The following is a 50,851-nucleotide window of genomic DNA, read 5'->3' as shown; positions in this document are numbered from 1 at the left end:
AAGACACTATGTTGGTTGACTTTTTTTTGGCAGTTAAACTGCATTCGGAAAGTATTCAGACCCTTGACTTTTTCCACATTTTGTTACGTTACAGCCTTATTCTAAAATAGATGAAATATATGACATCTCAGAAATCTACACAAAATCCCCCATAATGACTAAAGGAAAACAGGTTTTTAGACATTTCTGCAAATTTATAAAAAAACAAAAACAGAAATAACTTATTTACATAAGTATTCAGACCCTTTGCTATGAGACTCGGAATTGAGCTCAGGTGCATCCTGTTTCCATTGATCATCCTTGAGCTGTTTCTACAACTTGATTGGAGTCCACCTGTAGTAAATTCAATTGATTGGACATGATTTGGAAAGGCACACACCTGTCTATATAAGGTCCCACAGTTAACAGTGCATGTCAGAGCAAAAACCATGACATGAGGTCAAAGGAATTGTCCGTAGAGCTCCGAGACAGGATTGTGTAGAGGCACAGATCTGGGGAAGGTTACAAAAAATGTCTGCAGCATTGAAGGTCCCCAAGAACACAGAGGCCTTCATCATTATTAAAATGCAAGAAGTTTGGAACCTCCAAGACTCTTGCTAGAGCCTTCAGCCTGGCCAAACTGAGCAATCGGGGGAGAAGGGCCTTGGTCAGGGAGGTGACCAAAACCCGATGGTCACTCTGATAGAGCTCCTCTGTGGAGATGGGAGAACCTTCCAGAAGGACAACCATCTCTGCAGCACTCCACCAATCAGGCCTTCATGGTAGAGTGGCCAGATGGAAGCCACTCCTCAGTAAAAGGCACATGACAGCCCGCTTGGAGTTTGCCAAAAGGCACCTACAGACTCTCAGACCATGAGAAACAAGATTCTCATGGTTTGAATTTTTTATACATTTATCATTATGGAGTATTTTGTTTAGATTGATGAGGGAGAAAAAAAACGATTTAATCAATTTGAGTAAGGCTGTAACATAACAAAATGTGGAAAAAGTCAAGGGGTCTGAATACTTTCTGAATGCACTGTACCTGTAGCTTTGCATGGTGGCAATGATATGTAATACATAGATGAATATACTGTATTAATATACTGTACATGGGTACCTCTCTACTTCCCCTCTCCTGCTGCTGACACACATGGTTTCATTTCCTTCCACATCTCACTTACTGACAAACCGCTACCCGGCAGTGGGTTCTCCCACATGGCCCTCCAGTTGCCTGGCATGCACTCAGTTTTGCAGGCATCTGTGACGCGGTGGGTGCAAAAAGCAGCCATTGTGTGCCGGGCGCTGTGATGTCACAGTGGCTTGGTTTCAAAGCTCTCTCTCATCAGAGAGTGGGTGGGGACAGACAGGAGGGGGGCAGGGTCAGGGGTTAGAACTGAACTACAGATTAGTCAAACACACATATGTTTACTCACTGATATTCATGCAGATACGTACGTACTAATATAAATACATGTGCACAGACACACAGCATACATTGTACACGTGCAGAGACGTACACACACACACACACACACACAGACAGAGAGAACAGAAGCTGGAACATCAGCTCAGGTTGTTAATGTGTGTGAGTGTATTTATAGTTCTGGTGGTGCCGCTAGCTCCTTATAACGGCCATCCCACAGCAGCTAAATCAGGGCTACACACACACACACACACACACACACACACACACACACACACACACACCACACACACACACACACACACCCACACACACACACACACCTCTCTCTCTCTCTCTGCCCAGGGCAGAGCTAAATAAGGGGCATGCTTAACTGGATTGTGGGTCATCTGTGCCAGATAATAAAAAGGCAGCTGTCTATTTCCATGGCAGGGCACAGCAACGCTGCAGGAGGAGGAATGGGAGGATAGACGGACACACACCTGGAGGTACCCACATGAATGGAAGAATCAATATAGACAATAGAAGGACACATAGACACAACCACACACACACACACACACACACACACAGTTTGACATTGGTACAACAGCCTTCATGGAAGTGTAATACTGCCATGAATAGAGAAATGATATAGATGCTAGCACACAGACACCTGTTTATATTTGAACATATAAAGGAAACCATGATATGATAGGCTGGCTGGCTGGCTGGCTGCTAATTCAAAGTGACAACAACTAACTGATCTTCGTGCGTGGCATCAAAACGGGTTTAGATCAATGACAACTCTTTCCGGTCCCATCCTCCTTTGATATCCATTCAATGCTCACAAATACTATGTAAGATATGTGTATGAATAACAAAAGCAAACAGAAGAAGTATGAATGAAATCCTGCATGTTTACCTCCCTCAGCATTATGTAGAGTGTGTGTCCAGTACACAGTGTAGTAAGCTTACTGGAGTGTAGTCAGCCCTCCTGCTCTCCTGCTCATCTCAGCCAGGCTCCAATCAGTACAGAGTGGTCATTCCTGGGTAAGGGGGTTCCAGGATTGTCCAGTAAGGGACGGGCACAGGTTTAAAATCACACAGACTTCTACCCCTCTTCTCACTACCACAAACACCCCCCCCCCCCCCCCCACACACACACACACACACAAGCCTTTCCGCTGTGAAATGTCTGCCGGCCCGACCTAAAGCCCAAAATAACTCCTCACTCTCTGTTCCCCTTTTCAGGAACACCCTGTTCCCCTGAGCCCTGTGTGTGTGTGTGCGCATGTGTGGTGTGTATATGTGTGCGCGCGTGTGTGTGTGTGTGTGCGCATGTGTGTGTGTGTGCGCGCGTGTGCGCATGTGTGGTGTGTATATGTGTGCGCGTGTGTGTGTGTGTGTGCGCATGTGTGTGTGTGTGTGTGTGCGTGCGCGTGTGCGTGTGTGTGTGTGTGTGTGTGTGTGCGCGCGTGTGTGTGCGCATGTGTGGTGTGTATGTGTGTGCGCGTGTGTGGTGTGTATGTGTGTGCGCGTGTGTGGTGTGTATGTGTGTGTGGTGTGTGTTGGTGGTGTGTGTGTGCGCATGTGTGGTGTGTATGCGTGTGTGTGTGCGTGCGTGCGTGTATGAGTGTGTGTGTGCGTGCGTGCGTACGTATGCGCATGTGGTAGTAGGAAGGAGTGGGAGAGAGAGATTTGGAACCTGTGCCAGTCCCCTTCCTGGTGTGTTGTGTCTCGTGCGTGGGGCCGTGTGGAACACTTGTCACAGAACAGACCCCTCCACTAGTGTGTCCGTGGCATGCCAGAATACAGCAGTTACCGGCAGACATACACACCTCAGACGAGTGGGGTGTCACGTGTCAGAGTTGCTATGGTGACAGTGTGAGTCCCCTGTTCCTTCCCGTTTGGTCTCACGCACACAAACAGCTGCATCCGACAACCATGGATACACACCCTAACTGTGATTCTGACTATACTCATACTATATTCAGTATAAAGAATACCTACTCTATCTGATTCGCAGGAAAACCATTATTTCTCAGTCTGAAGCTTTGGCTGGTGTCTGATGTCCTTTTTAGAGACACTGCTGTAGGTAGTGAGAAACACACACACACACACACACACACCACACACACACACACACACACCACAACCACCACCTCCTCTGTGGTTCCCTCCTTTACTGTGAGAGACAGTGTATAGTATACAGTTACTGCTCTCCCTCAGAGCATACACCTAATACACTTTAAACACACAAAACACACACCAACGGCGTCTGATCACAGACAGAGCCGGCCTGTATCCCCTCTGTGAGAGGAGAGGTGGTTTGAGAAGACTCAACCACAGACTCCCGAGAGGGAACAGAGAGTTGAGGGGTTTCCCTGCTTCTCTACAGGGCAGGGACAGGTTAGGAGTCAGGAGCAGGTGAACCCAGGTGAACCCAGGTGAACCCATCTGAACCCAGGCACCAGTTCCTTTAACATTGACCACTAGCACGTCATACCACATGACCTGACCAGGAATATCTCAATCTCTCGCCTTTTCCTTTTTAGCCATGATTTAACCAGGAAGTCACATTCACATAGCATTCCTTTCTGAAATGAGCCCTGGCACACCCTGCTTCTCCCCTTCTCTCTGAATACAGTATCTAACACATAGGAACACACAGAGATATAAACATACAGTGAGAAGCAAACACAGTGACACACACACACACACACACACACACAAACATAATGTTACCTCTTGGTGAGAAAGTGCTGCTGGGAAAGATGGGACTGTGCTCCTCACGCTGCTCTCTACATCTCTGGACACCGCAGAGAGGGTGGGCTGCAAACTACAGACAGAGATAGAGAGAAACCAATGAGATACAGCAATACACATTCAGGTAGTACAGTAGTACAAGGGAGTACATGGTGATAGTACAGTAGAACAAGGGAGCACAGGGTGATATTACAGTAGTACAAGAGAGTACATGGTGATATTACAGTAGTACATGGTGATAGTACAGTAGAGCAAGGGAGCAATTGTGATAGTACAGTAGTAGAAGGGAGTACATGGTGATAGTACAAGGGAGTACATGGTGATAGTACAGTAGTACAAGGGAGTACATGGTGATAGTACAGTAGTACAAGGGAGTACATGGTGATATTACAGTAGTACAAGAGTACATGGTGATATTACAGTAGTACAAGGGAGTACATGGTGATATTACAGTAGTACAAGGGAGCACATGGTGATATTACAGTAGTAGAAGGGAGCACATGGTGATAGTACAGTAGAACAAGGGAGCACATGGTGATAGTACAGTAGAACAAGGGAGCACATGGTGATAGTACAGTAGAACAAGGGAGCACATGGTGATAGTACAGTAGTAGAAGGGAGTACATGGTAATATTACAGTAGTACAAGAGAGTACATGGTGATATTACAGTAGTACATGGTGATAGTACAGTAGTAGAAGGGAGTACATGGTAATATTACAGTAGTACAAGGGAGCACATGGTGATATTACAGTAGTACAAGGAAGTACATGGTGATAGTACAGTAGTAGAAGGGAGTACATGGTGATATTACAGTAGTACAAGGGAGTACATGGCGATAGTACAGTAGTAGAAGGGAGTACATGGTGATATTACAGTAGTAGGGAGTACATGGTGATATTACAGTAGTACAAGAGAGTACATGGTGATATTACAGTAGTACAAGAGAGTACATGGTGATATTACAGTAGTAGAAGGGAGTACATGGTGATAGTACAGTAGTACAAGGGAGTACATGGTGATATTACAGTAGTACAAGGGAGTACATGGTGATAGTACAGTAGTAGAAGGGAGCACATGGTGATATTACAGTAGTAGAAGGGAGTACATGGTGATATTACAGTAGTACAAGGAGTACATGGTGAAATTACAGTAGTAGAAGGGAGTACATGGTGATATTACAGTAGTAGAAGGAGTACATGGTGATAGTACAGTAGAACAAGGGAGCACATGGTGATATTACAGTAGTACAAGGGAGTACATGGTGATATTACAGTAGTACAAGGGAGTACATGGTGATATTACAGTAGTACAAGGGAGTACATGGTGATATTACAGTAGTAGAAGGGAGTACATGGTGATATTACAGTAGTAGAAGGGAGTACATGGTGATATTACAGTAGTAAAGGGAGTACATGGTGATATTACAGTAGAAGGGAGTACATGGTGATAGTACAGTAGTAGAAGGGAGTACATGGTGATATTACAGTAGTAGAGGGGGTACATGGTGATATTACAGTAGTAGAAGGGAGTACATGGTGATAGTACAGTAGTAGAAGGAACTGTTCTAGTCAGGTGGTCTGGCATCATAGGCCACGGTGAGGCAACAGGTGGATAGCACACATGCTCAGGCTTATAATAGAAATGACTTTCCAAAACAATTGATGCAATGGAGCGTGTGGTGTGTGTGCGTATGTGCATGAGGAGTTTCCATAGGGCTGCAATAGAAAGCATTCATCACAACGGCACATACCTCTGCAGAGGGTGTGATTTATGAAGCTGCTCATATAGTTTTTAATTTTAATTTGACCTTTATTTAACTAGGCAAGTCAGTTAAGAACAAATTCTTATTTTCAATGACGGCCTAGGAACAGTGAGTTAATTGCCTTGTTCAGGGGCAGAACGACAGATTATGGCCTAACACGTAAGGTTCTGAAATCCATTTCAGTGAACTAGCAGACAGACGGAGAAATGACACACTAATAACACATTCATCCCTTCATCTCCTGTTCTGTTAGTTTGGAGTCAACAGAAGTCTAAAAATAACCCCCCATATCCCGGCCTACCCTCCCAAACCATGAGCTCAGCACATTACTTAAATGGGGTAGATCTCAAGAGTCCCAAAGTAGCTTTATCTCCTTCATTGGCACTGATCAGAAAGCAGAGGGCAAGCGGAGGGCCGCCCGGCATGGCGGAGGCTTTCTGCGGCCTTATGCTCTACAGGGAGCTCAGCATGTAAGTTACCAGGATGTTGCTTTCACCTGTCCACATCTTTATGTCAGTGGAAAAGACGAAGAGAAAAGACACTTTACAATGAGAGGTGCAGTCCTTTTCATATTCCAAATCAGTCTTAGGTAAAGACACAAGAGCTAGATCACCAAAACAACCACAACTCTATGTTTCCCTTCCTCATCGCCTTGGATTTCACAACTCCTAAGGTCAGGAGTGAGGCAACACCTTCCTGTTACACCAGGCCAGGGAAACATCCATATCAACCACAAATCATAAACAAGGGCTCTTCACATTCAGGTCCACAGACCTCCAGGTTTTCATCCTGACCCACTAATCAGGAACTGATTCAGACCTGAGAAATGACTATTTCACTTCCAAATACAACAGACACACATAATAGCCCTAATATAGGAACAGTATCAGTAGCCAGTGGACTTTACCAATTTTGGTATAAATTACAGAAGATAACATTAAGCTCCAAATATAAATATTTTCACTGACTGTGACAATGAAAGAAGCAAGTAACAATAGCAGTAGCAGTTACAGTAGCAGTAGCAGTAACAGTAACAGAAGCAGTAGCAATTACAGTAGCAGTAACAGTTACAGTAACAGTAGCAGTAGCAGTTACAGTAGCAGTAACAGTTACAGTAACAGTAGCAGTAGCAGTTACAGTAGCAGTAACAGTTACAGTAACAGTAGCAGTAGTAGTTACAGTAGCAGTAACAGTTACAGTAACAGTAGCAGTAGCAGTTACAGTAGCAGTAACAGTTACAGTAACAGTAGCAGTTACAGTAGCAGTAACAGTTACAGTAACAGTAGCAGTAACAGTAAAAGAAGCAGTAGCAGTTACAGTAGCAGTTGCAGTAGCAGTTGCAGTAGCAATAGCAGTTACGTACAGTAGCAGTAGCAGTACCAGTACCAGTAGCAGTAACAGTAGCAGTAACAGAGCAGTTGCAGTTACAGTAGCAGTTACAGTAGCAGTTACAGTAGCAGCAGAAGCCGTAACAGTAGCAGTAACAGTAGCCGTAACAGTAGCAGAATCAGTATTAGTAGCAGTTACAGTAACAGTAGCAGTAACAGTTACAGTAGCAGTAGCTGTAACAGTTACAGTAACAGTAGCAGTTACAGTAGCAGTAGCAGTTACAGTAACAGTAGCAGTAGCAGTTACAGTAACAGTAGAAGTAGGAGTAACAGTTACAGTAGCAGTAGCTGTAACAGTTACAGTAGCAGTAGCAGTAACAGTTACAGTAACAGTTACAGTAGCAGTAGCAGTTACAGTAACAGTAACAGTAGCAGTAGCTGTAACAGTTACAGTAGCAGTAACAGTAACAGTAACCGTAGCAGTTACAGTATTAGTAGCAGTTACAGTAACAGTAGCAGTTACAGTAGCAGTAGCAGTTACAGTAACAGTAGCAGTTACAGTAACAGTTGCAGTAACAGTTACAGTAAGTAGCAGTAACAGTAGCAGTTGCAGTTACAGTAGCAGTAACAGTAGCAGTTACAGTAACAGTTACAGTAACCATAACAGTAGCAGTTGCAGTAGCAGTTGCAGTATTAGTAGCAGTAACAGTAGCAGTTACAATATTAGTAGCAGTTACAGTAACAGTAGCAGTAACAGTTGCAGTAGCAGTAACAGTTACAGTAGCAGTTGCAGTAGAAGTAGTAACAGTAACAGTAGCAGTAACAGTTGCAGTAGCAGTAACAGTAGCAGTTGCAGTAGCAGTAACAGTAGCAGTAACAGTAGCAGTAACAGTAACAGTAACAGTAGCAGTTGCAGTCGCAGTTACAGTAGTAGGTACAGTAGCAGTAGCAGTAGCAGTTGCAGTAGCAGTTGCAGTAGCATTACAGTAGCGTTGCAGTAGCAGTTGCAGTACAGCATGCAGTAGCAGTAGTAGCAGTAAATGGTAGCAGTAACAGTAACATAGCAGTAACAGTAGCAGTAACAGTAGCAGTAACAGTAGCAGTTGCAGTTACAGTAGCAGTTACAGTAGCAGTTACAGTAGCAGCAGAAGCCGTAACAGTAGCAGTAACAGTAGCCGTAACAGTAGCAGAATCAGTATTAGTAGCAGTTACAGTAACAGTAGCAGTAGCAGTAACAGTTACAGTAGCAGTAGCTGTAACAGTTACAGTAACAGTAGCAGTTACAGTAGCAGTAGCAGTTACAGTAACAGTAGCAGTAGCAGTAACAGTTACAGTAGCAGTAGCTGTAACAGTTACAGTAGCAGTAGCAGTAACAGTTACAGTAGCAGTTACAGTAGGAGTTACAGTAACAGTAGCAGTAGCTGTAACAGTTACAGTAGCAGTAACAGTAACAGTAACAGTAGCCATAACAGTAGCAGTTGCAGTAGCAGTTGCAGTATTAGTAGCAGTAACAGTTACAATATTAGTAGCAGTTACAGTAACAGTAGCAGTTACAGTAGCAGTAGCAGTTACAGTAGCAGTTACAGTATTAGTAGCAGTTACAGTACAGTACAGTAGCAGTTACAGTATTAGTAGCAGTTACAGTAACAGTAGCAGTTACAGTAGCAGTAGCAGTTACAGTAGCAGTTACAGTATTAGTAGCAGTTACAGTAACAGTAGCAGTTACAGTAACAGTTGCAGTAACAGTTACAGTAATAGTAGCAGTAACAGTAGCAGTTCCAGTTACAGTAGCAGTTACAGTAGCAGTAACAGTAGCAGTTACAGTAACAGTAACAGTAGCCATAACAGTAGCAGTTGCAGTAGCAGTTGCAGTATTAGTAGCAGTAACAGTAGCAGTTACAATATTAGTAGCAGTTACAGTAACAGTAGCAGTTACAATATTAGTAGCAGTTACAGTAACAGTAGCAGTAACAGTAGCAGTAGCAGTAACAGTAACAGTAACAGTAGTAGTTACAGTAGCAGTAACAGTAGCAGTAACAGTAGCAGTTACAGTAGCAGTAGCAGTTGCAGTCGCAGTTACAGTAGCAGTTACAGTAGCAGTTGCAGTAGCAGTAGCAGTAGCAGTAGCAATAGCAGTAACAGTTACAGTAGCAGTTACAGTAGAAGTAGCAGTAACAGTTACAGTAGAAGTAGCAGCAACAGTAGAAGTTACAGTAGCAGTAAATGGTAGCAGTAGCAGTTACAGTAGCAGTTGCAATAGCAGTAACAGTTACAGTAGCAGTTACAGTAGCAGAGCAGTTACAGTAGCAGTAGCAGTAACAGTTACAGTAGCAGTAACAGTAGCAGTTGCAGTAGAAGTTACAGTAGCAGTAGCAGTTACAGTAACAGTTGCAGTAGCAGTTACAGTAACAGTTACAGTAGCAGCAGAAGCAGTAACAGTAACAGTGGCAGTAGCAGTAACAGTTGCAGTTGCAGTAAATGGCAGCAGTAACAGTAACAGTAGCAGTAGCAGTAACAGTAGCAGTAACAGTAGCAGTAACAGTAGCAGTAACAGTAGCAGTAACAGTTACAGTAGCAGCAGAAGCCGTAACAGTAGCAGTAGCAGTTACAGTAACAGTAGCAGTAGCAGTAATAGTTACAGTAGCAGTAGCTGTAACAGTTACAGTAACAGTAGCAGTTACAGTAGCAGTAGCAGTTACAGTAACAGTAGCAGTAGCAGTAACAGTTACAGTAGCAGTAGCTGTAACAGTTACAGTAGCAGTAACAGTAGCAGTAGCAGTTACAGTAACAGTAGCAGTAGCTGTAACAGTTACAGTAGCAGTACAGTAACAGTAACAGTAGCAGTTACAGTATTAGTAGCAGTTACAGTAACAGTAGCAGTTACAGTAGCAGTAGCAGTTACAGTAGCAGTAGCAGTTACAGTAGCAGTTACAGTAACAGTTGCAGTAACAGTTACAGTAATAGTAGCAGTAACAGTAGCAGTTGCAGATACAGTAGCAGTTACAGTAGCAGTAACAGTAGCAGTTAACAGTACCAGTACAGTAAACAGTTACAGTAGCAGTTGCAGTAGCAGTAGAAGTATTAGTAGCAGTAAACAGTAGCAGTTACAAATATTAGTAGCAGTTACAGTAACAGTAGCAGTAACAGTGCAGTAGCAGTAACAGTAGCAGTTACAGTAACAGTACAGTAACAGTAACAGTAGCAGGTAACAGTAACAGGAGCAGTTACAGTAGCAGTAACAGTAACAGTAGCAGTTGCAGTCACAGTAACAGTAGCAGTTGCAGTCGCAGTTACCAGTAGTATGTACAGTAGCAGTAACAGTAGCAGTTACAGTAGCAGTAACAGTAGCAATAGCCGTTGCAGTAGCAGTAGCAGTTACAGTAGCAGGAAACAGTAGCAGTTACAGTAGCAGTAACAGTAGCAGTAACAGTAGCAGTAACATTAGCAGTAACAGTAACAGTAGCCATAGCCGTTGCAGTAGCAGTAAACAGTTTGGATGTACATAACTGAGATTCCATCCAATCTTATATAACATGACTGTTCCATTCTCCATGGCAAGTTATCCATTATACAAGGATATATCTGTGACTGAATGAAGCCAGTCTACTCACCAACCCACCACACAAAGCATGTATTCAAACAACCTACTTGCCCAGTGACAAATGATATCTCATTCCTTGCTTCCTGTCCAGTCACAAACTGCTGATACGGTCAGTAGCACAGCCCAACACATAAGGAACTTCCAGAGTCCAATCATATTGTATCGTATTATATCCAGAGACAATCCCACAGCCAGAAGGGGGGAAAGATCACGACATCCTACATCCGTACCAGGGAGAAGGACAATTCAACAATCGTCAGATCAACATACCTGTCCTGTTGCTGTATTCCAGACACCTACCACTACACACCATACAGACACTCAGAGAGAGTACTCTGCTAGCCGGGTTGAGCTCTTATCAGTTCTCTCTGGTCTCTGCTCGTGACCAACCGCGCCTCTCCACTCAAAGAGTCACAGGGACAGGGTTAGTCACTGCCCCTTCCTCCCCAAACCAACTGCGTTTCCTCTCCTCCTCCTCCTCCTCCTCCTCCTCATAAATGAATGCCAGGGTGTCCAGAATATCGCTGTCCATGGGAGGAACAAAGGAGACTCAGTGTCCGGAACCTCGCAGCAGATGCCCCCTGTCAAACACACACACAGAACTCCCACAGAACTCTGCCCCCAAGCTGGGAAATCCATTCCCCTTCCCTGTGAGCTGTGAGTATGTCTGAAACACACACAAAAACACAGACACAAATGCCAAGAAAGAGGGGGCAGCTACGTCTCTGATTGAGAGTCGGGGCCTGACGCACAGACTCCACTGACACACACACACACACACACACACACACACACACACACACACACACACACACACACACACACACACACACACACACACAGTGACAAGGCTCTCAGAGCGATAAGGCTCTGATAACAAACACAGGTATTACATGTTTATTGTGCTTGGTAACTTCAACAGAATGGTAGCAGACCATAATGTCGTCTGTTACATGACAGAGTGCTGTTCAGCCATATGAGCAACAACTCCCTCTGGAAATGAATGAGGGCATTTTCCATCAGCTACCAGCCTAAGGAACGACGTTGCTGAGACATAAAGGCATGAGTAGAGAGGAAGAATCAAACTTTGCCCAAAACATTTAGAAAAATGCAATAGGTGAACAGCCACAACAAACTGAATCACGATTTGCCATACCATGACAACAATAATAACTTTTTAAAAACATGGTTCTGTCCTTGTGATTAATTTAAGGAAAGTTGGTCCAAGCAGGTTGATACTGGTTGCATGATAGCTTACTAAAAAAATAAGTGATATGTGGATAGTAAATTCGGGTATTTCAGGAACTGTACACTGCGTTCACTCAGTCTGTGTCCTTTAAACCCCCCCCCCCTCACTCCCACAACCTCACTCCCACAACCTCACACATTCTACCTGTACACAGGTAAGAGTTTCTCTCCAGTCTGTGTCCTTTAACCCCCCCCCCCTCAGTCCCACAACCTCACACATTCTACCTGTACACAGGTAAGAGTTTCTCTCCAGTCTGTTCAGAAAATACTTTAGCCCCTCTGCTGGTGCAATTCTGCACTCTAGGTAGTATTTGACCAGATTACCCTACTCACAATGCTAAATCATTAGAGGGAGGGATTCATTAACATCTGACCCTGTATCAGTGGCTAAGGGCATCTTCTACCTACTTCCCATTCTGCCCCTTTACAAGATCATATCCTGTTTCCTGATTCAGGTCTGGTGTTGACACACAGATGAGAGATGGAAGACAGTGTCTCGACAGCCTGACCCCAGAGAAGTGACTCAGTTCACTCCCCAGTCACACCTCTCCACTATGCTGAACCATGCCAAGGTCTCATAGTCTGTCCCTGAGGGTCTTTTTTCTGACCTCTCCGATTGGCTGTGTCCCCGAGGGTCATTTTTCTGACCCCTCCGATTGGCTGTGTAGTTGAGTCCCTGTACCGATCCTGTTCAGACACATCTGATAGGGTGAACCACTAAAGATCTCTGTACCAACCTCCCTGATAGGCTGAACCTCTCAGAGTCTCTAGAGAGGAGAAAAGCTCCTTCTTCATGTAGTGATTTTACAGGAAGTGTGAGTTTCCCTTTACCAGAAACAAGGTTGCATAACAACTGACTCACACACACAGAGCGACCCTGTGATTGCCTGGGTCACAGGGTTCATGTTTACAAGAACCACAAGTCATGTGATCACTCAAAGGAACGACCAGACAAAACAAATCAAGACAAAAGAAAAACCCAATTCCTCACCTCAGTGCTGGTGAGGAAGGCAGTGGGCTTGTTCAACATTGCAGACGGCAACTGCCAGCGAGCCGTCATTCACTGATGTACAAAAGGCATTTCCCTGTGCACGTGACATTAAAAACTTGAAATCACCTTACATCATAAATAACTATTTGGTGGATCAGTCAGTCCCAGTTGACCCAGAATAAATCAGGTATTTGATTCTCTCGAACACGGCCAGTGTTTCCCACATGGTGGGCCGGACCAACTAGTGGGTCTCAGCTAACTCCTCCTGGGCTGCGGCTGTTACTCATACAGATAACCATGGTGATGCCACAGTAAGTGATAATCTCAGTGAGAAGAAGGGAGAAGAAAATCCTGAACATCTGGTTGTCTCTCGTACCCTGATGAGATCATTTTGTCACTAATATATAACCAATCAGAACCAACAACACTGTTGTTGTATGCATTTCCTGGCTATGTGACCTCGGACACAGAAACAGCATGCTGAACATAGGTTCATTCTCTAAAGGTCATGACCTCTTCAATACAACACATTTTTATGGACCTTCAATCAAACAGGATTTACAATTCTGCAAATTCTCTGGGCAGTCAATATTGGCCTTGAGTATTATCAAGCTGTGTCTTCTAGTTATATAATATAGATGTTTATCCTAATGCTGTTGGTTGAAATGAAGATGGCCAAACTCTATCTCACACCACAGTATGGCTCTGGGGAGCATTGTGGGCAGTGCTGTGTGTCGAGCGTATTGATTGGTTGGTCAGTGTGTTTTAGAATGTGGCCTTTGACTAATCAATCAGGATCTGCCCCAGGGTGACACCACCAACAACAGAGAGATTCAGCAGGCTGATTTAGGATCTGCCCCAGGGTGACACCACCAACAACAGAGAGATTCAGCAGGCTGATTTAGGATCTGCCCCAGGGTGACCCACCAACAACAGAGAGATTCAGCAGGCTGATTTAGGATCTGCCCCAGGGTGACACCAACAACAGAGAGATTCAGCAGGCTGATTTAGGATCTGCCCCAGGGTGACACCACCAACAACAGAGAGATTCAGCAGGCTGATTTAGGATCTGCCCCAGGGTGACCCACCACCAACAGAGAGATTCAGCAGGCTGATTTAGGATCTGCCCCAGGGTGACACCACCAACAACAGAGAGATTCAGCAGGCTGATTTAGGATCTGCCCCAGGGTGACACCACCAACAACAGAGAGATTCAGCAGGCTGATTTAGGATCTGCCCCAGGGTGACCCACCAACAACAGAGAGATTCAGCAGGCTGATTTAGGATCTGCCCCAGGGTGACACCACCACCAACAGAGAGCTGCCCCAGGGTGACACCACCAACAACAGAGAGATTCAGCAGGCTGATTTAGGATCTGCCCCAGGGTGACACCACCAACAACAGAGAGATTCAGCAGGCTGATTTAGGATCTGCCCCAGGGTGACACCACCAACAACAGAGAGATTCAGCAGGCTGATTTAGGATCTGCCCCAGGGTGACACCACCAACAACAGAGAGATTCAGCAGGCTGATTTAGGATCTGCCCCAGGGTGACACCACCAACAACAGAGAGATCCAGCAGGCTGATTTAGGATCTGCCCCAGGGTGACACCACCAACAACAGAGAGATTCAGCAGGCTGATTTAGGATCTGCCCCAGGGTGACACCACCAACAACAGAGAGATTCAGCAGGCTGATTTAGGATCTGCCCCAGGGTGACAACCACCAACAACAGAGAGAATCCACAGGCTGATTTGGATCTGCCCCAGGGTGACACCACCAACAACAGAGAGATTCAGCAGGCTGATTTAGGATCTGCCCCAGGGTGACACCACCAACAACAGAGAGATTCAGCAGGCTGATTAGGATCTGCCCAGGGTGACCCACCAACAACAGAGAGATTCAGCAGCTGATTTAGGATCTGCCCCAGGGTGACACCACACCACAACAGAGAGATTCAGCAGGCTGATTTAGGATCTGCCCCAGGGTGACCACCACCAACAACAGAGAATCCATCAGGCTGATTTAGATCTGCCCCAGGGTGACCCACCAACACAGAGAGATTCAGCAGGCTGATTTAGGATCTGCCCCAGGGTGACCCACCACCACAGAGAGATTCAGCAGGCTGATTTAGGATCTTCCCCAGGGTGACACCAACAACAGAGAGATCAGCAGGCTGATTTAGGATCTGCCCCAGTGTGACCCACCAACAACAGAGAGATTCAGCAGGCTGATTTAGGATCTGCCCCATGGGACCCACCACCAACAGAGAGATCAGCAGGCTGATTTAGGACTCTGCCCCAGGGTGACACCACCAACAACAGAGAGCATTCAGCAGGCTGATTTAGATCTGCCCCAGGGTGACACCACCAACAACAGAGAGATCAGGCAGGCTGATTTAGGATCTGCCCCAGGGTGACACCCACCAACAACAGAGAGATCCAGCAGCTGATTTAGGATCTGCCCCAGGGTGACACCACCAACACAAGAGAGATCAGCAGGCTGATTTAGGGATCTGCCCAGGGTGGACACCACCAACAACAGAGAGATCAGCAGCTGATTTAGGATCTGCCCCAGGGTGACACCACCAACAACAGAGAGATCAGCAGTGCTGATTTGGATCTGCCCAGGGTGACACACCAACACAGCAGAGATTCAGCAGGCTTGATTTAGGATCTGCCCCAGGGTGACCCACCACCAACAACAGAGAGATTCAGCAGGCTGATTTAGGATCTGCCCCAGGGTGACACCACCAACAACAGAGAGATTCAGCAGGCTGATTAGGATCTGCCCCAGGGTGACCCACCAACAACAGAGAGATTCAGCAGGCTGATTTAGGATCTGCCCCAGGGTGACCCACCAACAACAGAGAGATCCAGCAGGCTGATTTAGGATCTGCCCCAGGGTGACCCACCACCAACAACAGAGAGATCAGCAGGCTGATTTAGGATCTGCCCCAGGGTGACACCACCAACAACAGAGAGATCCAGCAGGCTGATTTAGGATCTGCCCCAGGGTGACCCACCACCAACAACAGAGAGATTCAGCAGGCTGATTTAGGATCTGCCCCAGGGTGACCCACCAACAACAGAGAGATTCAGCAGGCTGATTTAGGATCTGCCCCAGGGTGACCCACCAACAACAGAGAGATTCAGCAGGCTGATTTAGGATCTGCCCCAGGGTGACCCACCACCAACAGAGAGATTCAGCAGGCTGATTTAGGATCTGCCCCAGGGTGACCCACCAACAACAGAGAGATTCAGCAGGCTGATTTAGGATCTGCCCCAGGGTGACCCACCACCAACAGAGAGATCAGCAGGCTGATTTAGGATCTGCCCCAGGGTGACCCACCACCAACAACAGAGAGATCAGCAGGCTGATTTAGGATCTGCCCCAGGGTGACCCACCACCAACAGAGAGATCAGCAGGCTGATTTAGGATCTGCCCCAGGGTGACCCACCACCAACAGAGAGATCAGCAGGCTGATTTAGGCTTTTTTAAGGGGATGCGTGTTGTGCTTTAAAAGGGCCACCCAACGTTTCCCTCTTCCCCTCCTCCTCACCTCTCCGCTGGGGTCTCTTCATCCCCAGACCCAGGTCTCTCCATCCCCAGACCCAGGTCTCTCCATCCCCAGACCCAGGTCTCTCCATCCCCAGACCCAGGTTTGGTTTCCATCCAAACCTACTGGATATACTGAGAGAACACATCAGTTTTCAAGGGTATGAGGAGACGCCAGGACTTGCACTGAACTCTCGTCTCATAGGCTCACTGAAACACTGGGAGGTTCTCACATTCATACTGCTAACAACAAGGCCTTGTTTGCAAACACACTGGGGCACCTTTAATAGCCTGATAGAGACAGCAGTGTATTTACAGTGTTATTTTGGGCCAAGGGCAGGGCTGGGGCAGGCAGCCTGCTGATTGGCTAGAGCAGCTGCATGCCGGTTGTTGTTGACCAATCCCTAAGCGTCTGTGTGGGATGGAAATCTGACCAAGAAAGCCTTGTGCTCTTAACAATGGCCTATGGAGAGAGGAGGCTGGGCACACACACAAGTTGGTTTGACTGTCCTCGTGGGGACCAAATACTGAGTCAGAAAGTTAGACGTACAAATACTGTATCACCCCCCCCCCCCAAAAAAATGCTAACCTCCCCTGTTATTGTAATGGTGAGAGTTTAGCATGTCTTAGGAGTATTATATTTGTGCGTCTGTAACTTTCTCACTCATCATTATTCACCATTCATTCACGAGGAGCCGTAATCATGTTAGCATCCACATTAACCTAGAAGTGTTCAGAAACATATTCTATTCTTATTTACAATAAAAGTGACTCTAAAATGACACAATACATTATTCACCATTCATTTCTACAGGGCACAACATAATCTGAAACACAAACAAAACAAACTGCAAATGCATGCAACAAGTTTGTAGAGACACAAGCTTGATAAAATGTAGTCATTACGTGCTAGGAATATGGGCCCAAATACATCACTTTTTACTACTTTAATACACATACTGTATAAGTGAATTTGTCCCAATACTTTTGGTCCCTTAAAATGGGGTGTGGGGGGGGGGGGGGTTAGGTACAAAAAGTGCTGTACTTTCTATAGGTTCACCCAATATGGATGAAAATCCCCTCAAATTAAAGCTGACAGTCTGCACTTTAACCTCATAGTCATTGTATCATTTTAAAGTGCTAGAGTATAGAGACAAAAAAATTAATAATAGTCACTGTCCCAATACTTTGAGCTCACTGTATGTGGCAGGACTTGTAGACGATAACAGATTACAAAAGGAAACCTAGCCATGACTTGCCCAGCAATGCAGAAATTCCAAACGAGCTAAATGCCTTTAATGTTTGCTTGAATGAACATAACACTATGCCGCCTTGCATGAAAGCCCTTTTTCTGGAAGACTGTGTGTTCAGGGAGCCTCGCGGGTAAGAGAGATGGACCAGTAACCGAAAGGTTGCTGGTTTGAATCACGAGGCTCTAGGTGAGCAATTTCTCCTGTAAGTCGTTCTGGATGAGAGCTAAATTATGTAAAAGATCGATGTCTCTGTGGCGATGGGAACAAAACTTTTAAACAGATTAACAATTAACACTTTGGCCGCCGGACCAGACGGAATACCAGGGCAGGTTCTTTTTTAAAATGTTTTTATTATTCTTCATACAGACGCACACAAACATCCACAACATCACCCCTGCCCAGACCCACCTGCTCACCCCCATCTCCCGCATGCCTCTCATCGCTTTAAACCATTGTTTCTCTCCGTCACCCACGCACTTTCATGTTGGAAGATAGATAGATAATAAAGCATTTGACCTTTCCATTGTGTTAACGACGGAGGATTGATTGATTTCCAGCACTCATAAGCCATGTCTTGAAATATGCTGACAGAGGATTAAATCTTCATTTACATTGTAATACTTCTGACAGCCAACTTTCTAATGTTGCCCATAACTTTTGTACTTTATAGTACACTATATGATCAAAAGTATGTGGACACCTGCTCGTCGAACATCTCATTCTAAAATCATGGGCATTAATATGGAGTTGGTCCTGTTACATCTGCTCCTGTCACCACCCTCTACTTGTCATCCTGTGTCTCCCTAACTTGCCACCACTCCCCCAGTGCTCTCACCCTCTTTCTCGCTCTGTGTGTGTGATTGTGTGGGCAGAAACAGGTGTGCTGGAGGCAGAGCAGATCCCCACCAGCTGCAACCTGTTCCATAATCCATAATCAAGACCTAATCGAATACTCAGTCCTACCACTTCCACACTGCCAGATCGTAACCTCTGTTCAGTCAGTCTGCGTTTTTAGCCGTTTGTTCCTGCATAGATCCTGTTTTCGTGTTGTGCCCGTTCTCCCTTGACTGGCGCTGTTTTCCTCTCCGCTACAGTTCTGTCCACTATGACTCTGGTCCCTGTCTCCAGTCCCACGTCTCGTCAGTCCTGCTACCCTGTCCTGGACTCCCCACACTACTACTGCTTCTTTAGATTCCTCTCCGGACCTGCTTACCCAGCCCCAACTCCCCTCGCTCCAGCCTCAGCACCTGACTCCCTGCAACCCGCCAGAGCTTTCCCTGGCCTTCACCCCATCTTCCCCGTTTTTCAATAAATACCTTGGTCACCTTATCCCAGTTTCCTCGTCTGAGTCTGCTCTTGGGTTCACCTGCTCCGCTCCATGTAACAGGTCCCCCCTTTGCTGCTATAACAGCCTCCACTCTTCTGTGAAGACTTTCCATTAGATGTTGGAACATTGCTGCAGGGACTTGCTTCCGTTCAGCCACAAGAGCATTAGTGAGGTCGGGGACTGATGTTGGGTGATTAGACCTGGCTCTAATGTCAGCGTTCCAATTCATCCCAAAGGTGTTCGATGGGGTTGAGGTCAGGGCTCTGTGCAGGCCCTCCCCAAAACTGTTCCACAAAGTTGGAAGCACAGAATGGTCTATAATGTCATTGTATGCTGTAGCGTTAGGATTTCCCTTCACTGGAACTAAGAGGATGAGCATCTTCAGTATGGACCCGTTGTTCCTCTTTAGTGCATTTAACTACATGTCACAAGTAAAACCTGGGTGGTGAGTTGATACTATTCCATGTCTGGAAGTTTTAAACCCTCAGATTTAGGAAGATGTAAAACTTTCCTTTTCATTCTATGAGTTTTATTTGTCCATATAAAGTATTTTATGACCAAGTACCTTTTTAAAGAATGTCTTTGGTGGGGTAATTGGTATTACCAAGAATAAATCTAAAAACTTTGGGAGTCATTCTGAAGAGGTTTATTCTAGCTGTAAGGTTGTTTATTTAATTAGATCTGCTTTCATACTGTTGAGTAATGGGATAAAGTCCTCTTTATATATTTTCTGTTCTCAAAGCCATGCACAGACCAGCAGGCAGGTGTCTGCACAGACCAGCAGGCAGGTGTCTGCACAGACCAGCAGGCAGGTGTCTGCACAGACCAGCAGGCAGGTGTCTGCACAGACCAGCAGGCAGGTGTCTGCACAGACCAGCAGGCAGGTGTCTGCACAGACCAGCAGGCAGGTGTCTGCACAGACCAGCAGGCAGGTGTCTGCACAGACCAGCAGGCAGGTGTCTGCACAGACATGTTCAATATCTCCTAGTCCCAGTCTGTATCCCATGTTTAGAAATCAAATGTAGACTTAGAAATCAAATGTAGACCTATGTAGACCTAGAAATCAAATGTAGGCCTAGAAATCAAATGTAGACCTAGAAATCAATGTAGACCTATGTAGACCTAGAAATCAAATGTAGGCCTAGAAATCAAATGTAGACCTAGAAATCAAATGTAGACCTTGAAATCAAATGTAAACTTAGAAATCATATGTAGACCTATGTAGACCTAGAAATCAAATGTAGACCTAGAAATCAAATGTAGGCCTGGAAATCAAATGTAGACCTAGAAATGTGCCTATTGGGGGATCTGATAGTATTTCTGATTGTCTTAACTCACCATCACTGTAGGTAACAAACCGTAAGAGAACAAAGTGTTTTTACATTCACTGAGAATGACAATAGTTCTCTCTATTTCAAAAATCTTTCTCTCCCATTCGATAACCCCTCAGCATGAAAGGGGGAAAAAATGTCATTCTCTAGCCGAGTGGAAACGTCATAAAATAGGCCTACCTGATTACTTTTTATCCCTGCGCAAATAGCCTACAGCTAATAGCCTACAGCTGTGTCCGTCTGTCCAGAGCTCACTGGTGCAGGAAACTGAACATTTGATACAATGTTTGATACAATGTTGCAAGCTTCAGGTTGACCAAGTTAATAGTTGAAACAATGTTTTAAGATCCTTGCAGACAGGCCTGTGTAGACAATGTGATTTCTAGAATACTCATTTTTAAATCAGGATATTTTCTACCTGCAATGTTTTTATTTGTTGGCTTTATGTAGTCTATTTTTACATACTGGCAATAGAAGTTACTTTTAGATTTGTATCATTTTCATTTAGCTAGAGCTGTGATTAATAGCCACATGACATTGATTTTGAGATATGAAGACCTTAATATAAATTAAACTGTTCCTGAACAGATCATTAGAAATGGTATGATGACTTGTCACTCCAAATGGAAAAGGTTGCCATCTGCTGGGGTAGCCTATTACCGGTTAACTTCAGGAGCTTAAAGCATCAGACAAGCTCAGTAGCATACATATAGTGGATTTTATTCAAATATAGGGTGTGTCTATATATGGAAAAATAAACGTTTAACCATCGATTGGTTAAATAAACAGGGGACTCTCTGTCGACAAGATAATTATTATTATTATTATTATTATTATTATTATTATTATAATTATTTACGAGGGCACGGCAGCGCCTCTTCCCCCTCAGCAGGCTGAAAAGATTTGGCATGGCCCTCGGATCCCCAAAACGTTTTACAGCTGCACGATTGAGGGCATCTTAACTGGCTGTATCATCGCTTGGTATGGCAAATGCACCGCCTTGACCACAAAGCGCTACAGAGGGTGGTGCAGACAGCCCAGCACATCACTAGGGCTGAGCTCCCTGCCATCCAGGACCTCTATATCAGGTGGTGTCAAAAGAAGGCTCGAAAAGTTGCCAAAGACTCCAGCCACCAAAGCTATAGACTGTTCACTCTGATCACATCGGATCTCGGACCAACAGGCTCTGAGACAGCTTCTACCCACAAGCCATAAGACTGCTAAATAGTCAACTAATGGTACCCAAACTATCTGTACTGACTCTATCTCACTGACCCTATGCACACTCACTAGACTTTATATATACACACACACACACACACACACACACACACCACACACACACACACACACACCACACACACCACACTTGCTGCTGCTACTCTGGTCTTTATTTCACTATTATTATTATCTATCCTGATGTCTAGTCACTTTACCCTGCCTTCATGTACATATCTACCTCTAATACCTTATTATTATCTATTCTGATGTCTTGTCACTTTACCCTGCCTTCATGTACATATCTACCTCTAATACCTTATTATTATCTATTCTGATGTCTTGTCACTTTACCCTGCCTTCATGTACATATCTACCTCTAATACCTTATTATTATCTATCCTGATGCCTAGTCACTTTACCCTGCCTTCATGTACATATCTACCTCAAATGCCTCGTACCTCTGCACATTGATCTGGTACTGGTACTCCCTGTATATAGCTCCACATTGATCTGGTACTCCCTGTATATAGCTCCACAGTGATCTGGTACTGGTACTCCCTGTATATAGCTCCACATTGATCTGGTACTGGTACTCCCTGTATATAGCTCCACATTGATCTGGTACTGGTACTCCCTGTATATAGCTCCACATTGATCTGGTACTGGTACTCCCTGTATATAGCTCCACATTGATCTGGTACTCCCTGTATATAGCTCCACATTGATCTGGTACTGGTACTCCCTGTATATAGCTCCACATTGATCTGGTACTGGTACTCCCTGTATATAGCTCCACATTGATCTGGTACTGGTACTCCCTGTATATAGCTCCACATTGATCTGGTACTGGTACTCCCTGTATATAGCTCCACATTGATCTGGTACTGGTACTCCCTGTATATAGCTCCATTCTTGTGTTACTACTGTATTTTTAAACTCTGCATCGTTGGGAAGGGCTCGTAAGCATGTCACGATAATGTCTACACCAGCTGTATTTGGCGCATTTGACAAAGACAATTGAATTGGATATTTGTTGACCATGGGTGAGTCAGAATGCTGGCAGAGTTGGAATGACAGGCGTTTGGGAGATGAGTACACGTCTGGGCGGTCACACACTCTCACTGACGTCACGAACTAAATACCCTTAATTTACTGATATTCCCCCCCCTCTCACGCTCTCTTTCCTTTCTCTCAATTCAATTCAATTCAAAGGGCTTTATAGGCATGGGAAACATATGTTAACATTGCCAAAGCAAGTGAAATAGATAAACAAAAGTGAAATAAACAATAAAAAATGAACAGTAAACATTACACTCCAGTTCCAAAGGAATAGAGACATTTAAAATGTCATATTATGTCTACTGTATACAGTGTTGTAACGATGTGCACATAGTTAAAGTACAAAAGGGAAAATAAATAAACATAAATATGGGTTGTATTTACAATGGTGTTTGTTCTTCACTGGTTGACCTTTTCTTGTGGCAACAGGTCACCAATCTTGCTGCTGTGATGGCACACTGTGGTATTTCACCCAGTAGATATGGGAGTTTATCAAAATTGGGTTTGTTTTGGAATTCTTTGTGGGTCTGTGTAATCTGAGGGAAATATGTGTCTCTAATATGGTCATACATTTGGCAGGAGGTTAGGAAGTGCAGCTCAGTTTCCACCTCATTTTGTGGGCAGTGTGCACATAGCCTGTCTTCTCTTGAGAGCCAGGTCAGCTTCTCTCAATAGCAAGGCTATGCTCACTGAGTCTGTACATAGTCAAAGCTTCCCTTAATTGTGGGTCAGTCACAGTGGTCAGGTATACCTCCACTGTGTACTCTCTGTTTAGGGTCAACATTCCAGTTTTGCCATGTTTTTTTGATATTACTTGACACATTGGAAAGAATTTCTTTTTGTTTCTCATGATTTGGTTGGGTCTAATTGTGTAACTGTTGCTGTCCGAGGGGTCTCTATTATTTCAACTGGCTTTTCTCTCTCTCCCAATCTCTTTCTCTGTCCCTCCCTCTCTCGCCACATCAGGGGGATTAGCAGGGAGCTGCTCACTTTAAAGTATGACAACTATGCCTGCCTTTGACCTAGCTGGGCATCTACATTCACACGCACAGAGACACAGAGACACAGAGAAACAGAGACAGAGAAACACAGAGACAGAGAGACAGAGAGACAGAGAGACACAGAGAGAGACAGAGAGACAGAGAGACAGAGAGACAGAGAGACAGAGAGACAGAGAGAGAGAGACACAGAAGAGAGAGGACAGAGAGACAGAGAGACACAGAGACAGAGAGACAGAGAGACGAGAGAGAGAGAGAGAGAGAGAGAGAGAGATGGGCTAGCAAGGACAGACAGAGAGAAGAACAGGGAAGTGAGGAAGGCTGAGGGAGAGCGAGAGAGATGGGGTAAGATGTTTCGGGAGCTTAGTCAGGTGAGCGTACAGGGCCGTTGCCGATGGTGGCCGTGCCGGTAAATGCTGACAGAATAATAACAGTGTTCATGCATCATATCTCAAGGTGCTAATACTGGTGACATCATCGGGGAGTCACTATAACAGAAAACTCAGGATCTGCTCAGCAACGCCTTTACTCTCACCAAACATGAAGGGGTTTTCTGGTGAATTTAACACCAGACAGGGAATGCTGCACATTACACAAGCACAATCAAGCCCCACCATCACCAGACAATATGGTCAGCGCCTGTGAATAACTCCCTGTGAGCAAAAGAGGAAGGTTTTTATCAAATAAGCATATCTGTGTCATATAGAGCCTATTAAAATAGCTGTGATTTCCAGCATTACTAATCCTGCTAGATTAGTTCTCTGCTGAGACAGTTTAGAGAGGAGGGAGGACAGCGAGCTGAGGTATCACCACTAAGGAAAGGAGGATTTAAACACTGCGGAAGGGCTTGATATCAACAGCTTTAAGCACCTTAGAGAAAACGTTCTCTGAGTATGAGCTGGAGGGATGGTAGGACAGACAGTCTTACAGGGTCTTCACCCTACTTAACAGCCTAGGAGAAAGTGTGGGTGTGACTACTGTATGTGTGTGATGTAGGATATAATAGAGTTTGTCTTTAATGTCATGCTGCTCACATAACAGGCTGATTGGGAGTGGTGTTATATAATCAATCCATATTCAGTAGGCTACCTTCATTTTCTCATCTATTCCTATTGTTCTGCTTTGGTAATGTTGTTCATGTTTTTTCCTGGTGTTGGATTGGACAGAGTCAATTCCTTTGGGGATTGAGGCCTGCAGATTTCTTCTAATGCATTTAGGAGCAATATGGACTAGGGTTGTTACGGGGACCGTATTACAGCCCACACCAGCGGAGTGATGACACTTGACTGTTTAGTCACATTAATCAGGTTTCTCCTCTATGCTTGGACGGTCATTAGTAGCCTACCAAACCTTACTACCTGTCTGAACCACAGGAAAATAGTCTCTATTAAGTGCCTACTGTAGACGTCATGTATTCTTCCCCCCGTTTCGAGGTCCATTCTAAATCTCACAAATTTCACACATATGTTCTTTAGTATATAGTATAGAAGAATAGTGTGATTGGTGACAATACTAGCCTATCACCTGTGAAGGATGTATATACCTGTGAATGATGTATTATCGCTTGTGAATGATTTATTATTGCTTGTGATGATGTATTATCCCTTGGAATGATGTATTATCCTTGTGAATGATGTAGTATCGCTTGTGAATGATGTATTTTACCTGTGAAGGATGTATTATTACCTGTTGAATGATGTATTATTACCTGTGAATGATGTATTATCGCTGGTGAATATGTATTATTACCTGTGAATGATGTATTTATGACCTGTGAATGATGTATTATTACCTGTGAATGATGTATTATTACCTGTGAATGATTATGATGTATTATTGCTTGTGAATGATGTATTATTGCTTGTGAATGATGTATTATTGCTTGTGAATGATGTATTATTACCTGTGAATGATGTATTATTGCTTGTGAATGATGTATTATTACCTGTGAATGATGTATTATTACCTGTGAATGATGTATTAGTTGCTTGTGAATGATGTATTATTACATGTGAATGATGTATTATTACATGTGAATGATGTATTATTACATGTGAATGATGTATTATTACCTGTGAATGATGTATTATTACCTGTGAATGATGTATTATTAACCTGTGAATGAGTATTATCGCTTGTGAATGATGTATTATTACCTGTGAATGATGTATTATTACCTGTGAATGATGTATTATTACCTGTGAATGATGTATTATTGCTTGTGAATGATGTATTATTCAAATCAAATGTATTTATATAGGCCTTCTTACATCAGCTGATATCTCAAAGTGCTGTAGAGAAACCCAGCCTAAAACCCCAAACAGCAAGCAATGCAGGTGTAGAAGCACAGTGGCTGGAAAAACTCCTAGAAAGGCCAAAACCTGGAAGAAACCTAGAGAGGAACCAGGCTATGAGGGGTGGCCAGTCTTCTTCTGGCTGTGCCGGGTGGAGATTATAACAGAACATGGCCAAGATGTTCAAATGTTCATAAATTATTACCTGTGAAGGATGCACATGTTTTTTTTGGCGACTTTTTTTCAAATCATAGTCACACTCTTCATGTAGCCTAGCCCATAGGCCTATATGTTTAGATTAGGTCTGTATCACAACTAGTGGCCAGATCATTTTTAAAATGAAGCACACTAATCCAATTTACAACTGGCGTAGAGCCTAACTGGCATGCATATGTAGTGCGTGAGTTTCAAGTGTGGGGAGATCATTTCACCATAAAAATGTACAAATGCATAATCACATTCGTGGTCACTTTGAGAAAGGTGTTTTCCTGCTAATGGAACATTCATGCTTATAGCCCACTGCCGTGTGCGCATTGCTGCGCTTATAATGTGAAGAAATAGCCTAATAGTTTATCTACATTTTAAGCTAAACGTTGTTAATTTGTTGTGTCAGGCTCATTGATTAAAACAGTTTTTTTGATGTTAGTAGTTGTATTCATTTGGGATCTATCGCATCCCCCAGCTGTTTGGAATATTTATTTCTCGCACAGAATAGGTCAACTTTGTACTGTGGGGGATAGTAGATTGACATAGGCTAGTGCTTTTGCTGTTCGTTAGGCCTACTCATCTTGTTGGCTGATGAAAAGTAAATGTGGACAGTTCTTTCAATATACACCTCAGAATTGGATAAGGACGCAGGCAGTTGCATCCCCCGATTTATCTGTCTTTACTTGAGGCCTGTGAGAAATACCCGATCACGTGACTGAGAGCCCTGTGAGTGAGAGTTGCTTCGGCACGCAGCCGGAGAACGGAATTATAATCCATAATTCAGCTCAATGGCAGAAATGCCACTGCCGCAAAAGGCATGGATTTTTTTAGGGGCATTACGGCACAAAAAAGGGGATGCAGCCGGAAATTTGAGGCATTACAGTACTGTCAAGTTTGTGAATGAGAGACTGATGAAGTGTGTACAGCCTACGCAAAAAAACAAAGCAGAGCTCATACCTTTCATGGTACTTTTTTCAAATCATCATTAGTCGCATCATGCTGCCTTAGAATGTATTAAAAATCAAAACACATAGCCCAACATATGTATCACAACTAAAGTTCCATTAATAACTCTAAATTAAGCACATAGGAGTACCTGTTTCTTTGTTAACCGCTCAACACAGAACAGACGCATGTGCGCACTCACTCAAATCATTTGGAGAAAAATATACTGTCTGTTTTATTGAGCCTTGTTTCAATTGGTATTCTTCAAACTATAAAACAATGCCATGGAATTTTAAGCAAATCTCATCCGCTAAAATGAACTTGGCATAGCCAGATCAGGACCTAACATAAGGCAACTCAGAGTATGCTATTCTGTTCTTTTGAAATAGACTACATTTTTCTTCATATCATGTTTTCTTTGGACCTGTCTAAATAAATCATGTCTTATTGTGATGGTGTAGGCTATATTATATGAAACGTTTGGTAGCACTAGCTATGAAAAGTTTACAGGGTCAGGAGATTCTAGTGACCATATGAGCTGGCCAGGAAGAACTCTTAGCCCTCGTTGTAGCCTATAATGTGGGTCCAAAATGTTTTATGGTCATGTGGTCAGGAAAAACTCCAGCAGGCTCCAGAAATGACTACTACCAAGCAAAGAGGTGATACACACACCACAAAATCTCAGACTCAGAAAGAGGAAGTGGGACCCTGAGGGCGGGGCTAAGAAGAGGAAGTAGTGCTCACATATCCAGCACATGCTTCAAAACCCCCCCACCCGCCCACCCGCCCACCCGCCCAATCTCATCACATCAACCTGGGTCAGGTGCCTGTCTGTCCCTGGTGTTTCGGTTTTTAAACAAAAAGGAAGAGGAGAACACAGTAGTGATTGGCAGAATATGCCAATACATGTTAGGGAGCAAGTGGAAATCAATTTTTACCACAATTGTTAGATTTGCCACCCTACAGCGCATTTGGAAAGAATTCCACATTTTGATATGTACAGCCTTATTATAAAATTGATTAAACAAAACAAATGATGATCAATCTACACACAATACCCCATAATGACAAAGCGAAAACAGGTTTTTAGAAATGTTTGCAAATGTATTAAAAATAAAAACTGAAATATCTTATTTGAGATGTTTTCTACAACTTGAAGTCTGCTGTGGTAAATTAAATTGATTGGACATGACTTGGAAAGGTACACACCTGTCTACATAAAGTCCCACAGTTTACAGTGCACGTCAGAGCAAAACCAAGTCATGAGGTCGAAGGGAATTGTCCATAGGGCTCCGAGACAGGAATTGTGTCGAGGCACAGATCTGGGGGGAAGGGTACCAAAACATTTTCTGCAGCATTGAAGGTCCCAGGAACACAGTGGCCTCCATCATTTTTAAATGGAAGAGTTTGGAACCCCAAGACTCTTCCTAGAGCTGGCCACCTGGCCAAACTGAGCAATCGGGGGAGAAGGGCCTTGGTCAAGGAGGTGACCCAAAGATCACTCTGACAGAGCTCCAAAGTTCCTTTGTGGAGATGGGAGAACCATCCAGAAGGACAACCATCTCTGCAGCACTCCACCTATCGGCCTTTATGGTAGAGTGGCCAGATGGAAGCCACTCCTCTGGAGGAAACCTGGCACCATCCCTATGGTGAAGCATGGTGGTGGCAGCATCATGCTGTGGGGATGTTTTTCAGCAGCACGGACTGGGAGACTAGTCAGGATCAAGGGAAAGATGAACGGAGCAAAGTACAGAAAGATCCTTGATGAAAACCTGCTCCAAAGTGCTCAGGACCTCAGAGTACAGTAAAGGTTCACCTTCCAACAGGACAACGACCCTAAACACACAGCCAAGACAACGCAGGAGTGGCTTTAGGACAAGTCTCTGAATGTCCTTGAGTTGCCCAGCCAGAGCCCGGACATGAACCTGATCGAACATCTCTGGAGAGACCTGAAAACAGCCTGTGCAGCAACGTTCCCCATCCAACCTGACAGAGCCCTGAGGGGATCTGCAGAGATCAATGGGAGAAACTCCCCAAATACAGGTGTGCCAAGCTTGTACGGTCATACCCAAGAAGACTTGAGGCTGTAATCGCTGCCAAAGGTGCTTCAACAAGTACTGAGTTAAGGGTCTGAATACTTATGTGAATGTGATATTTCAATTTTTTTATTTGAATAAATGTGCAACATTTTCTGAAAACCTGTTTTTACTTGTCATTACATAGTTATAAGATAGTAGCTAGCATGTAGTAGTTATTACATAGTTATTACATAGTAGCTAGTATGTAGTAGTTATTACATAGTTATTACATAGTAGCTAGTATGTAGTAGTTATTACATAGGTATTACATAGTTATACATAGTTTATTACATAGTAGCTAGTATGTAGTAGTTATTACATAGTTATTACATAGTAGCTAGTATGTAGTAGTTATTACATAGTTATTACATAGTAGCTAGTATGTAGTAGTTATTACATAGTTATTACATTGTAGCTAGTACGTAGTAGTTATTACATAGTTATTACATAGTAGCTAGTATGTAGTAGTTATTACATAGTTATTACATTGCTAGCTAGGATGTAGTAGTTATTACATAGTAGCTAGGTGTGTAGTAGTCATTATATAGTTTATTACATAGTAGCTAGTATGTAGTAGTTATTACATAGTTATTACATAAGTAGCTAGTATGTAGTAGTCATTACATAGTTATTACATTGTAGCTAGCATGTAAGTAGTTATTAAATAGTTATTACATAGTAGCTAGTATGTAGTAGTTATTACATAGTTATTACATAGTAGCTAGTATGTAGTAGTCATTATATAGTTATTACATAGTAGCTAGTATGTAGTAGTTATTACATAGTAGCTAGTATGTAGTAGTTATTACATAGTTATTACATAAGTAGCTAGTATTAAGTAGTTATTACATAGTCATTACATAGTAGCTAGTATGTAGTAGTTATTACATAGTATTACATAGTAGCTAGTATGTAGTAGTTATGTAGTAGTCATTACATAGTTATTACATTGTAGCTAGTATGTAGTAGTCATTATATGTTATTATAGTAGCTAGTATGTTAGTAGTTATTACATAGTAGCTAGTATGTAGTAGTTATTACATAGTTATTACATAGTAGCTAGTATGTAGTAGTTATTACATAGTTATTACATGTAGCTAGGATGTATAGTCAGTACATAGTTATTACATAGTAGCTAGTATGTAGTAGTCATTATATAGTTATTACATAGTAGCTAGTATGTAGTAGTCATTACATAGTTATTACATAGTAGCTAGTATGTAGTAGTTATTACATAGTAGCTAGTATGTATTAGTTATTAATAGTTATTTACATAGTGCTAGTATGTAGTAGTTATTACATAGTTATTACATTGTAGCTAGTACGTAGTAGTTATTACATAGGTATTACATAGTAGCTAGTATGTAGTAGTTAATTAGTTATTACATAGTTGGTATACATTGTAGCTAGGATGTAGTAGTTATTACATAGTAGCTAGTGTGTAGTAGTCATTATATAGTTATTACATAGTAGCTAGTATGTAGTAGTTATTACATAGTTATTACATAGTAGCTAGTATGTAGTAGTCATTACATAGTTATTACATTGTAGCTAGCATGTAGTAGTTATTAAATAGTTATTACATAGTAGCTAGTATGTAGTAGTTGTTACATAGTTATTACATAGTAGCTAGTATTAAGTAGTTATTACATAGTCATTACATAGTAGCTAGTATGTAGTAGTTATTACATAGTTATTACATAGTAGCTAGTATGTAGTAGTTATTACATAGTAGCTAGTATGTAGTAGTTATTACATAGTTATTACATTGTAGCTAGTATGTAGTAGTCATTATATAGTTATTATAGTAGCTAGTATGTAGTAGTTATTACATAGTAGCTAGGATGTAGTAGTTATTACATAGTTATTACATAGTAGCTAGTATGTAGTAGTTATTACATAGTTATTACATAGTAGCTAGTATGTAGTAGTTATTGACATAGTTATTACATAGTAGCTAGTATGTAGTAGTTATTGCATAGTAGCTAGTATGTAGTAGTTATTACATAGTTATTACATACTAGCTAGTATGTAGTAGTTATTACATAGTTATTACATATAGTTATTACATAGTAGCTATGTTTCCATTAACTTGTCCAGTGATTTTTTTGTCGACATTTAGAAGATTTGCATAGAAAATAGATGTGCCAATTACCTTCTATGGTGCATCTTGTGATGATAAAAACAACTGAACGTAATGATGGTAGACCAAAATAAATACATTCATGCCTAAAAACCTAGTGTCGAAGAACAGTGTTTACATTATCAATTTAGGCACATTATACGTTAATAATGCCCTCCCACCTATCTGTTTCATGTCTCAGATAGCCACCAATGGACAGCATGGAGAGAAAGCAGAAATGGACTAATATTTGCCAAATTCAAATCATTCTCATGTGCCAATCGTCCTGACCTTCAAGAATGCCTGAATTGCTTTGTCTTGCTTTTCTGGTCGGCCCTGGATGCAAGTTTCCCCATCCAATTATTTACCATGGCATGGATCGTGCTGATATGTTGGCACATGAGAATGATTGGTGCCAGTTGGGCCTTTTTTGATTGCAGAAAAAATGTATTTAGCAAGAAGTAAGCCTAAATATTTAGAATTAAATATTAAGTGGAGCTTATAGATACGTGATGACTTACCCTGCATACCTTCAAAATTATTCTCTAATCATCATTTATTCAAAAACACTGTTTCCATCATCATTGGTTGCAATAAAGTTTGACTAAAGAAAATCCACCCCTGTCGAACAGATAAAAAATGGCGATTTATTTTCAAATGTATCCTATATCTGCCGTTTCCATTACACATTTCGCAAGGATTTGTCGCATAAACCTGGGTCAATGGAAACCTGCCTAATGTAAGTGATATCACTCAATACGACAGGCCTTGTGTGCTACTGAAGCATCAGCCAGGACATGCATTCTAGTAAAGTAAAACACCCATCAGGCAGCTCAGAGCACCGCACGGAAGTGTTAAATAAGCAGATTTCTAGGAACCAGGGCCAGGCTTCATGGGAGACCTTTTGCTCCTGCTCTTTAGGGCTCTGGGTCCTCGGTGCCACATGGAATGGGGAACGAGATGGAGCTGTGTTTTACACACACACCTGCTGCTCTTTCTCATCTGATCACAGGCACCACTGACCCCATCTCTGGGTGCCTGTTGTTTACCTGTAGTAAATTAACCCCACCCACTTCCATGTGGACACTAGTCCAATAAGCCAGAAAATACAGCTCACACACACACAGCAAACAGGATACAGACAACATGAGCACTGGAACAAGCCCATCAGGCTCTCTCACAGCTGACACACACCTTTCTGATGAAATAGATGCTGTAACAGTAAATATGTGCTTCTGATAGCAGATCACTAGAAATATGTTGAACTGCTGAGAAATCTAAACAGGCATCAGTGTAAACTAGGTTATAAAACACTGTCCAGTATAACCTATAGGTGAAGTTCTGCAGACCTGAAACGTTCCAAGAGCAGTTGTGTTCTGCAGACTGTTCCAAGAGCAGTTTGTGTTCTGCCAGCTGCATTTTTGTTTTGAAAGCCAAGCTGATCAGTTTGATTTCAACAGCCTCTGACCTTTCACCTTGTGCCCCCCCCCAGCTCATTCAGCTGTCTTTGAGAGAGAGAGGAGAGAGACAGTCCAGATCAGGTTGCACATTAACAGAAAAAGGCCCCAACTGGCACCAAATACACACACACAGACACAGACACAGACACAGACACACACACACCACACACACACACACACACACACACCACACCCGGGTCTCTGTAAAGCAGGTCAATGACTGCTGCTACCTGGATTTAGTTCAATGGTTTCATAACTAAATCATATTAAGATGTCTGACCTCAGATACCAGACAGTCAATATCTTCATTCAAATATTACAAGAAAGGGCTATACTGTCTCCTCTCATATTTGTTCATTGGCAACATCCATTTTCTAAATGACTTAAATGTAATGTAAATGACCTACAGCACAGACAGTCATGCCCCAGCATTGAGACACACACAGAAGAGGGTTTGTGTCTCGCCAGGAGAATGGAAACTGTAGAATGAACCTTGAGGCTGATATTAAACAAACACATGCAATGGAAAGATGCGCCTCAGTCTGAGGTCTACTGTGCATGGTCGTACCAACAGCAACGGATACACACTAGGATTCACCCAGTCTGTGTGTCAGAGTACCTTCTCTCCAAGCCTGTCTGTCCTGTCCAGTGTGTATCTGATCTGGAGTCAGTCAGACGCATCAAAACAAACATGGCCGCCCTAGGCCTGTCGTTCCTCTACCTCCCAATATGCCTCTGACCCCAGGCTGAACCTGTTAACACTCAAGTGTGTGTGTGTGTGTGTGTGTGTGTGTGTGTGTTGTGTGTGTGTGTGTGTGTGTGGTGTGTGTGGTGTGTGGGTATGTGTGTGTGTGTGTGTGTGTGTGTGAACTAACGCAGCAGAGAGTGGAGGCTTGCGCTGGCCACTACTGTAGTACCTGTCAATGATCTGTGACTTGTTGTTTATCTTGAGCAGTGGTCACAGAGAGGAGAAGAGGCTCCCTGTCTTCAGTATCTATCTGATCTCAGCCTCATTCACCTGCACATTGTGTTCAACTTATACTGTATTTAATCTCATGGGCGTCCAAACCGGTCTCATCATGGGACACAAGTTAGGTTAGTCATCCTGAATGGAAGAACAGAGGGGATGCTGGAGTGTTGCAGACAGACAGGGCTTATAAGAGGCATCTCTCCGCGTCCAAACAAAGGTCCATCTATCCCACATTCCTCAAATAGTGATTTGGTAATTTACAGAGTCTGGGTCTAGTCTACTGCATGTTCACCATATTACACTGTGGTGCTGCTGATGACCTGTAGAAATACAGATGTGGTATATAATTACAGAAAACTAGTAACTACTTCTGAGTTAAACCAGTTTAACTGGTCTGCCACTACTTTCAAAATGGCTCAGGTATCATTTTTCCACCGTTTCTGCTTGAACACTTGACTTGCCTCCTGCTGATATTGACCATATGAACATGAATCCTTGTCAGTAGGTTGCTTGAGGGTCACCACTGATAAAGACATTTCTGAGAAATGTCCTAATAGTGAAAGTTGTTGAGTCAGGGTGAGAATGGGAGATTTCCCCTCACACATAACAGTGGTGTATTGTAAAGTCAGATAATAGTGAGTGGACAATAGGACAGTTGACCCGGCCTGACCCAAATGGACCTTTCAACATAATGGGCCTGCATGATCAAAGGACCAATGATGGGTCAGGCAACAGTCCCCTGGGTCTCATTGTGTGTTCTTACATGAGGTATTAGTCAAATTCATGGTTATTACATTTATTGCATATAGGCGTTAGTATGGACTAACGCGAGGTGAGCGTTGGCGCACTCTCTTCCCATGAGGGAAACATAAGGAGCAGAAAACAAGGGGATGAGGAGAGAGAGAGAGAGAGAGAGAGCGGAGAGTAGAGATGAAGAGAGAGAGATGATGAGAGAGAGAGAGAGGAAGAGAGGCAGAAAGAGAGTGAGAGAGGAGAGGAGATCGAGGAGTAGAGATGAAGAGAGAGATGGAAGAGAGAGGAGAGATGAAGGAAGCAGAGAGATATGAAGAGAGAGAGAGATGAAGAGAGAGAGGATGAGGGAGAGAGGAGAGAGAGAGAGATGAAGAGAGAGAGAGAGAGAGAGAGAGATAGAGAGAGAGAGAGATAGAGAGAGGAGAGATAGAAAACTGGTAAAGCATTTGGATATCTTGCCTGAATGATTCAACAGGTAAAACCAAACCAGATGACATTGGGTGGGGTGCAGGGACCAGGGGTGCAGCAGTCAAGTATGGAAGACCACCACCCATAATGTTGACATCACTTGATATCAGAGGGCTTTGGCCGTGGCGTAGGTTGTTCGAGTTAAAGCAAACATCATACAGCCCAGTATTCACATTGCGCAACAAAACCGATGTAAAAATGACCCTCCTGCCAGGGGCGGAAATCCCGGTGGGGACGGGGGGACACGACCCCCCCATCCTGGGAAAAATATGATTTGTACCCCCCAATATATCACTGAAACATAACTATGTAATTTAAATAATATTAATAATACGCAATGAAAGCAATTCTGCTGATTAGACACTTAATAGCGCGTTTTTACGTTTCAAAAGATTGCGACCCCCCCACCCTTTGCCTCACAATGGTTTGATCCACTGCCAGTTCCTTAGTTGGCAAGGTAACAGAGGGGTCGTATCTACTGTCTGAAAGGCACTCAATGCACGTAACTGACGTAAGGTTAATCCAGTCAATCGCGCACACACACTAGCTGAATATGCAGAGCTAGCGCGCAAATATTAACTATTAAGCTAGCTAGTACCTATTCCATTTATGTGGCCTCGTCAAAGATGGAATCTTTGCTATCGTCAATTTATTCCAAGATCAGCATGCAGATGATGTAGTTAGTGCTTCAAAGTCCCTGTGATAAGGTTATAGCGATAAACTGAAATCCAAACTGAACAGAACTACACTCTTCTACCATTGTCTTAAATATATTTAATGGTCTCGTTGCAAAAGCTAAATTGTCGCAAGGGAACTTTTATTTATTTATTTTATTTCACCTTTATTTAACCCGGGTAGCAAAGATTATAGCAAAGATTAAACAAATTATTAAAATTACAAAAGGTTGCAGCATATGTTGTGTAAATGGTGAACTCATACAGCTGTCAACTCTTGCATTTTAATCCGTTTCACATTTGCTAGCTACCTTTTAGATCGAAGCACCAAATAGAATGATAAAAGATAAGATGATAGAAGCCCATCTCCTACTTGGTAAATAACCTACACACTGTGTGTGTGTGTGTGTGTGTGTGTGTGTGTGTGTAGTGTGTAGGCCAGCCAGCCAGGTAGAAAAATGGCAGAAAAATAACAGACGGACATCAGAGTATTTTCAGTACACCTAAACGCAAAGTAAGAACCCTAGTAGCTAATATCTCAAAGACTAGTTGATTTCAAATGTTCATAAGAAAGAAATTAAATTCTAATGGAATGTTTCACAATGATGTCATTAGGCCAGAGCAGGCAACAGATGGCACACAGACCGCAGAGTTGGGGACAGCTATGCAGGGACAGACTGGCAGAGACGGAGTCTCAGGTAAGTTTGTTGAGTCTTTGCTTTGGCAACATTATGAAAGGTTCTCCATTTTTTTTAACTTGCTAAATAGGAACATAATTGGAAAATGCCATGGATACCCCCACTCTCAACTTAAACTGGTGACTGAACTAAGATTTGTTAAAGGCAATGGCATTGCTGTTGTGATTAGTTGTGTAGTTTTGGGTACCGGTAGTTAGGAGTACGGCAAACACCTTATTTCTTTGGTTCCTCAATATACATTTACCATATTACAATGTAGGCTATGTGTTACAGCACTACTTTTGGTGTCCCCCGCAGGAATTGCTCTTGAGAAAATTTCATGTAATTGTCCCCTCCAAAGTTGATATCAGATTTTCGCCCCTGCCTCCTGCTATATATAAACACAAACATAACCTACAACATGATGGCCTACATGCACACACACATACAACAAACACGCCCTGTATGTAACTAAGCGGAAAGATCGCGCGGTGGAGCGTTAAGGAGAGGCCATCGCTCGGGACTTGACTGCGCTCGGCTCTGTTTGGTCCCCCGCGCGCTGCTTTCCAGCAGTTCTCGTTACATATAGTGAGTATCACAAACACGGTTTGCACATAGCAGCAGCATAGCTCTGGATAGAGTGTCTTCGATGATATGCTCAGTCCTTCTCTGCGCTGAACGGAAACCAGAGGTTGGTCATACATGGCAAAGGCATCTGGGTAGGATATTGAATTTGACAGTTCAGGAGAAAGTGCACTAAAATGCACTAAACATAGCATAAACATTGATCATACCATGTTCGTAGCTGTCAATGTTTAAAGAAAAATACCAATAACTTTACAATAAAAAGCTGACTAGACTACCAACTTAATTAAATCAACAAATACATCTAGTTGCCTAGCCTACTGTTTATTAGGCAAACAATGTTATATAAAATGTGTTTTCAATGCACTAAAAACTATAAGCCCATTTTTATAAAACACATGCCTTTTTATCTAGCAGTGTCAGTGAACGCTCGAGCTAAATAACTTCCATTCTTTCAAGATGACCATGAAATCTATTTCCAAAGTTCTGTTGAACTATGGCGCACAATACATGCAACCCAGTGAATTTTCCAGAGTTGGCTCATTTGTGGTGGATTTGCGGTGCGAGTGCGCAGCAGAAGTTCAGCGGTGGAATATCACTTACCCGCTATGAAGGTCAGACGATACGAAGTTAGAGTCAGAATCTGGAAACTAGGTGGCTCTTCCACCAGTGCGCTCCGATACTGTCCGCGGAACGGCTGGGACCCTCACACACCTACGCAAAAAAAGACAAATAAAAGAAGCTTTGTGTGTGTTTGTGTGTTGTTCTAATTTCAGTAGAACGGCTGCTACTCTCCCGTGGCTCTCCAGCTGCTGATTGTTTTCGTCCTGCTGGCTGTGATGTTGTCAGCGGAGTTCGGTGCGTCCCTAGTCACCTGTATGCACTTGTGACAACTGCGGCCACCAATGGCAGAGCGTGATGGGAATTCTGGGGGATGTAGTTCTGTTGGACGGGTATTTTCGGGAGAATGACGTTATGCCCGTTGACTGTCAGTGCACGCAGCACATGGTTGCCCAGGATTGGCTTTAATGGTCACTCATTCCTGACCGCCTGACAATTTTTCAAATGGAGAATAGGGCTACAATAGTGCACACCTTTCTTGCCTTCCCTCTCACTAATGCGTGCATGTGTGTCGTAATTATAGCATGGTATTGAAACTGAATGGGTCTGTTTCAGCGTAGTCGCAAGGCAAATATCATCCTGAATCAGGGGGCCTGGGCTTTGGGGCAGGGATTATCAACCAATCAGCTGCAGGATGGTTTCTTTCTAGAGCCGATGGTCAGGGGGACCTGAACATAATTACAAATCATTTCTAGACTGCAACTTTGACCACAATATGCCCAAAGAGATATATTATTTAACTAAAACAAAAACCTTGGTTTACAATTGTATTCGATCAGTTTACTCACTGGCCAGTTTATTATGTAGACCTCATCCCCCCTTGCTGTCTCCTTTGCCGGACTAGGCACCGTTTTCCACTCCTCTGTTGTCCAGTGTTGGTGGTCACGTTCTTGTTTTTAGCTGATAGTCTTGAACCTGGTGTGGGTCGTCTGCTACAATACCCCATTCGTGACAAGGATCGACGAGTTGAGCATTCTGCACCCACTGTTGTACTGCGCCGTTATTTGCAGCCCACCTGTTATCTTGCCACAATTTTTGCCATTCTCCTTCTACCTCTTTCATCAACGAGCTGTTTTTCACCCCCAGGACTGACACTGACTTTGTTTTGTTTGTCACACCATTCTGGGGAAACTCTAGACACTGGTGTGTGAACCGTCTGAGCTACAGGAACCGACGTGGCTGGCCACGACGATCATAACCACGCTCACAGTTGTTTAGGTCACTTGTTTAACCCATTGTAACATTCAATCGAACAGTAACTGAATGCCTCGATGTCTGCCTAATATATAGAGAGCGAGAGAGAAAGCCACAGCCAGTGACTCATTGTCTGTAGGTGCAAACCACTTTTGTGAAAGGGTGGGGGGGGGGGTAGCTAATAAAATGGTACAGTGTATATCTCTATTATGCGTGGGAATACTTTGGAAAATATTTCCAAAATTCAAATACCTTGAAGCTGATTTTCTGGTGTTTTTAAGTCTGTTTTTAATAATCCCTCCCAGAAAACTTGGGGGTCCAAATAAAAATGGACCACCAGTTGAGGAACCCAGGGGTCCCCCAACCTCCTTCGTGGATCCCACATTAATTGATTTTGATCAAGTGTCATTTGCTGTAATTCAACAATCTAATATCAATATTGCAACATTGTTGTTTTTTTTTTAACCTTTATTTACTAGGCAAGTCAGTTAAGAACAAATTCTTATTTACAATGATGGCCTAGGAACGGTGGGTTAACTGTCTTGTTCAGGGGCAGAATGACAGATATTTACCTTGTCAGCTCGGGGATTCGATCCAGCAACCTTTCAGTTACTGGTCCAACGCTCTAACCACTAGGCTACCTGCCTGTTAGTTACTGGTCCAACGCTCTAACCACTAGGCTACCTGCCTGTTAGTTACTGGTCCAACGTTCTAACCACTAGTCTACCTGCCTGTTAGTTACTGGTCCAACGTTCTAACCACTAGTCTACCTGCCTGTTAGTTACTAGTCCAACGTTCTAACCGCTAGGCTACCTGCCTGTTAGTTACTAGTCCAACGTTCTAACCACTAGGCTACCTGCCTGTTAGTTACTGGTCCAACGCTCTAACCACTAGGCTACCTGCCTGTTAGTTACTGGTCCAACGTTCTAACCACTAGGCTACCTGCCTGTTAGTTACTGGTCCAAAGTTCTAACCACTAGTCTACCTGCCTGTTAGTTACTGGTCCAACGCTCTAACCACTAGGCTACCTGCCTGTTAGTTATGGTCCAACGCTCTAACCACTAGGCTACCTGCCTGTTAGTTACTGGTCCAACGCTCTAACCACCAGGCTACCTGCCTGTTAGTTACTAGTCCAACGTTCTAACCGCTAGGCTACCTGCCTGTTAGTTACTAGTCCAACGTTCTAACCACTAGGCTACCTGCCTGTTAGTTACTGGTCCAACGCTCTAACCACTAGGCTACCTGCCTGTTAGTTACTGGTCCAACGTTCTAACCACTAGGCTACCTGCCTGTTAGTTACTGGTCCAACGCTCTAACCACTAGGCTACCTGCCTGTTAGTTACTGGTCCAACGTTCTAACCACTAGTCTACCTGCCTGTTAGTTACTGGTCCAACGCTCTAACCACTAGGCTACCTGCCTGTTAGTTACTGGTCCAGACCGCTCTCAAACCACTAGTCTACCTGCGTGATCCTCTGGAATTCTTTGTACTTTTATGGGTTAAATTGTTTTTACCCAAAAATCGATCAAATAAATCAATGTACAAGCAACCTTCTCATTGTGCTTCAAAGTTGAGACTCTTTCCATGTTTACCTCAGTTGACCACAAGAAGGCACTATTATCAACCCATAGGATAAGTACTGTATCATTTCCTCATTTCCTATCCACATTTGAAGTAGGCATCACCATATGTAAAACATATGATAGTAGGAAACCTCATTTGTACTGATCAAAACAGCCCAGCATGTAGGGGGTTCTACTCAGTCTGCCAATACCACGTCTGGTTTGGTGGATCCTATGTCGGGTTTGGAAATGTTAAGTTGATGTCAATTGTCAAATTAAATCTGTAAAAACAAAATCTTACAAAAACAAATGGGGGGGTTCTTTCCAGTTGTATTTCAGTACAGGAGGGTTGACCAACAAGCACATACAGACAGCATCTACAGGCTTTACATGGGGACTTGAGATGATGGTTGGCTCTCAGCAAACAGACGTACGTCCCTCACAAGGTCAACCAGCTATACATTCATTTACAATGAAGCAACTTCAGGTTCTGATCATCAACAAAAAGCTGTTTTCCACTACACACAATAACAAACTTCTATATTCAAACACTAATGTTCTTAACTGCAATTTTCATTGGACGACGACGTGAACAGTAGAACAGAGCTGCCATCCAGTCTCCTGTGGGTATTACATGTTGATCCTTCAAATACCATCCTCGTTAGAAATTAAGCAAGATTGGCCTGCTTCTACTGATCATTGTTTACATACAAGACTGGCCTTGTGTTCAGAACCATTTCTAACAGACATAAGCAGGATATAAAATGACTGGCCTTGTGTTCAGAACCATTCTAACAGACATAAGCAGGATATAAAATGACTGGCCTTGTGTTCAGAACCATTCTAACAGACATAAGCAGGATATAAAATGACTGGCCTTGTGTTCAGAACCATTCTAACAGACATAAGCAGGATATAAAATGACTGGCCTTGTGTTTCAGAACCATTCTAAACAGACATAAACAGGATATAAATGACTGGCCTTGTGTTCAGAACATTCTAACAGACATAGCAGGATATAAAATGCTGCTCCCATCACAACTTCAGATCTCCCCTTCCTTCCTGAGGGTGGTGTTTTACAAAGTACCAATGATTACAGGTATCAATTAAAATACAGTTACACAAGCAGAAAATCAGCATTGGGACCCGAGAATTAAAGTCAAACCAAAAATGTAAAATCAAAAGTCCCCCGTTTAAAAATGGCCTTAAACTACGATTTAGCAGTTACAGAAAGGAGGAAATATTAAAATAAATGACATTGTCTCTGCATCTGTTCAACATAAACTTAGGGAGGGGTGGTCCAAGGGCAATGTGAGGGATTGGAAGATATTGAGGCTTGGTCTCTGGAGAGTTGGGTGGTTTGTGTCTGGTGCTGTAGAAGGCTGAGCTGAAGCAAGGTTCTGGCTGTACAGGGAGACTGAGGATGGTTTAGGAGTACAGGGAGACAGGGTACTGAGGATGGTTTAGGAGTACAGGGAGACAGGGTACTGAGGATGGTTTAGGAGTACAGGGAGACAGGGTACTGGGGATGGTTTAGGAGTACAGGGAGACAGGGTACTGAGGATGGTTTAGGAGTACAGGGAGACAGGGTACTGAGGATGGTTTAGGAGTACAGGGAGTCAGGGTAACTGAGGATGGTTTAGGAGGATACAGGGAGACAGGGTACTGAGGATGGTTTAGGAGTACAGGGAGACAGGGTACTGAGGGATGGTTTAGGAGTACAGGGAGACAGGGTACTGAGGATGGTTTAGGAGTACAGGGAGTCAGGGTACTGAGGATGGTTTAGGCAGTACAGGGAGACAGGTACTGAGGATGGTTTAGGAGTACAGGGAGTCAGGGTACTGAGGATGGTTTAGGAGTACAGGGAGTCAGGGTACTGAGGATGGTTTAGGAGTACAGGGAGACAGGGTACTGAGGATGGTTTAGGAGTACAGGGAGACAGGGTACTGAGGATGGTTTAGGAGTACAGGGAGACAGGGTACTGAGGATGGTTTAGGAGTACAGGGAGACAGGGTACTGAGGATGGTTTAGGAGTACAGGGAGACAGGGTACTGAGGATGGTTTAGGAGTACAGGGAGACAGGGTACTGAGGATGGTTTAGGAGTAGAGGGAGACAGGGTACTGAGGATGGTTTAGGAGTAGAGGGAGACAGGGTACTGAGGATGGTTTAGGAGTAGAGGGAGACAGGGTACTGAGGATGGTTTAGGAGTACAGGGAGACAGGGTACTGAGGATGGTTTAGGAGTAGAGGGAGACAGGGTACTGAGGATGGTTTAGGAGTAGAGGGAGACAGGGTACTGAGGATGGTTTAGGAGTACAGGGAGACAGGGTACTGAGGATGGTTTAGGAGTACAGGGAGACAGGGTACTGAGGATGGTTTAGGAGTACAGGGAGACAGGGTACTGAGGATGGTTTAGGAGTAGAGGGAGACAGGGTACTGAGGATGGTTTAGGAGTACAGGGAGACAGGGTACTGAGGATGGTTTAGGAGTAAAGGGGAGACAGGGTACTGAGGATGGTTTAGGAGTACAGGGAACAGGGTACTGAGGATGGTTTAGGAGTACAGGGAGTCAGGGTACTGAGGGTGGTTTAGGAGTACAGGGAGACAGGGTACTGAGGATGGTTTAGGAGTACAGGGAGTCAGGGTACTGAGGATGGTTTAGGAGTACAGGGAGACAGGGTACTGAGGATGGTTTAGGAGTACAGGGAGTCAGGGTACTGAGGATGGTTTAGGAGTACAGGGAGACAGGGTACTGAGGATGGTTTAGGAGTACAGGGAGACAGGGTACTGAGGATGGTTTAGGAGTACAGGGAGACAGGGTACTGAGGATGGTTTAGGAGTACAGGGAGTCAGGGTACTGAGGATGGTTTAGGAGTACAGGGAGTCAGGGTACTGGAGGATGGTTTAGGAGTACAGGGAGACAGTGGTACTGAGGGATGGTTTAGGAGTACAGGGAGTCAGGGTACTGAGGATGGTTTAGGAGTACAGGGAGTCAGGGTACTGAGGATGGTTTAGAGAGTACAGGGAGACAGGGGTACTGAGGATGGTTTCGGAGTACACGGGAGACAGGGTACTGAGGATGGTTTAGGAGTACAGGGAGTCAGGGTACTGATGCTTGGTTTAGGTGTAAAGGGATATTGGGTGGTGGTTGTAGGTGTACAGGCAGGCGGTTACAGTCAGGGGTTTTAGGTGTAAAGGGGATATTGGGTGGTGGTAGGTGTAGGTGTACAGGCAGACGGTACAGTCAGGGGTTTAGGTGTAAAGGGGATATTGGGTGGTGTAGGTGTAGGTGTACAGGCAGACGGTACAGTCAGGGGTTTAGGTGTAAAGGGGATATTGGGTGGTGTAGGTGGTACAGGCAGACGGTACAGTCAGGGGTTTAGGTGTAAATGGGGCTATTGGGTGGTGTAGGTGTAGGTGTACAGGCAGACGGTACAGTCAGGGGTTTAGGTGTAAAGGGGATATTGGGTGGTTGTAGGTGTACAGGCAGACGGTACAGTCAGGGGTTTAGGTGTAAAGGGGATATTGGGTGGTGTAGGTGTACAGGCAGACGGTACAGTCAGGTGGTTTAGGAGTGAAGGGGTGTAATGTGTGGGGCACGTGGGATAGTAAGAGGGTTCTAACATGATGAGAGATGGGTTTTAGATATAGGGGGAGGAAGGGTACTGCGGATGCCACCAGTCCATGAGTCTCACGCTGTGTACAGGATCCAGCACCACCTGTGTCCCCCCCTGCTCCCCCCTCCTCCCCCGCTGGGGGGGAGAGTCCTGGAAGACCAGGCGCACCTCGGGTGGGTGACGCATGTCCCATGCTGACGTTGATGTTGAACTGGGAAGGGAACAGAGAGAGTGGGTTAGACAGACTGGAGGACACAGGTTCCCCTATCCTAAAAACAGGCCCGAGTTTCAACCACATAATGGGCTTTTAAAAGGCCCAAAGCAGCTGTTCTTTTTAACTCAATATCAAATCATTTCTAGGTTGAGTATCTAACTGTAGTCGCTTTTCAAAGAAATCGACAAAAAGAAACAAAATCACTTTTTTGCAAAAAAAAACTATTTTCTCAAGAAGAATTTGAGTGAGGGGCCTAAAGGAAGGGATCTGTAACCTGACAACTAGTCGCTATTGGCAGAGGTCTGAACGCTTTGTTGGTTTATAACTATACCGCCTGGGGATGTCACCAGGCAAGCCAAACTCTACCCAGGCAAAACGTGCTGATTAGAAGGTTGTATTTTCAACCAACAACAATCAGGAAATTACACTGACACCATTTGTTCCCCCTTTAAAAGTCTTCCTTTCATCAGCTGTTTGTACAATATGACACAAAACACAGAAAAAACTGCATTTGACTGCACTGGGCCTTTAACAATGCAACTTCATGGATGGAGACAACAGAGTCAATTCAGTGTGAAAGCCAGGGAGAGTGGTGTACTGACCAGGGCGAGGGTCATCCCCATGACGACGGAGGTAAAGATGAAGTTCAGGGTGTGACCTGCAGCAGGTAGCAGTCTGAGTCTGGGTTAGCATGGACATCCTCATACTGACGGGCACAACAGACCACCCTTACACCTCACCACCTAGTGGACAGAGACACAGAAACATATAGAAACTACCATACCCCTGATTACAATTAAAATGTTGGACTTCAAATTCAACATGCTTCACTAGTGTCCTTCAGACAGTTCAGCATTAATACATACCGGCTTCACAAACTTGAAGTTGAACTCCCACATAGGATCAGGTCGAGAACCCACAACCTTATTGACCCAGAACAGCAGACACTGCAGAGGAGAAAATGGGGAAAACATTTCTTAGCATGGGCCGCCCCCCAGTGGTGAAGGTAGGAACAACACCTCCACTTCGCTGATCCTCAACATTGGGGCCCCACAAGGGTGCGTGCTCAGCCCTCTCCTGTACTCCCTGTTCACCCATGACTGCGTGGCCATGCACGCCTCCAACTCAATCATCAAGTTTGCAGACGACACAGCAGTAGTAGGCTTGATAACCAACAATGACGAGACGGCCTACAGGGAGGAGGTGAGGGCCGTGGCGGAGGAGTGGTGCCAGTAAAATAACCTTTCCCTCAACAAAACGAAGGATCGGATCGTGGACTTCAGGAAACAGCCTCACTATCCACATCAACGGGACCACAGTGGAGAAGATAGAAAGCTTCGAGTTCCTCAGTGTCACATCACTGACAATCTGAAATGGTCCACCCACATAGTGTGGTGAAGGTGCAACAGCGCCTCTTCAGCCTCAGGAAGCTCAAGAAAGTTGTCTTGGCACCTAAAACGTTTACAGATGCACAATTGAGAGCATCCTGTCGGGCTGTATCACCCCCTGGTACGACAACTGCAGCGCCACAACCACAGGGCTCTCCAGAGGGTGGTGCAGTCTGCCCAACGCATCACCGGGGAAAAACTACCTGCCCTCCAGGAAGGCCAAAAAGATCATCAAGGACAACAACTGTTAACTCGAAATGACAACGACAAGGTTACAGTTTAACAAAGTTTACTATACTGTATGAACACACTACAAGGTAGCCATTACACTCACGGCTAGGTCCATCCACGAACTCACTTCCTGCGCAGGCGCACTCTTGACTGAGTGATAGACCCGTAATAACAGAAATATAGGGATACTTAAAACATGAACTTAACAATCTCCCCCTTTTCTTTAAAGACAAATTAAACATCAACAACAAATTAAATGTCCAGGTATTATTCAAGTTCCCCATTACAAATGGGTTGTGTGACAGTTTTTATTTGTATTACTCAAGCTGCCACTTTCCATTACTGAGAGCCTGTAGGAGCACAAGACCGGATGCTCCTTTTTAGTCAGACAGTCAGCAAGTTGTTCCTTTGTGGTCGACCACAGAATCCGCTGGATTCTCTGTGCTTGAATAAGTTCCTTGATGCTGCTAATCTCAAGACGAAGTCTTTTCTCTGTGACAGACTTGGTTGACTTCAAAGCATCAACTAATGAGTAGTTGTCAGTGACACAAACTACAGGTAGAACGTGCCGTTTTGTCTCACCAGTGGTAAGCTCTGAGAACAGAGTTGCAAGAAAGATCGCATTGTCAATTCCATCCGCAAGAGCAAGTGTTTCTCCCAGCAAGTGTGCTTTGGACAACCCTTCTGATCCTTTTTGACTGCCAACAGATAGGTGAGAATCTTCCTCCTTCACCCATTAACACGATTAGATGTCCACCTTGTGTGCCTCCATCTGTAAGGTTCCCTAGCGAAGCATCACTGAAGACAACTAGTTTCAAAGAGTAATCTTTTCCAACATGCTGAAACTTTAAAGTCACTTGTTGTGATTTCAGTTTACGAACAACTTTGTTTGCCTCATGAATGGTTTGTACAGTGGCGTGTTTTGTGTTAGATGCCAAGTTGCAACCATCAAACATTACATCAGGTCTACTCTGTCTAGCAACCCATAAAATTTATCCTATCTTTGACCTCAATTGATCAGCTTCAATTCCACAGAGGGGAATTCCTTTGTACGGCTCTTGAAGAATCCATGTGAATGGGTTGAAGATTCTTGGTATAGCTCTCCTGTTGCATCAGTATTGTCCCATCAACTGTAATAACTCTATGCCAACATAACAAAAACTATCATGCTCCTCACGGCCGACCTGGAAAACAGATTTGAGGTGTGCAATCACAGTTGTAGCAAAGGTCTGTGAGCCACCCCAGATGAAGTCATCAACATGACAGGCAAGTGCTCCAGTCACATTGTAGTCTTGATCAAGCCAATAGAAGACTGCAGGATCCACTTGTGACAGTTTTCCCACCTGTATTCAGCATTGTTGCCTTGACTTTGTTGTACCAGTAGATGTGCATCTGCCAGTCCATACACACACTTCTTTAGTTTCCACAGTGTTCCTTCGCATTTAGCTTCAGGCGGAGGTCGGATGTGAATGTCCCTTGACAGCTCTGTTCCCTGCAAAAATGCAGATTTGATGTCTATGGAATTAAGTTTCCATTTTTCTGGCAGATCACGGACATCAGCAATCTGAGTGACTCTGAGCCGCATGTCGGTGAGTCTTTTGGGAGTTGTTTAGCAGCCAGCTCCTCTAAACCTCTAGCCACTAGATGAGTCGTTTGGGAGTTTTTAGCAGCCAGCTCCCCTAAACCTCTAGCCACTAGATGAGTCGTTTGGGAGTTGTTTAGCAGCCAGCTCCTCTAAACCTCTAGCCACTAGATGAGTCGTTTGGGAGTTGTTTAGCAGCCAGCTCCTCAAAACCTCTAGCCACTAGATGAGTCGTTTGGGAGTTGTTTAGCAGCCAGCTCCTCAAAACCTCTAGCCACTAGATGAGTCGTTTGGGAGTTGTTTAGCAGCCAGCTCCTCAAAACCTCTAGCCACTAGACGTGCTTTAGGCACTATTCCAGTTAAGGATTCTTTAAGGGTACACACCCACCTTGTTGAGACACATTTTTGGCCAATGTCTGTAACTTCCTCAAACACTCTATTTTTCCTCCAATTACTGAGCTCATCTAGCTTAGCTGAGTCAAATGACACGTCCTTTGTTTCAAGTACATCATCATTTTGAATGTCATTCTGTTTTTCTCAATTTTCCATTGGTTCAATTCTGAGATTATCTACAAGTGACAGGTCAGCTGACCCTGTTGTACCAGAAAGTGTAACTGGTTCAGAGTACTGCAAGTTGTACCAGTTCTGGTGTTTTCCTTTGGCTTTTCCTGCTCGTCCAATGACGGTTGCTGTATGTGGAATACCACTTTCTCTGTCTATGTATTTAACAGTTTGTCCAGTTTTCAGATTAGAACAACCATGTTCTCTTAACACATGTGGCTGTTGTTGAATGTTTTCCTCATTTGAACGCTCAACAGTATTATCTGTGGCATGTTTGAAGGTCTCTGATCCATTTCCTGTGTCAGTTTCAGTGTCCATATCATTGGATATGACATTGGTAGGTTTGTGTCTGTTACTGTCTCCTTTTCATTAGGATGATTCTCAGCAACAGCCCCTCTATCTTGTTGATCATTTACTTTCCGCAATCTTGAGTGATGCACCCTGACAATGATGCCTCCGTGCCTCACAAATATCACCACACCATCTTGGCCAATGACTACTCCCGGTCCTTTCCACTCTTGACAGTCAACTCGTTTGTAGTACACTTTGTTTCCAGTTTCGTACTTCTCATCGGTGGGTCAAGCTGTTTACGCAGAGCCCTGCGAATTCTTTCTGAGCACTCTGCTTCAGTGAACGCTTTTCTCGCTGCATGTAGTGCTGACAGGTGCTGTCCCACCCATGCACTCACACTGGCCCCTTCTAGTGCTGGTGGCTTGTCAACCAGTACAGAGGGAAGATTAGGGTTCTGCCCGAACACTAGTTGGTATGGGCTGTAACCATGAACATTGTGCATTGAGTTTTTTGCCATCAAAGCCCAATCTAGGGCTGTGTTCCAGTCACATCCATTGTCTTGCTTCACTTTCAGCATGATCTCTGTGAGTGTTTGATTATGTCTCTCCAGAAGTCCATTGCTCCATGGACTGTATGCAGCAGTTGTCTTTACTTCCATGTTGAAGTTCTCTGCCATTTCTCTTATTTCATTATTATTGAATTCTCCTCCATTGTCACTGTACAATTTCTGGGGCGGGCCATGCACACATATCCAGGAATGAATGAAGTGCTTGATGATGTCACTGGGTTTCTTTGTATTCATAATGCTTCCAGCACTAAAGCGTGTGAAGTGGTGGATTATGTGAAGGTACCACACACTTGGTCCCAACTCATGTAGATCTACAGCCACTGTTACATTGTACTTGGAAGCCAGCAGCAAACCAACAGCTGGTTTGGGCTTAGGTTTACTGTATTTTTGACATGTCTCACAATTGTTAACTATCTGCTGTAGAATGGAAATAAATCTCATCATCATTATTCCCTGAACTGCTGAGTAATTTCTGAAGTCTGTCAACTGTAGCATGTCCAAACTGTTTGTGAAGCTTTAACCTGTTAGGGTATAGGGGGCAGCATTGAGACTTTTTTGAAAAAAGATGTGCCCATTTTTAAATGCCTCCTACACCTACCCAGTAACTACAATATGCATATACTTATTATATATGGATAGAAAACACCCTAAAGTTTCAAAAACTGTTTGAATGGTGTCTGTGAGTATAACAGAACTCATTTGGCAGGCAAAACCCTGAGACAGATTCTGACAGGAAGTGGATACCTGATGTGTTGAATTGACTTTGAGCCTATGCCATTGAAAAACAAAGGGGGTGAATTATATTCTGGCACTTCCTATTGCTTCCACAAGATGTCCCCAGCCTTTACAAAGTGTTTTGAGTGTTCTACAGTGAGATCTGACCGAATAAGAGCCATGGAACGTGATGGTCCATCATTCACCCTGGCGCGCGATTTGATGGTGGGTACTCTCATTCCGAAACGTTTTAAAAGAAAACCCAATGGTCCGCCTTGAATTTTATTCATGTTCTGGTTAAAAAGGCCCTAATGATTTATGCGATACAACGTTTGACATGTTTGAACGAACGGAAATATATTTTTTCCGTTCTTGAAGTGAAGTGAAGTCCGGCTGGCTTAGATCATGCGCTACAACACGGAGGTTTTTCGACATAAATGATGAGCTTTTTTGAACAAAACTACATTCGTTATGGACCTGGGACTCTTTGGAAGTGACATCTGATGAAGAGAATCAAAGGTAATGGATTATTTATATAGTATTTTCGATTTTAGATTCCTCCAACATGGCGGTTAGTCTGTATCGCGATGCGTATTTTTCTGGCGCAGTGCTCAGATTATTGCAAAGTGTGATTTCCCAGTAAGGTTAATTTAAATCTGACAAGTCCATTGCGTTCAGAGATGTAAATCTATAATTCTTTGAATGACAATATAATATTTTAGCAATGTTTTCTAATATTAATTAATTATTTTGTCGTCATGACTTGACTGCCGGTATTGGAGGGAAACGATTTCCTGAACATCAACGCCATAGTAAAACACTGTTTTTAGATATAAATGAACTTGATAGAACTAAAAATGCATGCATTGTCTAACATAATGTCCTAGGAGTGTCATCTGATGGAGATTGTAAAAGGTTAGTGCATAATTTTAGCTGATTGTATGGTTTTGGTGACGCATGTCTTTGAATCGACAATGCATTGCACACAGCTATTGTCAATGTACTCTCCTAACATAACCTAACTTTATGCTTTCCCCGTAAACCTTTTTGAAATCGGTAAACGTGGTTAGATTAAGAAGATGTTTATCTTTCAAAGGCTGTAAGTTAGTTGTATGTTTGAGAAATTTGAATTTGTACATTTATTTGGTTTCAAATTTGCCGCTCTTGAAATGCACCTGCTGTTGATAGGGTGCGCCACAGGTGGCACGCTAACGTCCCAGGTAGCCTCAAGAAGTTAACAATACT

General features: G+C 43.6%; 2 long non-coding RNA genes across 2 annotated transcripts; one reads left to right on the top strand and one right to left on the bottom strand.

Annotated features, from left to right (window-relative positions):
* Nucleotides 1-1,790: 1,790 nt before the first annotated feature.
* Nucleotides 1,791-37,772, bottom strand: LOC115189779 (uncharacterized). Its single transcript, XR_003876993.1, has 3 exons — nucleotides 37,669-37,772; nucleotides 4,133-4,226; nucleotides 1,791-2,433 (listed from the first exon to the last, which is right to left on the bottom strand). It is a non-coding gene; the product is annotated as an uncharacterized LOC115189779 (long non-coding RNA).
* A 5,788-nt stretch (nucleotides 37,773-43,560) lies between these two features.
* Nucleotides 43,561-44,011, top strand: LOC115189778 (uncharacterized). The gene is made up of 3 exons (XR_003876992.1): nucleotides 43,561-43,584; nucleotides 43,658-43,789; nucleotides 43,919-44,011. It is a non-coding gene; the product is annotated as an uncharacterized LOC115189778 (long non-coding RNA).
* Nucleotides 44,012-50,851: the final 6,840 nt, after the last annotated feature.

Source organism: Salmo trutta, unplaced genomic scaffold (assembly GCF_901001165.1).
Source record: "Salmo trutta unplaced genomic scaffold, fSalTru1.1, whole genome shotgun sequence".
Lineage (NCBI taxonomy): Eukaryota > Metazoa > Chordata > Actinopteri > Salmoniformes > Salmonidae > Salmo > Salmo trutta.
This window is presented reverse-complemented; position numbering and strand designations above follow the sequence as displayed.